Here is a 72,089-nt window from a genome sequence, read left to right as displayed (position 1 = left end):
CTGATTTTCCTATGAGTTGGCAACCTGATTTCCTATGAGTTGGCAACCTGATTTCCTATGAGTTGGCAACCTGATTTCCTATGAGTTGGCAACCTGATTTCCTATGAGTTGGCAACCTGATTTCCTATGAGTTGGCAACCTGATTTCCTATGAGTTGGCAACCTGATTTTCCTATGAGTTGGCAACCTGATTTCCTATGAGTTGGCAACCTGATTTCCTATGAGTTGCCAACCTGATTTCCTATGAGTTGGCAACCTGATTTACTATGAGTTGGCAACCTGATTTCCTATGAGTTGGCAACCTGATTTACTATGAGTTGGCAACCTGATTTCCTATGAGTTGGCAACCTGATTTTCCTATGAGTTGGCAACCTGATTTCCTATGAGTTGGCAACCTGATTTACTATGAGTTGGCAACCTGATTTCCTATGAGTTGCCAACCTGATTTTCCTATGAGTTGGCAACCTGATTTACTATGAGTTGGCAACCTGATTTCCTATGAGTTGCCAACCTGATTTCCTATGAGTTGGCAACCTGATTTACTATGAGTTGGCAACCTGATTTCCTATGAGTTGGCAACCTGATTTTCCTATGAGTTGGCAACCTGATTTCCTATGAGTTGGCAACCTGATTTCCTATGAGTTGGCAACCTGATTTCCTATGAGTTGGCAACCTGATTTACTATGAGTTGGCAACCTGATTTCCTATGAGTTGCCAACCTGATTTCCTATGAGTTGCCAACCTGTTTCCTATGAGTTGGCAACCTGATTTCCTATGAGTTTCCAACCTGATTTCCTATGAGTTGCCAACCTGATTTCCTATGAGTTGGCAACCTGATTTCCTATGAGTTGGCAACCTGATTTACTATGAGTTGGCAACCTGATTTCCTATGAGTTGGCAACCTGATTTCCTATGAGTTGGCAACCTGATTTCCTATGAGTTGGCAACCTGATTTCCTATGAGTTGGCAACCTGATTTCCTATGAGTTGGCAACCTGATTTACTATGATTTGGCAACCTGATTTACTATGAGTTGGCAACCTGATTTCCTATGAGTTGGCAACCTGATTTCCTATGAGTTGGCAACCTGATTTACTATGAGTTGGCAACCTGATTTACTATGAGTTGGCAACCTGATTTCCTGAGTTGGCAACCTGATTTCCTATGAATTGGCAACCTGATTTACTATGAGTTGGCAACCTGATTTACTATGATTTGGCAACCTGATTTTCCTATGAGTTGGCAACCTGATTTCTATTCATAGCCTAGGATCACGTGACATAGTGAGATAGCCCAGATTTTGGACTCAATATACGCCACTGATTCCAACGCTCCAGCCTCCATGATCCTCCCCGCCGCCCCATGCCAGGTTACCACCAGGTATCCAATTTATTAGAGGCTCTGTGAATCCGAGAGTCGCCTTATGTATGGACAGGGTCTGTAAAATGCTTATCGTAGGAATACCTACCCATGAATCGAAACAGAATCTCCCATGAGACAGTCGGACGCCATACCGACTTCTTCTTATTTTATGTTCTATTGACTTCTTTTCTGTGTTTTTCAATTATACTTATCTTAACTTTTTTTCAATTTTCTTACTTTCTCTACAGTTTTTTCAACAACAACACCACAAACACACGTCTTATCGACACCCATCGCATGTCAGCACTCTACACTCTTTCGACTCCTAGAGACAGAGAGATTTCTGTGTGTCATTTTTGTGAACGTGTTGACGTTTTTGTGAACGTGTTTTGGAAGTCAATCGCCCCCACTGCTTACTCTTTTACAGTAGCCACGTCCACGGTTTACAAGGAAGCACGTCCGAAGTTTTGCGTTTGAATTTTACATAGGTCCATAACGTTGTAGCCTTGTAATCAAGGAGTCCCGGGTTCGATACCCGATGGAGGCACATAATGGTTCGAATCACATTTGAAACTGTAGTTCCAGTCCTGATTAACCTCTCTGTGCATAAAGTGGACTCAACGCAAAAACTCAAACTCAAATTTACATGGGTACATGTAGACATTAACACTAGTAATGCCAAGGTATTTTTTGTTACACGGATTACCAGGGGGGGCGGGGGGGGGTTAGTGGCCCATGAATGAAAGTTCGATTGAACTGGACTGATGTGTGTTTTCAGTCATTTCTACACATAAGTTAACTAATTAGACACTACTTTCATGTTTTGTTATCGATTATACATGAAAGATAAATCACATAATGATTTTTAAGTAATTATAGTAAATCACTGTAACATTTTTTACTTTTCTTCAATTACAATGTTGATACTTGGAACAATGCTTAAACTGTGCAAAATTCTAGCAAAGTTATCTTTTTTCTTTTTCTACTACCCATACATTCATTATTTCAAATTTTTACTATAGTTTAGAAATTGAATATATCCTCTCATGTATTGAAATACCTTTAAAACATCATTGAAAAATCTTTCCTTAGAAATACCAAGGGTGGGCCTTTGAGGCCCATAAACAATATCAACGAAATAAAGTAACTTTTTAATGAACATTTTTGGGAAAAATCACGCGATCTCATTCTAAATATTGCAAATAACAATTAGGGGAGATGCGGGTAATGGCGGTCACCTAAGGGAAACCATTTATTACATCCAAGAAAAGCCACTAAATGTCTGCACAACAATCGCACCCCATACTGCATTCTGTGTACTACGAAACTACCTAGTCAAATTCATCGAATTCTTTCTTACTTTTTTATCAAAAATAAAAATCTTAACCAACTGCTTTGACCGCAATTCCAAACACATGCAGGTAATAACGGTCTCTAGGTTCCTGGTATATACAGTCAGAAAACATTTTGTTTTTCAAGTTTCAAAACATGTATTTCAATTTTGCTCATTACAATTATTACCTTCCCATTTACAAAACTGGACTTGTATCCAAGATGGGGGCTTTCAAGATGGCCGCCGTCAAGGGCACCCCCACCTTATGACTTCCCCCTAGGCCTAATGTGGTCACACATGGTTGTTATTCATCAATTTCCACTAAAACGATTTTTACAAGGGGTGGTAAGGGACTTTTGGCCCACCCTGTATATAAGAATTTTCTTGGATTTATAGATATAAAAATAACCTCTGCTGAATTGTGCTGAAGGGAATTTTAAAAGATTTTGCCACTGACCTTATACTCTTGCCCCCATCATTTATTTCCCTGATAATAATAAGGTATACTTACTGTTGTCAATGTGATGTCCAAAGTTTACAAGAAAAACACTCGAAAACGAAAATCCCCTCTAACTGCGTCGAGTATTCGCATACAACTGAACCAATGGCAAGTGTGTTTCTCCAATCCCTCGAGTAGATAGCAGCACTAGTTGGGAGTCTCCACTGTCCTTTCCAGCTGAGAAAACAGGGTGACTGCGATTCCCAACTGACCGTGATTACCTGCCTTTCCCCTACTATTTTTTATGAATTTTTACATTGATGGATATACAGGGTGGCTCAATAAGTCACTTAACACCCCCAGTACAAGGCCACTGCAGCGCGCAACATGGAAATGGTGATGACCAATCGTTATCAGGCCAAGGGGGAACCACATTGACGCCACCCACACGGTCGGCGGCCATCTTGATGTGCGCCATCTTGAATTCAACTTCAGAATTTTAAATGGGAAGGGGGTCGTGCAAAATATCAAAATGGGCTAGAATTTCACGAGAAATGCAATGGTGAAGGTTTTGTCGACGTATCTTTAACCAGTAAAAAGTTATGAATGAATTCTTGTACCAATTTGCTCCTTTTCGAGGTGTTAGAAAAATGCCTTAAAATTTGTTTAGCGCTTCGGTAATGCATCGAGATCAAAGTGACGTCTATGGAGAGACGTTCGCATGCCATTGCACATTATTTTAATCGGATACATCCATGAAGAGCTGTGCATTATGAATGGTTGTCACGAACAATTTACAGTGTGACGCTTCCATTGAATTAAAAGTCCTTCACAGTGACAAGGCTAATGTTTATGTTCATAAGGAAGTTTATGAACAGAATATGTCACCCTTCTCATCTGATAACTAACTTTGGACAAAACCTGGTTCATAACGTTCCCATAAGTGTTCTGGTGTTCTTCCCTATTGAAAAAACTCTGTAAAAAGTACCTTCTTCCATAAGCAAGGATGAAAAAACCTGTTTATTTAACAAATCCAAGTAGCCCTAAGCATTTAAGGTTCCGTTGATGGAAAATTGACTAACCAATCGTGTTCCACACAGCACGTCACACCATTAACTTACCAACACTAACCATTCAGCTTTGATCTGTCGAAAATGGGTTATAAGATAAAAATCATCGAGTATTCTATTTATGAACTTCCTTATGAACATAAACATTAGCCTTGTCACTGTGAAGGACTTTTAATTCAATGGAAGCGTCACACTGTAAATTGTTCGTGACAACCATTCATAATGCACAGCTCTTCATGGATGTATCCGATTAAAATAATGTGCAATGGCATGCGAACGTCTCTCCATAGACGTCACTTTGATCTCGATGCATTACCGAAGCGCTAAACAAATTTTAAGGCATTTTTCTAACACCTCGAAAAGGAGCAAATTGGTACAAGAATTCAGTCATAACTTTTTACTGGTTAAAGATACGTCGACAAAACCTTCACCATTGCATTTCTCGTGAAATTCTAGCCCATTTTGATATGTCGCACGACCCCCTTCCCATTTAATATTCTGAAGTTGAATTCAAGATGGCGCACATCAAGATGGCCGCCGACCGTGTGGGTGGCGTCAATGTGGTTCCCCCTTGGCCAGATAACGATTAGTCATCGCCAATTTCAAATGCCATGCCGCAGTGGCTTTGTACTGAGGGTGTTAAGTGACTTATTGAGCCACCCTGTATATGTAATAACCAAAAAATGAATCTGTGGGCCTGAGAGCCCCCCACTTGGTATTGCTAGGGTTAATAAAGATTGAAAAGTAACGTGGTGAATGATAGATACAGCCAACCGTAAATATAAAAGTAAATATAATAACGTTATTATAAATCCTGTGTTTTTTTAAGGAACGGAATTATGTTGATTCGAAGGAGGTGACGTATATATTTCAATTCATGATCATCGCTTGTGGAAAACAGACTGAATGCAAATGGTGATGGATAATTCGCTTACTATTTCTTTCGCCGTTGCGTGTTCTTGCCACCCCTCCCATTTACGAACAAAAGAATTGTGTAGGAGATTCTGCACATAGTTTCATCCATTCATGATAAAATTGCGTTTTCGAATGTTCATAGCTTCGAAAGAAGGAGTCGAATAGAAAAAGTTGATTTGATTGGATTTACTTTGCATTTCTGCCAATTTTGGCTAATCGTAAAGAGGGATGACGTACTGAAATTGATGAAGGGTCACACAAAAGAACACCCACGCCCAGGTCGGGATTCGAACCCGGAACCCCGGGAGTCAGTCTCAAATAAATAGAAAAAATAGCAATAAAATGTGTTTGCCTTAATCACCTCTTTACGATGTTGAAATTGTAGTAACATGTATAGGGTAAAAAAAGGGATGTTCGCCATGCTGGGAATTTCGCCGTACTTGTGGTTTTTGTAATCGTAGATAAAAACTATAGGTTGGAAACACTCACTGATGCCAATAAAAAATCAAGTAACATGTGCCTTGTTTGCACTGACTGCAGTGTGGTGAGCGAACTAGCAAGTAAGCAGTACAGTTTGGAATGCGCAGTTGCGTCTACATAGAAGACAAAGAAAGGTGCCGAATTTCAATACTATAGCCTGACAAGTTAAGTCCCGATATGCGCAGATCGCTGCGGAGCACTTCCTATTACGTCATCCTCCCCACCACTCTTCTACTCACTGGTCTGGCGTTGAGAGTACCAGTGGTGCCAACTCAGCAAAATTAAGCTAAAACAAATATGACGATTTTCATGGTACAGTGGCTCTCAGCGACAGACAAACCTGCAAACGAAACTGAAATCGATGGGGAGAATAGAGTGAAAGCATTGTGAACAATAAACAAAAGGAAATTGTACTTAAAAATTCAAAGTGTACCTTATGTGAAACAGTATGCGATTGACACGAAATTTAGAAACGCGGGGCACACCATAATACGACTTCCGCCTTACCACGCAGACTTAAATCCCATTGAACTTGTGTGTGGGGGGGGGGAATCAAGGGTAAGGCAAAGGAATTCATTTCGGATTCACTGGACGCAAAGAAAGATTTGCTGGGAAAATTATTTAGTGAATATTCTGTACAGAAATGGATTAAATGTTGTGAACACGTGAAAAAAAATTGAAGATTCTTACTTTGAAAGAGATGGACTTATGGACGAGCGTGTAGATGAACTGATAATTAGACTTGGTGAAGCCGATTCAGACACGGACACAGATTCATCGGTAGACACAGACTCGGATGAGTGGGAGAGTGAAACTGAAGAAGGAAAACTGGAAAGCATTTAGAAGGTGAGCTCAGTTCTATCGTTTATATATTTTTCATTTTTCCATCGATTTATTTCATACATTTCTTATGCTGGTAATAAATATCCCTAATATAACTTAATTCATTTAAGGTTTAAAGGGAAAATATCAAAATGTATTTAGAATTTAGCGTAATCAATAGGTGGCGTAGGTGAGGGGATACTAATTCATGTCTTTCACATTCAGATTTCGTTGAAAATTCTCAGACGATTCCTCTCCCTCCAGGTTTGCAACACTGCGAACGAACGTCGCCGCAGACAATGGGGTGGGGAAATGTGATGCGAGGTGCGCAAACAATGGATTGCAGCGTCTTGTTTTTAAACTTGTCAAGTTATACGTTGGAAATTGTCATCACGTGGCAGATAAGAATTATTTTTCTTCCTTTTTATTATTGATATCGTAACCTCAAACTGTAAGAATGTCGTGGAAAGATTTGCTTTGGAAAGCGTGCATGTACAAGTAAACATAAGTTGTTTTCTTTTGACTATGCTTCTGCTGGTAAATTCGCCAGAGTAACAGACAACGTTCCGATTCACAGCCAATAACCAATCTAAGTTCTGCTTCTTCTGGAGAACAATGCCCATTGACAGACTTTCCAAATTAGTTTGTAGTGTATCTTTTTAAGCAGTTTTGTATTGTCATTTGTAGGTCTTTTACACTGTGGTGTCTGAGTTATTGGCAACAACTTGATATTTCATACACTTAAACTGACGATAAAATTATAAATAAGTTAAGTATGGCGAATTTCCCAGCATGTGGAGGGAATTTCGCCACTTTTTCTCATTTTAGTAGTTTTAATATTACGTCATAAGTATAAGTAACACAGTGATTATATTATATTCCTCATAATCAACAATGACTACTTTGTGTATCGTATACATTTTGTCCTTCTCCCCCAATTCGTTTAGAAGGAAAAAAATGAAAAGCATTTTGGTGGCGAACTTCCCCTCTTTTACCTTACGTTACGTACACTACATACTATAAGGGATGGCCAGAACCGGATCCTAGCGGATCGGAAATCCGGATCCGGTTGGTTCCGAATCCTAAGGATCCGGATCCTAAAATTTTTCGGATCCGGATCCAGAACTTTCGGATCGGGCTCCAGAATTTTCGGATCCGGATCCGGATCCGGTACTTTTGGATCCGGATCCTGAATTTTCGGATCCGGATCCGTTTTGCCATCCCACATGCGCTTCTTTGGAAAGTAAGAATGTGTTTATAACATATTGTTACCTGTTAATATACATATATATATAATATACATACATACACACATATATATATATATATATATAGTGTGTGTGCGCGCGCGTGCGCGATTTGTAATTAATTAATACACTTACAAAGGAGGTCTAAGTCTCCCCCTCCGTTTTCCATGAAACTTGGCAGGTGTATAGAGGCCCCCCTCAAATGTCAAGATGAGGAGAAATTGAAGTGGAGATCTGACCCTGAAACCACGTAAATATGGCATAGGAAGAAACAGGGGGCATAGGGCCTCTCTATACACCTGCCAAATTTCATGGAAATCGGAGGGGGACAAGGGGTCAGATGATCCCACGTCAATTTGTCCTCATCTTGACATTTGAGGGGAGGTTGGCCCCTAGAACAGATTTTTAACCGAAACAAAAAAAACACGTATTTCTTCATTTGGGCCCGTTTATACACACCCCTGCCAAGTTTCATGGAAATCGGAGGGGGGCAAAGGGGTCAGATCCCCACTTCAATTTGTCCTCATCTTGACAATTGAGTGGGTTTTGCCCCCTAAAACAGTTTCTTAGCTGAAACAAAAAAACACGTATTTCTTCCATTGGGCCCCACTATACACCTGCCAAGTTTCATGGAAATCGGAGGGGGACACTTAGATAACCTCCCTTGTTAGTCTTACACTTTGTAATTATATAACACTGCATATATTATAATGTTTTATTTTAATTTGTAAAACTGTAACTGTAGAACAATTGTATAATTTTTGTATAACATTTCTATCTTGTTATATGTGTTAAAGGTTTCATCCTGGAATGGAATGTCTCACATTTATGTGTGTTTTCATTTCCAATACATTCGAATGAATACATATTCGTTTCAATGGCATTTACAAAATCACCTCTGACATTTTATGTTAAACAAGTAAGATTATTTTTGTGCACGAGTGTGTTAGCCGATGCGTACCAAAGTATTTTAGGAACAACACATGAAAAAAATTCTTGTAGGACTATCTACTGAAAAATTTCTTTGTAATCGAAGATTATAATACCTTTTAAGGTGTGGTAATATTATAATGGGATTGAGATACGACACTTAAGGATCCGGATCCAGATCCGAAACTTTCAGACCCGGATCCGGATCCGTTTGGCCATCCCTACATACTATAAGACTTGACACGAGACCAAGGATTGCCCTTGAAACGGAGGCGAAGACGAGATAAAAGAAGCATTATCAACTCCAGACAACATCGTGAAGCAGAAAGACATCTTCCCTCACAAGACGAGACGTGAAACTGCCAATTCTTGTCTTGTCTCGAAACCAACCCTAGTATGTCGTCTATCTAGTATTAATTCAATCTAAAATAACATTGTAATTGCGATAATCCTTAAGTAACTTGCCCAACCGGACATAGATTCGCTTAACGATAATGGTTCACGACATAGGTTCTTTCCATTCCATTTCAGTGAAGACAACTATCAAAGATATCATTAAACATGGAATAATATACGTAGAAGCGTGCAATGTCTGTGAAGGTGAACAGGTGGAGATGAAGTTAAGGAAAAAAGTGGCCTTAATAGCCGAAAATAACAAATTAAAATGCTAATTGCGTGGAACACGATGTCGGCTCGAGTGACTTCCTGACCACGAGTCACTTAATGCATAATGGTGGGCCAACTAGAACAACAAAAAGGTCAAATGTCCAAGTCTCGGATCTTTCCCGACAGATGACGCCCAGAGCGCGTTTCAACGTGACACGGTGCTATTCTTTTTCCAACTTCCGGTTGTATACATTCTTACCCATGAAAGATGGTGTAGCTTCTTTTCTTAATTGGAGTTAATACGAAGTGGTTGTGGGTAATTCAAGACAGACCCGTGATATGTAGTTAGATATTTTTCGCTCTACCATATATTTACTTCCGACAATTCAGAATCTCTCGCACCTGATTTACACAGAGAGAGAGAGAGAGAGAGAGAGAGAGAGAGTAGAAGGGGGGAGAGAGAAATAAGGAGAGATATATTAGATTGAAATTTTTCACTTGTCATTCACGATTGTTAAGGGGACTGCTGAATGTTTATGAATGAACAAAAACCTTTTCTAGATACAATAAACCAAGTTGTTTAAAAAATATATATATACTAACATTTCGCATTGAAGAGTCTCTCAGATGCATCTGACCTTTTCAAATTGGATAATATAATTTTAATCCTTTTGTTTCCCTTTGGATACGTATTTTTAATTTTGTTATTTAGAGTAGCATTTTGCCACTTTCAGCAAATCTTGAAACCGAGATCGGGACACGAACTCGGTAACTGTGCAATAAATAACTCGTACATAATAGGTATGTCTGTTTCATAGTGTGGTCTACATATTACATAGTAACATGCTCTGTATATAATACCACGATAGAAATATTCTATGTACTGTAGTCAACAGAAAGAAAATGCAGTAGAGTACACAGTGGCGTGCCCAGGATTTTCGAAAGGAGGGGGTTAGGTATACATTTTTTAGTAGTCAGCCCTCATTTTGCCATCTTTTCCTGCGTTTGATGTTCCTTTTTTAGGAATACTGCCAAAATGGGGGTTATAACCCCCACCAACCCACCCCCCTTGGGCACGCCACAGAGAGTACAATATGTTGCTACAGGAATGCAAAAAAAAGAATAGGGTGATGCCTAAACACGCATATCCCCCCCCCCTACAGGCAGGCATCTAGAAATGTATTTCGGAGGATATGGTGTAGACTAACCATAATTCTTATGAACAGTAGCGGCGATTAGGGGAGTGATGGGGCACAGTTGCCCTCGCACTATGGCCTGTTAATGCTAAGTCTGTCCATCAAATAAAAGTAAACTGTTCTTGCCCCCTCCCACCCCCAGCAGTTTTGTCACACAATCGCCACTACTGCTTTGGAGTAAAAGACAATTATATGGCATAACAATATTAAATTGTTAGTCGTGTAATAATTATATTAAAATAATACATAAACAAATAAATATAACAAGATGCATTCATATAAAAAAAGGAACAGTTATTGTAAGAAGGGAAATGAATGTCACGTCGTAGATGCAGAAAATGAAAGGTTTACGGGCTAACCAAAAGGTTGTTAGAATCAACTGACGATGTGGAATCTCTTAGGTTTAATCAACTACACTTTCAGACTTTAAAGCTGCACGTGTCGCTTGTCGTTCACGTGTCACTCACACTGGGCCATTTTCACGATAGTTTGCAAAGTGTCACCTCGGTCTGTTGGTCACGCATGCTCAGTAAATGCTTTCTTTTTACAGACTGGAGGGGGCCCTTAGTCGTTTGTTACTTCGGTCTGAAACCCCGTGCCGAGTGTCATTTGTCACCTGTCGCATGTTCCGTTTCACTTCGGTCCGAAAACTGCCTGAAACATTGTTTACTTTTTATTTTGGAATTATTTTCAAATATGCAATACAATATAATACAATCCGTATCGTATACTACGTAGTAAGGCAGAAAGAGTAAACTTCATATACATTTTTCACTATTTAATTTTAGAACTTACGAATCCTCTTCTACTTACTGCCACTAGAGGTGTAAGTGAGTCCGGACCACCATATTAATAATAAACAAAGCGGCACACGACACGAGAATACTCTTTTCGCCAACAGTTTGTGAGAATCATCAGCAAGCTGAAATAAAAATCGAAAATATTTACAACAGTTGTGTTAATACTGACAGGAACAAGGTTCCAGAAAATTTCCGCAAACAGCCAAAGAGAAAAATAACTTCATAAATATCGAATGGACATCATTTGTTACTCAGACAGGGCACGACCGACTGGTTCTTCTTTCGCTGTAAACAGAGACTTCATAATTAGGCCTATCCATCTTCGGCAGCCCGCCGCAGCAGGCGCTAGGTAGCGACCTACTGTCAGAAGGGAGAATTCTCGAACAAGGCCTACCTTTGTGTATCGCTAGCGACACGGGGCAAGCTGGAATCAAGATTCTCTCACCTGTCATTTCATTAGCGGGTCTTAGCACGTATTGAAACCCGGGACAAAAGCAACCACGGAATGAGAGATGTGTAGATATACATTTGAAAACGCAGCCGGCTGAGATACTTGAGGTTCAGATAGGGGCAGGTGTATTGTGTCGTCTTGTATTCTGCAAACGTCTTTTCCCTCCACCTGCCCGCTGCGCCATCTGCTGCTGGTCTTGCTGGCGATGCGAGCAGGACGGTAAGATTTTAACTCTTGCGTCAGACGGCGCAGCAATGTAATTACGAAAGGTACGGTTCCTGCTTTTTCTTTAACTTTCTGATACACAAGACGACGTGGGTTCCACTGTTGTATCTACATAAACAGTCCACTCACTAACACTCTGCAAATTTAGGATAGATAGTTTGCTGAGTGCTCAGAAGTTTCCTAAAGGAAGGATATTACTAGGGAACGTATTTTAAGGTGCAGCACCTATCATAAATAATAGCTGTTTTCATACAGATCGTTTGAGATATGAATTTTAGGACATGAAATCGAGTTAATGAACATACTTTGTTGCACCTTTTAGTTAGATTAGCACATTCTCCCCTCATTTCACCCCCTCTTTGATGCTTCAGCACCTTTTCCCTTCCTTTTCTTTCATGTTTTGTTAAAAAATTGGACAGAAAAATAAATTATTTTCACTCTTCTTGAGTAGCTACATAAAATCCTATAGTCTCATTTTGTAGAGCAGAACGAGAGCTACAAAATGGTATAATATAATCATTGCGGCCCCAATAGTTCCCAAGATAATGTAGCAAAACCCGCGAGAGAAAACACAAAAAATTCAACGAAACGTACATTCGGCAGAACCACAGTTCTCTATGCGGTCCGCGCTCATTATATACAGAAGGCGCAGAAGAAGGGGGCATTGAATTAAGATATTTTATCAGCACATTTTTAAAAACATTTTTAGAACCTTTTTTTACCCTTTCCTGGAAACACATGTAAACTTTTAGTAAAATTTTCGTGTCCGCAAAACGTATTTCTTCAATTTTACAGGAGAAAGTACTTACCGAACTGACTTTCCGTACACTTTTGAAAGGTCGTGGAAGTGTTTTTTTTTTACCCATCGGTTAATTTATTTCGCCGGTAAATCATGTATTCTTGAAGATAATGCACGAAAGCTGTTGCCTCTATGTCCTTCCATTACGTGAATCAAATATTGCGTGCGTTCGATGATGTAACCCCCGATCAGTGTTTCCAACCACCGTTGTTTTCCAAGAACATGACGATTTTGAAGATGACAATTTTAACTATGTTTGCCTTAACCGAACCGAACCGAACCTTGCCGTGCATGGTTCGTGGGGCTATTTATGAATGGTTCGTGGGGCTATCCGGAACGGTTCGTGGAGCTATTTATGAATGGTTCGTGGGGCTATCCGTGAATGGTTCGTGGGGCTATCTGTGCATGGTTCGTGGGGTTTTCGAACCTGAAAAAAAATACAAAATCAGTAACACGAAAGTAGGTATTTTTTTATGAAGACGGTTGCAACACTGCATAACCACTGATCATGGACAACGCTAGTCAAGATTTCTCCGCCATATTGCGTGTAACGTAAGCGAAAACGAACAAACAAGAATTACTCGATATGTGGAAAATTAAGATTATTTGCGTGAAAAAAAAAATAGCACCTTCAAGAATACTTAGGAATACAGAATACGTAGTAAGTACCAATGTGAAAAAGAAGAAACTAAAGGAATTTCAGACGTTTGGCGGTTACTGAAATTTTACCAACCTTTTCACTTGTCCTTACCCACAAAACGATTTAGAGCAAAAAACTGGACAGTAGATGTTACATTTTCCAACACATCCCATACTTTGAACTTGAACGACTTCTAGATAACATAGTGTCCTACATAGAGTAGTTCCCACCAGATGGCATATCGGATAATTTTAATCGCGAATAGGTCTTTTCCACTCTTACGGCGGCCGGTCCTAGTTCTGGCAAGAGAAGTTGGGGGCGGGGATTACGTCGCAGACCAACCAGACAACAGCAGTGGCGCCGAGATACGCGATGCGGCGGGAAGAAGTACTACGTGAACCTCGTTCTACAGCGTTTCTTATCGTGCTGGATTGATCGCTTCCCCGGTCCCCTTTCCAGCATTAGGATCGGCCGCCGTAAGAGTAGAAAAGACCTTTAACAAAGGAACACTCATGCCGGGGCCGGTACTCAAACCCGGAACCTGTGCTTGGGGAACTTCATACACGATAATATTCCTACTAAATTTTACATTATGATCACCCCTGTACATTATTTTAAATTATGCTACATAGATTTATATTACATACCCGTTTTGCCATGGTTGGAACGTCATGTTGATAAGACCTGCGTCCTTTCTCCTCTCTATACTCTCACACTCCCAATTGCATTGAACTTACAACACTTACGCATATTAGTGGAAATCCACACGAGATGCACGAAACAACGAAAACTCCATTCAACCGTGTTTAAAGTTTGCGCTCGGCTGGAAAGCAGTTTCGACCTGTCTCTACGCCTGCAACAAGCTGCGCGACTCTTATCGTGAGGAGCTGGTATGATACACTTCATAGCAGCAAGGCAAAGAGCTTTGCAATCGAGATTCTGTTTGTTACACTTCCGGCTGCAATCACGTAAGGCAGTGGTTCTCAAACTATGGTACGCGTACCCACAGGGGTACACGAATCACTTGAAAGGTGTACGCAACCAGCTCGCAGAATGGTTCTTCATCCACGATGTACCTAAAAAATAAATATCGAAATAGACTAAATTTGGAACCGATTCATTCCTTGTAAGCTTCAAGTACACAACCAGTCATCAAAAAACTGTCAGGCCATGCAGGCACATCCTTCTGACTAGAAACTCTGAGAATTTGCAATAAAAGCTCCAAAATTGTGCTTCACAGTTTGTTTACAAACTTACTTTTGCTCTTTACTTTGTTTTAGGTAACTCTGGAAAAAATACATGAAAATTAATGTTTTCTTACACACTACTTGGCATACATGTCTCTCACATTTTTATTTTTGTAACTAATCATAAACATTGTAAACCTAGGAAAACCCATTAACATAATAAGCGTAGGATTCCAATATTTATTTCTTTATCATCTTTCCACATACAGCCCGAATGTCATTTTGCTATTTTGCAGATACACGCCCCCAACTTTAAAAACGCCCCCACCAATTAGGCAGCAAAAAAAAAAAAAAAATCCCCAAAACTCACTTTTCGGATAAAACTTATCGGGGGGTCCATAGACGTTTAGTTACGACTAAAGGGTTGCTTTCGGCAACTTCATTGTGAAGTCAAAGATCTCTGCAGTACCTTTTTGTACGATATCTCTTGCATTATCGAGAGGGAGCGGTTCTATGTACAGTTATATTGTTTTGTAAAATGAGCGTTTAAAAATTACGTTCACGCATTTAAATAGAAATAATGCAAGTATTCATAATAATGAAAGTATAGTCTTAATCATTTCTGCTTTCTCACCAGATTCCGGGACATTAGTGTATACCAAAAAAAATTTCGGGACACCGGGGCAAATGTTATCATTCCGGGAATCGGAAAATCCGAGATGTATAGCAGCTCAGATTATACTGATTGTAAGTCCGGACGTCAGAGTCTCGTTAGTTTGCAAGAATGCAGTCCAGTGTATACCACGTGAATGTAAGGTTGACATTTGAGTTGTTGAGGGGAGGGGGTAAGTCGCCCCTTGCGCCCAAACGACGCGAATACAACAACAAAAATCCTGTAAAGCCTAGTTTTACAAGTAAAAATCTAGAAGTATGATATGTAGCGTCACAACTCAAATGAATGATATACGTAGAGTACAAGGTTTGGGGGCGCAAAATTTTATTGCAAGGTGGGACCCAAGGAGCAAATTGGCAAGCTTTCATCAACAAACAACTCGATGAATAAATACATTTTAAGTGACTAATCTAAGATCGGAAAGTGTTATTTAATTTTCTTCGTGCATTGAGCTGAATGCTATGCAAGACATGCAGTTCAGTGGCTTAGCTCGTTGCATATAAAAGATAGATCAGAATTAACTCCCCTAATGAAAACTCTTCCCTATCCTTTATTTGTTTATTATTACTATTTTGACGTTAATTGCTAATGTTTGCAAGTGTCAAGTAGAATAGTGGAAAATACATCATGGAACGACACATACATGGGAGTAACTTGGGACCTAATTTCGAGGGGGCAGAATTAAACTGGGCCTAATTTTGAAAGGAAGAATCAGACTTGGGGCCTAATTTTGAAAGGAAGAATCAGACTTGGGGCCTAATTTTGAAAGGAAGAATCAGACTTGGGGCCTAATTTTGAGTGACTAGAATTAAACCTGGGCTTAACTTTTGGGGAAGAGACTTGAAAAGTTTTCCATTCCATAAAAACAGCGTCCAGGATTATTTGCTAAATAACTGTGACGTTTACGAAATTACAAATATTCCTCTTTATTACGTTGCTCCTCAAGGTTCCTAACTTGTAAATTTTAATAAACCCGAAATTTGGGAGGGGGAGCAAGTGCCCTCCCTTGCCCCCGCCAAGTTACGCCTATGGACACATATCAAAACAATTTTCTGAAATGAGTGAGTTGTGGTTTGGTTTGATTTGAGTCTTGAGTCCAATTTATGCACAGAAGACTAATCGGGATTGAACCTACAGTTTAAAGTGGGATTTGAACCACTATATACTTCCACCGGGTATCGAGCCCGGGACCCCTTGATTACAAGGGGACGACGTTGCCTCTACGCCATCTTACTCCAAATAGAGCTCTTCAGAGGAGACAGAGTTACAAGTAACAGTTACTTTTTTGCAGAAATGTAGCTGTAACTAGTTACTTTTAAAGTCAAGTAGCTGTAACTGTAACAGAGTTCCTTTTTTTCAATGAAAATAACGTTTTCAACAGTTACTTTTACAGTTACTTGTACAAATTGTTATTGTGTCGTACATTATTGGCGAGTTTGATACTTTCTTTTCTCTTTGCCATTTTTTTTACCGCACTTTTCTGTCAGACAGTTGGAAGCGGTATTTGGCGAATACAGTAGTAGAAGAGAAACCTCAGCGCAGGCCTCAGCTACTGGGCGGGTCCGCAGGGTGGTGGCTACTGCAAAAAAGGGGGAGCATATTCTACAAAACATCTCAGATACTCGCTTATGCTGATGATATTGTGATAATATTACGGACTCTTGCAGATCTTAAAGGCACTTTCTTAAAGATAGATAGCAAATCCAGAGAATCTGGACTATTAATTAATGAAACCAAAACTAGATACATGAGAATGTCCAGATCGCCAACCAGACGAAATCCCGTGGTTCTGAATGTAGTCACATACTGTTTTGAAGGAGTTTCCATTTTTACCTACCTTGCAGCCCTGCTACATAACAATATAGAATAAGAAGAGATTGTTAACCACAGGATCCAGGCTGGCAACAGACAATATTATGCACATATAGAATTATTCAAGTCCAAAAGCCTCTCCAAGAACACAAAATTAAGACTATATAGGACAATCATCAGACCGGTGATAGCTTATGGTGCAGAATCCTGGAAACTTGCATCCAAAGCAGAAAGCAAGGTAATGTGCTTTAAGAGAAAAATCTTAGGAAAGATCTTTGGCCTCATTAAGAATGGGATGGATCCTATAGAATTAGGAATAACTTGGAATTAGAAGAGTTGATACAACATCAGCACGTGAGGAGATAACAACGTTTAAGATGGGCAGGACATCTAATGAGGATGGAGGAGGACAGGTTACCACGCTTGGTATTAAACCAGAAACTATAGGGAACAAGGCCGAAAGGAAGACCAAGGGAAGACTTAATTGGAAGAATAAAGCTGAAGACAGAAGGAGGTGGAGGAAGATTGTTTGAGATACCAGAGCCCACCAAGGGCTGTAGTGCAATAGAAGAAGAAGAAGAAGAGAAGTAGTAGAAACAGCTATGTTAAATGGTGTAAAACCACTACCTCATATCTACTGTTCCCAGACTTAGTAGAATTCCTCTCTCCCCAATGGAAATTTCTTAAATACAATAATGATAACAAATAAATGAAGACTTAAATTATGTATGTACCAGAAACATAAATGAAACAAATGTAAGTCTTCACATATTAGTTTATTGCAATTAGTGATTATTGATTGTGATTGTGTGTAATTTATTTACAAGAAAATTTTCAGCAGAAAATAACTGTAAAACTGAGTATAAATATTGCTATTGCAGGTTCTCCGGAAACGTCAACAAGAAGAGGACTCAACAATTAAACAGTACTCCACGCTCTCTTCGTAAAATTTTGTAATAAGATAGATATACCTTTCTTCCTTACAAAGTCCATTTAGGGCAATAGCTATTGCCCATATCTCTCACATATTGCAAAATAAATTGAAAAATTTAGTGTAAAAACTATAATTAGTGACGAGACACATGTACATCTCAACAGTCATGCCACTAAAAGAAATCGATTCTTGTTAAGTGAAAACCTCACACATTATTCATGAAACATCATTATATCCGCAAAGACTTACAGTATGGTGCGTTATTCGTTCCCAAAATGTAATTGGATCTTATATTCTTGTAAAGAAAAACGGACAAACGACAACTGTTTGTTACTAGTGAATATTATGGACAAATGATCCAAGACATTTTCTTATAAAGGGTCTTTCATTAAGAGTGATACTTTTTAAAATTTGAAAAAAAAATAAACCACTCAACGTATCAAAGTAAATTGTGCTTTATTTTGAAGCTTAGACATTGCAGTTATGTTCTGAACAAAATATCGTTCAAATGTCCACCACGGCTTTGAACACACTGACGCACACAATGGCTCCACTGATCCTGATTTCAGTGGAAAAATCATCTTCTCAGACGAGGCGCATTGTTGTCTTAGTGGATTCGTCAATACGCAAAATTGTCCTTATTGGAGCGAGAAGAACCCACAAGTGGTCCATGAGGTCCCATTGCATTCAGAAAAACTCACTGTGTGGTGCGGTTTATGGCATGGCGGCGTCATTGGACTTTATTTCTCTCGAGATGATGACAGAAGAACCTGTGGCGGTACAGGCTAGCTCTTTCCCCCTGGGCCGCTTGGTTGAAGCCGAACAATAGGCGGTTGGGGACCAAGCCGTCCAGGCTTCGATGCCCGGCTGTACCTGCACGGTGCACATAAACAATAGAAAAATACTATTGAGATTGGGGAAAAGGATGGGGTTGCATATGAAATTATAGCAATTTGATTGGTGGACTGTGATATGTGAATATGTATTATGTTAAGAATCTCTACATGACATGAGAATTGCAAGTCCACACCTTAATTTCAATTCCGGTCACACTTACACCGATGTCCTGGCGCTGTGTATTGATGTCTCCATTGTCTGTCCTTAGGGAGCCTGGTTGTCCCAACTGTCCGTGGTGTCAATCACACTGCCCTCCGGTGACGATTCCTACATATATATCAGGCCGCGGAAGCACACGTCACAGTTCACATCTGTCTTCTGCACGCTGACCAGTTACATATATATACTTTTATATGTAAAAAGATACAGTTTATCTTGTGACGAAAACTATCCCGTTCATCGTAACTTAAATGTTATTTGGGCACTGACGGACACTGGCTTCATAACGCAGACTCTTCATGACACCGACTTTTCTGTACTATTCCTAGACACACAGTTGTCACCTTAAATTCTCAACACAGATTCGCAACTTCTCGACAACAGATTCTCCGGTACAAGTTCTAGACACACACTTGTCACCTGAATTCTCAACACCGATTCATAGCTTGGATTATCAACACCGATGTCCTCTGTCTAGCTTATAGACGCACACTGAACTGCCAAAATTCACCGTTGGGTTAGGAGTTTTTGTCCATGTCCACTTTCCATTGGCTGGCGTGGAGGAGGGGGTTGGTTGCAGGGAAGAATGGAAATATTTCACGTTGGGGAGACAAAGAGGCTTCTGGGAGAGAAAGCGTAAATATAGCCGTCGCCTTTGGTGGGCAAGGCAAATGACCTTTGCTTGGCTTCTCTGAAACTGACGGGGATTTCGAGACGTGCTGAATGTTCGATAATAATAATAAAGGTAGAAGAAAAATGATATATGTATATATTGATACTAGTGTGCACTTATGGAAATACGGGTACATTATGCCCCTCCCAAGTGCGATACTTGGGACTGAAGAGATCTCAAGTGAAGCACTGACACAATTAATGATAAACATGTGGCCACCTTGGTCGCCTGACTTAAATCCTGAAATGCCTTGCATACATGAAATATGTTGCGTAGAACGTGAACAACAACATCATTGCATAAAAATAATAACATGTGTATCTATGGTTCCATTATACTACTACATGCTAGATCCCATACATAAAATTCAAAATACTGTTGGAGAGTAAATACAAAACTAAATAAACAAGAAAATGATAATTCCCACAAATGAAATAATACTTCACCCTTACCACACAAAACTAAGTATATATATATAATTTCCATAGAAATACAGTAGAAATAAAGTAGAACACTAAAATCAAATAAGAATGTTACATAAGAATATTAAATGAAATATAAAATCCACTAAATAGGTTGACAGCTATAAGAGTAAATAATGTTAATGATTTCAAAGTTAACAAAACATAAAACTTTACAAGATAATAATCTTCTTCTCTATATGCTTCTTTTCGTATCATGCGATCAGACTTTTAGCCTGACTTTCCTTGTTATCCTCCATTTCTCTGGACGTCTGGATAACTTTCTTATCACCTTCGCCATCTGTTCTTCACAGGTCATTGGTATGAAGTTAATAAATTTCTTGATTGGAGTTTCATAATCCACCTTAATCTCATTAGTATTTCTATTAACCGTGCGTGGTTCATCACTGACAAGCTGCTTGTGTTTCAATAACAGTCGACGCGACATTTGTTGCTCCTTAGTCGATAAATAATCACAGCCTCGCACGTGATTCGCGATATCCTCTTCTGTGTATGCACCTTCCAAGTTAGCTTTCAGAACCTCTTTTCCCGCCATATTCGCATTCAAACTTCTCATGTAATTGCATGCTTCGTCCTCATGGTTCACGGTAATTTCATTCATTTCGTCAACTGTGTCGACCAACATGTGACATATGTTGCTGAGTGCATTCTCATTCGAAATGAAGGGTACGCTAACGCTTTGGTTATCGACGTTGAGGTGCATTGTTTTTGTTTCGAAATCTAACCTGGCCTTGTAATCAAGCCACGTGTCACACCCTAAAATCAAATCGTGCCGTAATTCAGGTACGACCAGAGCAGGACAACATAGTTTTGCTCCATTTATTTCAAGACTCAATAAAACTTGTTCTTGAATTTTCACATCTTTTGCGTTCGTCGCTCCTCTCACAACGACGTTGCTTACTCTGAACGAAGGCAAAGAGGGATCATTTCTTTTCAGCTGGTTGAAAAGATCTGCATTAATTCCCGCACAGGTGGCGCCTGTATCTACGAGACAATTGATGACTTGCTTTCCTACGCATGCTTCGATTTGCGGGAGGTAACGCACCCCTTCATTCTTGAGGGTGGTCCCGTTATCAGTGACGTCAATGGACGCTAGAGACTGGTTTTGAGCGCTCGTTTCAATTCTGCACAATCCTGGGGCAGTGTTGCCATCAGCTGATCTATCAGCGTTAGAATTAAACTTTGTGCTAGAAAATGAAACATAGGAGGGCTCACTTTCACTTCCGACGAACGGTACTTTTACCCTAGTCTCTTCATCTGAAGCATTGCTTTGACGTGTCATCGGCCTCGGGCTATCAGAAATATGCGAAGGTCTCCTCTTCACACCCTCTGAGTTTGTAGTGCTACAAACTGGTTCTTGATTCGAAATCTGATCTGCTGTATAAATGGGGAATTCACTCGTGGTTCCATGAAAATTCGCAACTTCGCCTGCAGGTCTCTCCCCGTCACCTGTAGGCGTATCTAGTTTAAATCTGGGTGATTGGTATTACGCGGGTTCAAGTCCCGGTTGCTTTCTTGTTCGCTGTGCCGCCAATCGGCTCCGTCCCTCTGGCTTCTCTGGAATCTCGGCGGCCGGTTGTTCCAGCGTCCTCGATTCGAGTCCCGGCGTCGGTCATTCGGTTCTCTCTCTCTTCCAGGGTGGTCCGACGCCATTGCATTCTGATGAGCGACGTGCTGTCTTCTCTCCTGGGGGTATTCCCTGCGGGGTGCACTCGGCCTGTCGGAACTCACATTTGAGAGTTCTTTTAAAATGTTCATTAGTTCGGAAAGCGTGGAGGCGCTATGGGCAATCAGTGTCCTCTGAATTCCTGGATTGAACTGTTTACTAATGGCTTTGATAAGTTCGCTTTCCGACAGTGGAGTTCTCAGCGCTCGATTTATTTTCACCTGCCTTGCTGCATGTTCAGCAAACGTCATTCTTGAGGCGTTGTCGAATTTGTTGGTATACAGCAACAATTTCAGAGCAGACATGGTGTTATCGTCTCTGTACTCTTCTTCCAGGGCCGCCTTGAAAGTAGAGAGGTCCCGTATGTTATCCGCTCGCATCTCATACGCCTGCTTTGCTCTTCCCGTCAAGGTGTTCCGGGCAACGCAAACTTGCAACTCTGGAGGAACGTTGCTGAGCATCAAATAGTCTTCCAGTTCTTGGAAATACGTTGATAGGTTCAGTGGACCTTCAGATCCGTCGAAGTTAGGCTTGAACAGAGCGTGAACCTTCACCGAATGTGACATCACAGCAGCGGCGTCCGGCACGGTGGGTCGGTTAGGCGTCTGATCGAAGAGCGACTGGCTGACGTTCGATTCACTGGACGTCGAGACTCGTTGTTGTTGTCGCTCGCTAATCAAAGGGTGGCGAGTTGATCTCTCGGAATCGCGTGCTTCATGGCAAATGCTATTGCGCAACACATTTACGTCCTTGCGAACATCCTCCATCGATTCCAGTAGTCCCTTGATCGTATCCTGCGTAGCGCTCCGAGTGGAATCCAATTCTGCTTTTAATTGCGTCAGGTCTTGCCGATTCGTTGCAATTGAAGCTTCCATTTGTTGTTGATTTTGGCCACACGCTGATATTTCGGCACCGATTCTGTTGAGGTCAGATTGGAATCTCTCAGCCAGTTTGTTGCGGTTATCCTCACAAATATTCTGCATATCAGCCCATGCTCGTTCGCCATCTTTCGTCATTGAGTCCCTCAGTTTCTGATTTTCCTCGCTGATGTACGTGTAAAGGGCACTTATTGATTGCTCATGCATTGATTGGACATTGCTGATTTCTTGGTGGATATGTTCACGTAGGTCCTGGGCCATCTCTTGCGTCACGGTTCTCATGCTGGTCATTATTTGGGCCATCATCCGCTGCATGCTCATCGCTTCTGGATGTTCCGTCGACGTGCTGGTCTCGCCACTCTTCTCGACGTCGTCGTTTTCTCCGCCTGCCATTTTTAATTTTGATTGTGAGCGAGTAAGCACCATAAACAATATGCCAAAATGCACTAATGTTCAAATCGAGAAAACGCTTTCACTGTTGACAGCTCGTTGCAACTTTCATACTCGCCGATCTAGCACTTTGACACAATTCGAGAATTTTGAAGCGAAGCACTCGCGAACATCCCAACGGTACATGCAAGCGACTACTAAACCACATGCAAAGAAACAAGCTACATCTACGATACTACTGATAATGGAAACATACATGCACACAAGCAATTTAAACTATAAATGCGTCGATGTTGTACTTCAAATGGTGGAAATGATGTCAATTGAAAACAAATATTGATATAAGTTTGTGTCATGAATTGAAATTAGTTTGAAGTGAAAAAATGTGAAATTTCATGAAAAGTGGGTACTTTTGAAGCCAAACTTGGGTTCAAATGCCTTACTGTTGGGCGCCATTTGATGTGGCGGTACAGGCTAGCTCTTTCCCCCTGGGCCGCTTGGTTGAAGCCGAACAATAGGCGGTTGGGGACCAAGCCGTCCAGGGTTCGATGCCCGGCTGTACCTGCACGGTGCACATAAACAATAGAAAAATACTATTGAGATTGGGGAAAAGGATGGGGTTGCATATGAAATTATAGCAATTTGATTGGTGGACTGTGATATGTGAATATGTATTATGTTAAGAATCTCTACATGACATGAGAATTGCAAGTCCACACCTTAATTTCAATTCCGGTCACACTTACACCGATGTCCTGGCGCTGTGTATTGATGTCTCCATTGTCTGTCCTTAGGGAGCCTGGTTGTCCCAACTGTCCGTGGTGTCAATCACACTGCCCTCCGGTGACGATTCCTACATATATATCAGGCCGCGGAAGCACACGTCACAGTTCACATCTGTCTTCTGCACGCTGACCAGTTACATATATATACTTTTATATGTAAAAAGATACAGTTTATCTTGTGACGAAAACTATCCCGTTCATCGTAACTTAAATGTTATTTGGGCACTGACGGACACTGGCTTCATAACGCAGACTCTTCATGACACCGACTTTTCTGTACTATTCCTAGACACACAGTTGTCACCTTAAATTCTCAACACAGATTCGCAACTTCTCGACAACAGATTCTCCGGTACAAGTTCTAGACACACACTTGTCACCTGAATTCTCAACACCGATTCATAGCTTGGATTATCAACACCGATGTCCTCTGTCTAGCTTATAGACGCACACTGAACTGCCAAAATTCACCGTTGGGTTAGGAGTTTTTGTCCATGTCCACTTTCCATTGGCTGGCGTGGAGGAGGGGGTTGGTTGCAGGGAAGAATGGAAATATTTCACGTTGGGGAGACAAAGAGGCTTCTGGGAGAGAAAGCGTAAATATAGCCGTCGCCTTTGGTGGGCAAGGCAAATGACCTTTGCTTGGCTTCTCTGAAACTGACGGGGATTTCGAGACGTGCTGAATGTTCGATAATAATAATAAAGGTAGAAGAAAAATGATATATGTATATATTGATACTAGTGTGCACTTATGGAAATACGGGTACAAACCGTTACCGTCAATGGCAACGGCTACAGATCCATGTTACTCGAATTTCTGTGGCCAGAACTTGACACCATAGATATTGAAAACATGTGGTTCCAGCAGGATGGCGCTACGTGCCACACAGCTAATGCTACGCTCGATTTGCTGAGGGAGAAGTTTGGCGACCAAATCATCTCAAGTCGTTGATGTGTGAATTGGCCGCCACGGTCGTGTGATTTAACACCCATGGATTTTTTTCTTTGGGGCTACATCAAAGCCCAGGTCTATGCTGACAAGCCACGAACTTTGGAACATTTGGAGGCGAACATTCGTCAGGCTATCGCAGACATAACGCCACTAATGTTGGACAGAGTGATTAACAATTGGAGCTTCGTGTGCGTCAGTGTGTTCAAAGCCGTGGTGGACATTTAAACAATATTTTGTTCAGAACATAACTGCAATGTCTAAGCTTCAAAATAAAGCACAATTTACTTTGATACGTTGAGTGGTTTATTTTTTTTTCAAATTTTAAAAAGTATCACTCTTAATGAAAGACCCTTTATTATGCCATGGTTTTAATAAGACAGCAAATACCGCAGTGAAACGATAAGGATTTTGTAAGATTCTTTCCTCAGTCGATTAATTTCTCGCTCTTGTGATTTGTATAATACTGCAAATCACATGATTTAACAGCTCCTGACAGAGGCGTCTCGTGAACGCATGCGGTGCATGCAAGCTTACATTACATTTCTTGAATATGAAGTGAAAGAAAGTAATAATTTTTTTCCCACAATTGATGCATGCGTCACTTCAGATCCAAGAAATATAATATAGCCTAAGCTTAGTTCAGCGCTCTCGTGTAAAATAAATACTTCTCATATATGAAGAAATTAGAATGTAGAAATGCTCATGAATGTCGTCGCAGAGCAATGTGACAGTCAGATTTACCGACGTCATTATTATTATTATTGTCCATAGCGGTAAAAAATGTGTTGATTCAAAGCGTTGAGAGTTTTAAGTTGTAAGAATACATATTTGATTTTTGCCAAGCCGACGGGAGGAACGAGACGTTCACGTGTCTTAAGGGTGAGCACCTGAAGGGTCACATTATGCGTCTAAAGCTTAGGAAATTCGACCGTAATGACAAACATTTAAATATCTCGGTTTCCAGCGGTCAGATTCACGTGAAACTTATACCAGCGCAGCGGCAGGTGTGCAAGGACGGATGTGTGGAGTTTCGTCGCGATCAAGCAACAATTACGGACGCCAGATCAAATCGGTTGTAATTGATCAGTTTGTGGACACCGGTTGCAATTGAGCTATGGCGACAGCGAGACTGAGGCTTAATCCGCACAAACTCAACTTCGAGCACGGCTCGTCCCACTTGGGAGACAATAGAGCAAAGTGGACTGACCTCTTCGGAAGCGTCGCTTCAACGAACGCCTAGCGTCGTTTTTCAAAATCTAAATAAAATGAAGGACATGGTTTTTCGACACACAGTCTTACCGCGATCCTTGTAGCGAGAGCAGCTCCGTGCTATCTCTCCATATACAGTTTTGCCGCGATTCTTGTAACAAGAGCACCTTCGTGCTACCTCTGCGTGTACAGTGGGCTTTGTTGTGTTTTACGAACACCAGTGTGTGTGATAGACAGTAAGTCTACACGAGTGCGCCTACCTCAACCGCTGGGAGCAGTTGAAGCGAGACCGTGTTTTTTTGTGATTGCCTTACGCCGTTTATAATTTTTTGAGAAACGAGGAACACCGGAAACTATGGCGGGCTAGAGGAAGAAGAGAGATGAGGGCGTTACGTCGATTCGCCCATTGTCAGAAGAGACTACGCCGATGATGCCTACCATACGCCACGGAGAGAGAGAGGAACGACGAGCCACGCCGATGATGCCTATCCGCCGCCATGGAGAAGAGACTACGCCGATGATGCCTATCCGCCGCCATGGAGAAGAGACTACGCCGATGATGCCTACCATACGCCACGGAGAGAGAGAGGAACGACGAGCCACGCCGATGATGCCTACCATACGCCACGGAGAGAGAGAGGAACGACGAGCCACGCCGATGATGCCTATCCGCCGCCATGGAGAAGAGACTACGCCGATGATGCCTATCCGCCGCCATGGAGAGAAAGAGACGTCGAACGTCGCCCTATTGATACGCCGATGATGCCTACCATCCGCCACGTTGACGTCCCGACGCCCAGACCACCGATCCCGAGGGGAAGAGAAACCGAGGAACCAGAAGTATGAACACTTTTCGCATCTTCATCGTGGCGACCAAGGAAACCTTCCGTGTGAATACTATGTGTTTTTCAATCGCCCATAACGACGCCAGGATGCACCTCGGAAGCTGAGAGTTGGTAATGTATTCATCTGTGTGATTGTCAGCACGTGACGGCCCGATTGATTTAGAGAACGTCCTTGAAATTCGTCAACATTTTGAAAACGCCCACTCAACTCGAAATTTTATATCAAACTCCCGTCGCGCTTGTCATTTGTAATTTATTCGTCTCAGGTCAATTTTTCTTATTCCTTGTGATATTTTTTTTAATGGTCTTAAATTTATTGTTGTTTGTGCTCCTTTGTATTTGTTTAAAGTGCGTACTATTAGAGTAAAGCGCCCCCCACTTAATTGTTTAATCTACTGGAGGTTTGTTCATTTTTTATGTGTCAATGCTAGCTATGTCAGGCCGCATGTGTGATTAATTAGTAAAAGTATTTGCCTGGTAACATGAATTGCTCGTCGCGGCGAAGTGTTTAAGTCCCGCCTGCTAGAGAGTATATGTTTGCGTCACTCAACGGAGGTTATTTGTTATGTTTGAACCACGTGAGGTCTTGTAAAAGGAAAACGTCCGCCCACGTGAATGTAATTGCCGTTGAGACGCCTTTGTTTATGCCGGTTAAATAATGTATTGTCACCGCGCCGACTAGTTTCTTTTTAAAAGGTGAACTTAAGTAAGGGCTGGCTAGGATTTGAGTAGCACTGGAGAAAAATCACAAATGACCTGATTAGACAAAAATTAAGGTAAAATTAATTGAGAATGCAATAATTAGGACTTATCGTCATAACACCTGTACATGTCATGTATCATTCTTTGTGTCGATGACCCCGTAGAGAGAGTCTGTGAGAGAATGTGTGTGGAATGCAAGAGTGGCGACCTGTAATAATTCCATTGTTTGTTGGTTATGAATAGAATATACTTTTTATTTTTCATGTTAATTTTGGGCTATATCATTTCGTACGCATGTCGCTACCCGTGATTTTCAGGTATGCAGCTAGCCGCTTCCCGGCTACAGGTAAAGAGGTGGTAATTTGAAAGTACACATGTCTTTGTTTTTATTCGATATGGCTTATCACTATGCACTGTCGGTCACCGGTTCCTACACACGAACTTAACCTGGACCGTAACGCTATTTCGCTTGTCCGAGGGAGATTTTGCCGCCTCTATCTAGGTAGTGGTAGCATTTGTTTTCCCGGGCAAGGGAGGGCGTTTCACAGCAAGCTGTCCTTTTTTCCACAATTGACGCATGCGCAGCATGCACCGCATGCGTTCACGAGACGCCTCTGGCTCCTGACATCATTTTAATGGCGTTATTTAAAAAGGAAGGTGTACAAACATGAATAAACTATAAATTCTTGACCAACTAAAGAAGAAGACATTAAATTCGACAAGAAATCTAAAAATGCCGGTTGAAATGTTTAGAAAAAAGTGATGAAAAGTTCAATTTGTGTAGAGCTGCTGAATGCTGACATTTAATGGTGTATTGTGAACATTGTCAAACAAAAAAATTGAATACAAACATATGGTTTGACATTTAATATTCTATCATTTATTTCAAAAAACAAACAAATGAAATAGGGGGGGTAATTTTGCCCCACATTTTATTATGACACACAAAACAATCAATAAGTGGAGACTAGATTCCTGCTCTAGGATGGAAATTTTATTTTCTGTAACGGATGTGTCGTCATTCATGACAATAACCTCGTTTCTCAGAATAAGACTACACGTAGGTCGATCTGACCCTGAATTAGTTATGTATGATACCGAGGTACAATATTGCCCAACATGTTTCTAAAATAAAGTGTTTTTACTCATTCGATATGTTTCGGAGCTAGTTTCGCGATCTGCAATGCTTGATTGCAGGATATGGGGTGGGGTGTGTTGCTTCCGTCGTCACAAAACAACTTCGCCTGAACTAGCCGCTCGCTTGAGTCACGAAAACAGCCTCCCTCGCTGCGTTTGGTCTTCACGCATAGCAAAATTGTTTCGTCACTGGACAGGAAAGGCTTGCAATATATTTACTGCGTCATTTCTTTCCAAGTTATCGGTTGGCAGATGTTTCATATCGAGAAGGAAAACTTGAGAAAATGATAACAAACTAACAGGACAGTCTGAAGTTGACAGGAATTAAACACGAAGAAATAAACAAATTAAACACAAAGAAAAAAGAACTGTCCATTTTTACACAAAAACACACCTTTTGTTGTCTGGAACGCACCCCATTCAGCATCCCCAATTTTCACATCAATAATATCAAGATAATAGATAAAGAACGAAAACAATTTTATTGTACTACACATTGTAATAAAGTGATTTGCTTTCCTTTTCCGGCGGCGATAAACATGTCCAAAATGTAAGATGGTGTAAATTCAGTCCCAATTAACAATCATATCAGTTCTTTCTGTTTTTATGATTATGTTACTGTCTCGTTTCGATATCAAGCCTTTGTACACTATTATTATGTAATATATTAGCACAGATAAGGATTTATAACCGGGGAGGAAGGAGTCTGGTGACGTCAGTTTCTGACCTCGACAGAGGTGAAATACAGCAGCGCCATCTCTTATTCTTTCTGGCAGAATAAATGGAAGGAATATTGCGAGTGGTGCCTCGCAGCGCCTCTTAGCGGATTATTACAAAACTTCTTGCGAATCGAGATTCGCAGCAGTAGGTCAGTGCACTGGTTTCCTGCCTTCGTTCCAGATCTGCTTATACACCCTTATCTGTGATATTAGATAAGTATTAACAATGCACTTTTGTGTGTGTAGGTCAGAAAGCTGCTAAATGAAAGATGCAATGCCAATATTATTACCATAAGTGTACTTTTATACTGCAAAAATACAACCAGTAGCAGTGGTAATAATAAAAATAAACTGAGTCACTATGTATAAAGATAAATAAATGGTGTTTTTTTCGATGAAATAAACTTAGCACCCCTTATAGCAAGTTCTGCACCCCATTGAATACAGATCTTACCACACCGCTAAGAAAAATAGAAGGGTAGAAATAAGGGACAAAACATGAATGCAACAATAAAGGATAGAAAAGAAAAAGAAACAAGCAGTATGAAATGCAGAGTGAGTAAAAGGGTATGAAAGGTTAAAGAGATTAAATAAATTAAAGCAGTACGAGGAAAACTATACAATAAAGTGAACAATACAGTAGTGTACAATAAAGGAAAACTAGAAAAGGAAAATGATAGAAAATGAGAATTTGGAAAAAATGTAAGCAATGTTAGTTTAATTCCTTTTCCCTTGCAATTTTAAATTTCATTTCGTGTGTATAGATGAAGAACATGGCACAAGAAGAATGATATATCCGTGCCTCACCCAGAAGTCCAACCTACCACTTCGGCCTCTTACCAGTAGCGTATCTTGGATATCTGACCTGGTTTACAGCAATAATTCTTATTTATTGTATATATATTTATTACATACCCAATAGGTTAATTAAATAAATATAAATAAAACAAGTAAAATAAAAACAGCAATCCGATATTTTTTTATAAAATTTCCCTTTTAACCTAAAAGTGGATCTGGATATCCCTGCACCAAAGAAAATTTACCTACAAGTAGCATCACTGCCTCTGCCAAGCGTGGCACAAATAGAAGGAACTAGCCGTTATCTTCGTCAACGCTGTTGCCAGCGGTGGAAGTGACTGCACAGGCCATATGTTCCTTTAGCCACTCACCCACTGTTTCTTCGGCTCCCTCGCCCTCCCCGCGTAAAACCGCGGAGGAAACTGGCCCGTCTGAAGGGTAGGGTGGAGAATCATCACATGCGGTAACATAGAAATACGCCACCGCTTCATAAGGTTTAGCAGTTAGCAGCGGTGACGCCTGAAGGAGGAGTACGTATTTTAACAATGAACAACCTGCCACGAACCAAATGTGAGACATTTAAATGCTTGTGTTGTTTTCAACCCAAGAAGGACATGGGTAATATTTTCTTCCTTCCTTCCTACAGCTTCAGATTTCAACTTCCGAAAAACAGAGAAATACATTTTAAGGGTGAACGATATTATTAAATATCATTGTCGTCAGTAATTTTTTATTATTATTACGACTCGGAAGTTGAAAACCTATAAATTGCCAAAAAAAGACATGAAAAGACCTAAAAATATATAAAAAAAAGGACCTAAAACGGAAAAAAGGACGTATAAATGTGATCCAAATTAATTAATAACTTCAGTTTTAATTACATATTTAATGTATATGGTCGTATACACCGTGCTGAAAGCTTCAAAACAAGAGAAAGTTGCCACTTACAGCGCGACCTTCCAGACAAGTTACGGTTAAAGGACCTTGTACCGTACCTGCTTCAGTCGTCCAAAAATGTTTTTCTCTCGGTTCAGGGATGGTTCAAATATATGTATTTATTTATTTATTTTATTTACTACAGAAAGGATGTTTAAGAGATGGTGGTGATGAACTGATGATGATTCAAATTGAGAATGGGCAGTAAAAACGTAGTCGAAAGAAGGTGAAGTTGCAAAAAAAAAAGCCGTTAAGACCTAAAAAAGGCTAAAAAAGGACCAATAAGCCAAAAAACACCGAAAAAGGCAAAAAGGGACAAATAAAACCCACCTTTTTATGGCCTACAATGACCCAAAATGAACATATATTATGTTGGGCCTCGTCTTCGGACACTAGGAAAAAAAAAGGATATTTCCTCAACTTCCGAGCCTTAATTATTATTATTTAAATATGATAAATTGCTGTCGTATCCCTGAAGAATTGTATCGATTCACATTGAGATTTCAAATAAAGAACGGATGGGGCCTCGCATTCTAATCTCGCCCAGAGCCTCGTGATATGTTGATTGTTGCTACACCACTGATTGTTTTCATAATAATTAGGAACTCATTGGCGTCCGAAGAAAGAGTCAAAGGGGAAGTCGCTTAAATCCCCTTGGAAACTGAGTCACCATGTATAAAGATAAATAAATGGTGGTGTTCCCTCCCTCCCTTTTATTTGTAACTCTTTTCTCTTCTTCCTTCCTTGTATCCTCTTTCTACCTTTTCTGTTTTGGTACCTATTCGTTTGTGTTCATTTCCTCTCTTCTTGATCATCTCTCTTTTTCTTTTCCCTCGGTTTCTTCTTCATTCTCTCTATTGATCTCCTGCTATTTCTGCTATTTCTCTCCCTTCTATCTCTTTCTGCCTGTTTGCTTCTAACTATCTCTTCTTTCTCTGTCGCTTTTCTATTATATTTCTCTCTCTCTTTCCCTCTCTGCCATATCTCTTCCATTGTCTTTTCTCTCTCTCTCTCTTTCTCTCTCTGCCTTATCTCTTCCATTGCCTTTCTCTCTTTCTCTCTCTCTCTGCGTGTGTACATTGTCTCGCTTCATTCATTCTCTTTCTTTATCTGTCTTTCACTTATGATTCCCTTCTCTTTGGTTTTGCCTTTTCGTGTGACTCTACCGTTACTTCCCTCGTCTCTTTTTCTTGTCTCCCCATAGGCGCCGACTCCATGGGGCTTGGCGGGGCTCGAGCCCCCCCCCCCCCAAATGTTAACGATGTGGGGGCAGAGCCCCCCAAATAATTTTGCTTAACAGGTTGACTGCCACAGTGAAATCAGGTGTTGACTCACCCTTGCCACGATGTTTTTTTTGTTTCATTTTGTTGAAAATAATCTTAGAAACAAATAAAATATAATGTTACTTTATTACTAATTATAATTACGTCATAATTGGCGAGTATCAATGTTGATATTCATGGCAACCGAGATAAAATTTTTACTGTATTGCCACGAGTATCAAAATTGATACTCACATAAATTGGGTCTGATGAAGACTGTTTACACATTTAGTACAATTTAGATATTTCAGGAGAATGATTTTTACATAAAAAATGCGATTTCACAAATAAACAATCACTTTTTTCAAGAATCTGTAACAAAAATTAGATTTTTTTGCTTATATAATTATAATGATACTCAGTTCCAAGTGCTGGTTGAAATTACAAAGAATTCCCAACAGATAATTGTTATGTAAACCAACAAAAAATTGTTGTCTTCAGTTAGTATAAAAATATTACTTTTGTTTCACTTTACGTAACTCAAAGAAGCACTCTGCACAAAGAAAAAAGTTACAAATGTTAAATTTTTTGCTCACTTGCTTGCACTTTTTCTGAGCTTCTTTCCTTCCAGAAGCAGCAACCAAGTTCTTGTAGCAATTATTGCATTTACTGCGTTTTGGTGCTAAGGAAATAAGATTCTGCTGCTTCTGTTGCGTCTGGGATGGAGATGGCACAATTGTGTGTTTCTTGATAAGTTCCATCACAATACAGTGTTTGAAGAAAGTTATTTCCATCTTTCTTTCAGTCACCCTCTTGAACAAAGAAAGTGGGTTGGTTACACTTGTTCCTATTATTATATCAAAGGCTACTTTTCTATTCCATTTAAGGCTTCTTCGTAATGCACTTGAATATGAATTCATTTCATCGGCCAGGTCAATTTATTGTAATCAGCTACAGCAGCTGGCTTCAAAACTGGTCCTCTTCTTTGTTGCACTTCGTGTACTTCATCCCCGTGCTTTGTAGTAATCATCGGGACGTCTCTTCTGTCTTTCCATTTGAGAACAGTTACCTTCGTTGAACTTCTCAGAGCAATAACCTCACCTTTTTGTAATTTTTTAGTTGTCACTGCTCTTGGCACATACTTCTGATTGGAACACATAGTTCCCACCAAATGAGTATTTTTTTTTTGTAAAAGTTCATGTGCCAGTGCAATTGAAGTGTACCAATTGTCTGCATACAGAGTTCTACCTAAATGTAGATATGGTTCGGCTAGCTCAAGTACAACTTTACATGATAGAGCCATTCCAGGTTTGGCTCTTTTCCCGCATAAATTTTGGATGCAATAGTATAAGAATCTGCACAACATAATTTGAAAATTTTGATACCATACCTGTGCCTCTTGTTTTTGATATACTGGCGGAACACAATACGACCTAAGAAAGGCACAATAGACTCATCAATGCACATAAATTCTTCAGGTATAACACATTGAGTAAACTTTTGTACCAGTGTTTGTATGAGCCCTTCAATTTTGTGCAATCTGCTCCTAGGCTGTGCTGTTGCATTATCTGCACAATGAAACATTTGTAAAAAAGCCTCAAATCTATTTCTTGACATTATTTTTGGTACATTGTTATCAAACAGAAATGACTCTTTTCCAATATGAATCGATACTAGGCATCTGCACAAGTTCCATCCACATAACTAAACCTAAAACGTTTCTCATTTCTTCTTGATCTGTGTCGATCCATTTAGTCAAGCGAGAATGTCTTGGCAAATTGTTAGAACTTGAAATTTTTTGCCTTGCATATTTGTTAGTTTCAACAACTAGCAAATCAATCAGATCATTGTCCAAAAATAAACCCCAACAGATTCATTGTAGGGATTGTAAAGAAACCGTGCAGTTTCTAACCTGGTCTTTTGGATGCCAAGTCAAAATATCGCAGTGACTGATTCAGTATCAGAGTTATAAATGTTTACTGGAGGTTGCAACACTGCTCCTGTAATGCAAGGACTATTGGCGCTATTATCACTACTGTCTTCGCTTCAACTTGTAGCTACATATGTTGGGTCAAAATCGGAATCATCACCACATTCTATTACATCGTCACTTTGTGTGTCACTGGAAAATCCTTGAATGTCACTTTCTTCATCTAACATTTGCCTAAGTATTTCTGCTTCTTTGTCTTCCATTTTTCAGCACTTCATTTACAGCAATCCTACACAGAAAGGAACCCCCAAGAAACTACCAACGAAGTCAATCTGTGCTTTCCACAGTAAAGAGAACACAAAAGTGGTGCCAAGCCATTGATACAAGTGTATTTTTGTGTTGAAAATTCTGCTCCTTAATGTTAAACTAATGAGAAAGTAATGTAATATCAATTTATATATATCTTAGTGTAGAATTGTAATACTGCAACGCTACAACAATCGTTGAAAAGCTTGAAATTCGTAGAACTGTTTAACGTGAATAAAACGTTAAAACTGAGTATCAGAAATGATTGTCAGTGGCAAATAAAGATCAACGTGTGAGTATCACCTTTGATACTCGTGGCAAAATTGGCAAAGCAAGTGAGTATCTGTTTTGATACTCATGGCAGTCAACCTGTTAAGAGGATCTAATGTATTATTTTGCTTCTCTTTGTAAAGTTTACTTTGAATTGTGCCACATGAACTTAACTTTAAATACACATTTGAAATGTTCTAGACCATCAACTTTGGGGGGCTGAGACCGCTAAACCATAAACTTTGGGGGGGGGCTATGACCAGAGACAGCAAAACACATGACTTATTACTGTAATTATTAGTATTGTTAAAATGTTTACTAAAAAGAGTTTCAAGAGACGATGTGCATGAACTAGGAGAGTGGATGGGACGTCTCACATGACATTCAGAACGAGATCATTCATATATTGGGGAGATCTGTTTTGCGCTCCATTGTAGCAGATATTAAAAGTCTGGAATATTTTGCTATTATGTTTGACGTAACTTGTGACATATCCATCCGTGGACAATTAGTATTCTGCATTCGAACTGTGAATAAAAATATTTGATGTTTTTGAGGAATTCATGGGTTTTTATGAGATTCCGAACACTGAGGCCAAAACTTCAAAAAGGGGAGAGAGAGAGAGTCATTCATTAATTTATTTCAGTGATCAGAACCCCCCTCCCAATAATTTTGACAAGTCGGCGCTCCTGTGTCTCCCTCGAAAGACTTCTTTCGTGTGATGACATGTAAATGTGATGTCAATTTTGTCACCCCCCTTGGAACATTTTCTTAAGGCGCCCATGTAAGTATTGCTGAAAATATTGTGGTTTGTTCATAAATGATTAAGTGTTCGTGTAGTTGCACGCACACGCACGTTTCTATCTTGAGAATAAAACGTAATTAAGTTTTTATTATCAAATGTGTAGTACGGCGTACCGCCAGAAAATACAATTTGTGTGTGTGTGTGCGTGTGGGCGTGTGTTTCTATTTCGGTTATTTATCTCGCTTTTATACCTCTTGTGTTATACGTGACGTTGATGATGAATGATGAACTAATGAAAGAGGCGATGGTATAGGCACAATGAGGCATCCGTGCCTTATCCAGGGTAGGCCGCCTCCCATGGGACCAAACCTCAGAATTCGTAGCGCGTTACGTTGATGATTCTGATTCAGATGTTATAGACCCACTTGTAAAAGATTAATAATTTTTAAGCGGACGAAAGTTTCAAGATACGTGGGGGGTGGGGCATTATTTCCTATGCACCTTTAGATGTCACTGATATGGTGCAGGTCTTTTAAGCTCTTGTATCAGCTGAACAAACACCAACATTGTAAGATAGGAATTTCAGTAAGACTGCAGAAGATTTTACTAATGTTTGTGTTTGTGTACTTCATCTGCTATTCGGCCCCCCACCCCCTCCCCTAGCGCAGCTTCTGGAAATGTTTTGGCTTCGCACTTTGCAAGGAAATATGATACGAGAAGGAATCGAAATCCGATTTTATCTCCTTTTTGACGAGGGTTACGACAAATGGTGCAACAAGTGAGGAAGTGATGTTTGGCACGTACGCAACAGCCACACCCACTTCCTCTCCGCTTGCTTCTTGTGTTCTGATCATTCTTGCGTTGCCGTCTTGTAATCAAGGGGTCCTGGGTTCGATTCCCGGTGGAGGCACATAGTGGTTCGGATCCTACTTTAAACTGTAGGCCCAGTCCAGATTAGGCTTACTTTGCATAAAGTGGACTTAATTATTTCTGTCTCTCACTTATGATTCCCTTCTCTTTGTTTTTGCCTTTTCGTGTGACTCTACCGTTACTTCCCTCGTCTCTTTTTCTTTCTTTCAATCAATCAATCAATGTTCTGATCATTCACCATTAAAATTTGAATTTTTTCTCCTCTTTCTTTAACGGCATTACTCACCTGTGGTGTGCTCATGTTTGACTACGGAATCAATACGTATTTAACTGCATGATCGCCGCAGATTTTATACTTTTTTTTTTTGCAAAGAAGTGCCAGTGTGTGCCCCCACCCCCACCCCCCGAGAATTCAGGAAAGAGTTGATGTAATTCGAATGATGAAATTGTGGCGATATTTTATGACAAAAAATGTTGTTTTCTGTGACTTACAGTCCCTAAGTTACAGCAACTATCATTATTATTATTATATATTATTATTATTAGTAGTATTATTATTATTATCTGCCGTAGGGTTGTATTTAAGCTTACAGTCTAACTAACTACACTAACTATAAAAAACAGCTTTTTGTCTTACATGAATTAAGCCTGAATCACACGGAACTGGATATCCAGTAGGAATGTTCTAGTTGACGCTGGACTGGCTACCCATTTGCTAGTTTTCGCCTCACACGGTACTTGTTACGCCGTACTTGTCGATAGTCTTTCGTTCCCATAATGGCGGCCGCGCGAGATGTAAACAACGTATCACTTCACAATTTTAAAATACGATAACTATTCAACCGATTGTTCATTGATTTGGTGTTTTAAGTCCACTTTATGCACAGTAAGGCTAATCGGGTCTGGACCTACAGTTTAAAGTGGGATCCAAACCACTATGTATCTCCACCGGGTATCGAACCCGGGACCCCTTGATTACAAGGCGAGGACGCTACCACTGCGCCATCGGGGAGGCCTAACTATTCAACCGAGAGGAATATCGCTTCGTATTAAATTGTTTTAGGTAGAGAAGAATTGCGCTGATAAAATACATACTTTACAACGTTTACTATTCACGTATGGAAGAATATTTTAGCTTTTTCAATTGTAAACACCGTGCGCTCAGTCACTATAGACGGTACTCGACATGCCTTTAGTGCTGTATGCACTCGGAAACCACAGACAAAAAACGCTACTTTGCAAACTCACAGATTATCTTCACATGGCCAAACTTTGCTCTGATTGGCTGTTCCACAGAATCTAGTCGAAGAAAGTTAGTAGCAATTAGAACATGTCCTATTCTTCCAAACCAGTCAAGCAGTCAGCCAGGCGGCCATGATTGCTGCCTAGAAAGTTAGTTCAGCGCCAACTAGGGCATTCCTACTAGAAATCCAGTTCCGTGTGATAGGGGCTTTAATGTTAAGCATACAGTTAAGCAAATTGTATATAGATATAGGCTACAGAATATGGAAATTACAAATGTGTGTAATTTTAAAAAATACATAAGAAGTAGTAGCAACATAATAATAATAATAATAATAAATAACGGCAACAACAAAAATGAAAGTAATAATAATAATAGCAGTAATATTACCAATAATAAATGAAAGTTTCTATGACTTTGCTCCCCCCAAGAAAAAATCCTACGACCTTCCTTAGTGTGATAGATTGAACTATATATAGTTCAATTGTGTTTATTATGTGAAGCTTTATTTAAGAAATGTGCCGGTATTACCGGTACTAAAAAATCTGTCTTTGGTGAAATGTTAGAATGCAAAGAATACTCGTGAATACACTAAAACTGTGTAGTCCAAGTCAACGCATATTATTTCTTCAAACATTTTCACCGGTTTGAAAGAAAAATTTAACACATTAGTTGTTACTGATATGCACATTATATTGTCGAAATATTGCTCGTGAGAAATGTTACTTCAGTGTTGCGAAGTACACACTCAAAAAAATTAACCTTCTGTGTCCGAAGATTCTGTGGCCATATCATGGCTTTCGTTATCTGACGGGCCGGTGTGACTATTACAAGACGAAAGGTTATAAACCAATTTTTGGCATGAAAAACCCGGCTGTTGCAATTAGGCGGTGAAATGCGGTAATTAAAAGCACCAGACAATGGATATTGTCCAACTAACATTGCATGCTAATGTAGAACTATTGTTATTAACCATTGCCGTAGGCAGGAAACATTTTCGGGGAGGGTCATTCATAATTGTTCCCATGGGCGTCGCCAGAAATTTGAAAAATAGAAATAATAACAATAAATATTCAATAACAATTAAAATGTCATAATAATAAAACTATTTTATCCCATAATAATGCTAATTACTCCCTCTGTCCCATAATTATTGTCCGGTACACTTTTCTTTGTTGTCGCATAATAATTGTCCGATAGGCAAACTCTGACATTGGTGTATACAGAAGAAGAAAATTAAACACGGGAATGAGTGATACAACGTTATTACTCAAGGATCAGCACAAATTTTCCGATCAAGTATCCAAAAGAACATCAATAAAAAGTCACCATTTTGGCATACCGGACTATAATTATGGGACAGAGGGAGTATTATTATTATTATTATTAATATTGTTATATCCTTGAGGGGGCTTACTCAATCCAGCAGATTGTTTTCTTCCTTTACGTTGCATACAGTGTGTACTGAAATGAACAATTATTATACTTTGTAATTAAATTTTAGATACCTTCAAGAAAAAGCTTTAAACGTTAGATGGAAATTTTAGTCATAAAGTTTTTGTTGTTTGACCTTAAAAGTTAATTTTTGGAACTTTGAAAAGTGTGGAAGCAGTTATATATATATATATATATATATATATATATATATATATATTAAACTTTGCCTGGTGCATGTATTTTAACCTCAATCGCGAACATAACGAGCTACGAAACTGGAGATCCTAGGTTTGAACTCGTATCAAGGAGGATTTTCGACTTTGCACATCGCGCAACGACACCAGGGGTCCCGGGCTCGAATCCAGGCCTGGGCATGGATGGTTGCGAGTGTCCATTCATCAATTTCATCACTCAGTCATCCCCATCTTCGAAAATTAGCCAAAGGTGGGACAAGAAGCGAAATAAAATAAATAAACTATTGCTGAAAGTCACTTTTTAAAGCTTTAATGAACACTTTTCTTGATCTCTCTCCTTAAATTCTTCTTTTTCTTCATCTAACAGATTAAATTTGGACACCTAGTACAGGCACGTAGCGAGGGGTTGGACTCGGGAGGCTGAAGCTCCCTCGAAATCCTACAAAATGTTTCGTTGATTTATAAACCTGCCTGCCACTTTCAAACCCCCCCCCCCCCCGACATGAAATTCTGAGTACGAAGAGCTTATATTTTTTAAAAGGTTTTAAACATTCAATTCACAAACATCTACCCCCATAACTTTTTCATCTTTAGATGGCGGCTGCTGATAAATGATGAGCCCCACCCCCTCCCGCGAAATATAATTCTGGCTATGAGCCTGGCCAAGTAGTAAAAGTGACTTGGAACGAGCTAAAGTAAATTAATTACTATGGTAATATTCTGATCCCCTCCTCCCCGCTTCATTGCACATATTGCAGGATGGTGCCAAGGTGTAAACTTTATTTACATATATATATATATATATATATATATATATATATATATATATATATATATATATATATATATATATATATATGCATGTTGAATTATGTAATATTTTAAGAGGAAAACCTACCCTTCAAATTTTGATAGCGTAGTTCGCACCATTATCCCCCCTGTGGGTTCCTCTGCTATGTGGAAATGTTTAAAGGTGTGGCATAGGCGCCGACTTTGGTAGGCAAGGCACTTTATGTCCCTCCCCTCCAAATTCACGTAGAAGGACACATTTTATGTATATTTACATATATAATGTATTGTTTATGCCGATCTTGACCCCCCAAATTGTATTAAGTTGGCGGCTCTAGTGTTGGGAAAATTTGGGGGGAATGTGAATAAATCGCTGCATGGGCGAATCTTGACCGTAATGGCGGCCGGAACGTGGTGCTGATCACATCACCTTCACTACGGCCGAGATCGAGAATGTGTGAAAACTTTCCATCCCTTCTCTTGTTCCCCATATCACAGTCTACGTATCATTTGATTTGGTTTATTTTACTTCTCTCTTTTCTGCCACTTTTGGCTATTCACGAAGGTGAGGATGAGTGATGATATGAAATTGAAGAGACGCAAAGAACGCTTATGCCAAGGCCTGGATTCGAATCAGGAACCCCTGGCGCCTGTTATCGCGCTGCGCTAACAATTCCCGCCAAGGAGGTTGACGTTACGTTACATTACAACGAAAATTATGTTGTACAATTTAATTCCTGAAAACAAAATTACATAAAATTACTGTCCAAGAGACTAATCCGTATTTGATAAAATTTGATACGCAGTTTATATCGACCCATCCATATAATTGCCGAAAACGTTTGTTTCGGCGCATTTTCCGTCTGCTACGAGAACATTCGTGCATGTTCGTTCTTCGTCGGTTAGAGGGAAAGAGCGTTGTTGACGTCAGAGCAAAAGTATTATGGGATTGTACCTAGCTAGGAAGACAACCAGGCGAGGGAGCTCGCTACAGCTCTGCCTGCTGCAAAAATTATAAAGTTCGACTCTTCGATAACTCTGTTATCGAACAGTTAACAAAAGTGTTAAAGTGACAGTTCAGTGAGTGAATGTGTTTACAGTGAAAGAAAGGCTTCGTCAGAAGTTGTTTTGTTACGTCGGGTGTCTGGTTTGAAATCGAATCGGTAGTGTGGTGGTGGAAGTCTGTGTGTGTTTTCCTATCGCCAGTGTTCCCACAAAAGTAAATTCTGTCGCTCTTATTGGGTTACGGTTTTGAGCGCATGGAATTACCAATGGGGGACCGAGTGTATGCAGCGGAGAGGATTATGAAAAAAAGGGTTAGACGGGTAAGTGTTCAATAATATGATCATTTGTTTACGTCCTTGCTGCCAACGTGTGTTGACTAACATGGAAGTGTCCAAAACCAGTTGCTATTCACATAGATTTGTCTTGTTTTCTTTGCAAGTTGTAAGAGGATTTATATATGAATTCCAGAGTGGTTATTATTTACTAGATTTGTAAAAAAAAATGAATAAATACATAGATTCATGTTGACATGCACAGTTAGTCGTATACAGTGCAGACCCATGGCCGCACTAACTCGCCGCGTTTGTGTTGACAGTTTTGTTTTAGGCACATATCTCGCAGGTTGCAAGTTCTTTAGATTTCATTACTGTTTAATTACATCTAAATACTAGATTTCTTCATGTAACAGTTTTCCTTACCGCAATGTTTACATTTGCAATCTTGCCAACAATTTGCTATTCCTAATACCACTGTGTTGAGTGCAAATGGAAATGTCAGTTAGATGCATTTTGGTTATGGTATGCCTTAAGATATGCGGAATTGGTACCGAAACTTACAATGAAATTGTATCATTCAATATGCAACTAGGAAATTTGTGTTGGCAGAGGAGCAACATTGTGATAATATTAATGAATAGAAATCGTACTAGCTATCTAGTTTCCCCTTACATACATGTTCTTTTACATTTATAGGATATTTTTTGTATGTCCACCTGTGTGGGTGAATCGTGTAATTACTTGAAGAGCAATACAAGGGTTTGAACCCTTGGACACAACTTTGAAATGTTGAATAATAGTAGTCTTTCCCAAGCATATAATCCTATACTGTTTTACAAATGTATGATTGAAGTGTCTGAATGCTCACTTTCTACTTCAGGAGAGCGATTTTTCGATCCTATCTACATCTCTCACAGTATGCACATAGTGGTTTGAATTCCACTTTACTATCAAAATATAGGTCCAGTCCTGATTAGCGTTTCTGTTCAAAGAGTGGACTTAAAAACAACAACTCAAACGGTATGCAATTATGTTTGCCAGGGGTGCAGGCATTCTGCACATTATTTATGGGTATACTTGTCATCTGATTGATGTGCGCAATTTATTTTATCCATTCATGTAAGTGGGTTTTATTGAAGTGCTTAACATCAGCCCATTTAAGGTTTGCTTGCGTTGGCATTTGACATTGTTCACTCTCTTTCACTGATCTCACAAATGCTATCCTTTTCCTACTGCACACATGGGGTACCAGTTTCATAGATTGGAGACACATTAAAATAGCGTATTTTGTGTTTTTCAAGGTTCGTACTTACCAATTGTGTATTGCGGAACATAGTTCAAGGTGCCATTATGCTTTTTACACGAAAACAAACTCAATTTTTTACATTCTCAGTGCTTTTTTATTCCTTTCTTCGCTTCCGGGACACACAGTATGGCGGGCACAACTTGACTCATCTTGTGGGCATGCAGTGTTTCAACCTTCTTCATCAAAAAATACCTACTATCGTGTTCGTCACCGGTGGAAATTATACTTATGCACGGGTAGCTGACGGGTAGCCCCAAGAACCATACGGAGCGATTTTACAATACAGGGAATTTCTCCATTTTGTTTGAAATTCGGCATACTCACTAATTTTGGCCCCCTAATCACGAATCTGCAGTCAAAATTTGGCGCTCACACGTGGAAATAGCAAAATAATCGAAATTAAGTTCTTATTTCCACACCCTCGATTTCCGAATTTCCCGCCGGTTCCGGGCTCCGCCCCTGGGGTAATCGACCTACCGCCCCCAACCGCTATCGCGGCCCCGCCTCCGCTCCGGCTTCCCGCCTATATCTATAGACTCCCTGTTAAGGGCATGTTAGAAAGTGGCCGGATTCACCTGCCCCAAATAAGCGCCAAATTTATACGTGAGCGCCAAATTTTAAGTGCAGATTCGTGATTAGGAGACCCAAATTAGTAAGTAACCGAAAATTCAAACAAATTGGAGAAATTCCCTGTATTGTTAAATTATACCAACCATAGACAGATAGCCCCACGAACCATGTCCGATAAGGTTAGGTTAGGTTTGGTTACGTTAGGCAAGCATAGTAAAAAAAAGGGGGTGGTTTGAAACACTGACAGGGGCTTACGTCATCGAACATACGTAGCATCCAGTTGTTGTAGAGCAAGCAAATGAAAGCAATGGCAATTTTGCGTCGGTGAGATATTTCTCTTGAAAATACATGATTTCCCGGTCAAATATATTCCACGATGAAAGAAAATACCTCGACGAACATTGTAAACCTTGGAGAAACTCATTTCCGTAAGTAGTTTCTTGTGTAAAATTGAAGAAAAGTGTCTCCGATGTATGAAACTGTTACCCAGCATGGTAATTGGTAATGAAATAGCATATCAGTGTGGAAAAGAAAGGGAGTTCTACAAAAATGCTAGGGTACACCTAACTAAATAGATACTGAATTATTTACTAGGACACAATAACATATCTTTGAAAGTATACAGAACATAAATCTTCACAGATACACACCATTACTCACAAAAAAGAAATGCAACCATAGTGAAATGAGGTGGGAGAATTGTACCTCGTGCAATGTAGAAAACATAATCAAATGTAAGCATTGCACATGTGCGTGTGTGTGTTGTAAATACATTGAATACAGAACAGGAACATCTAATTATGCAAGATTAATCATATAACACAGAATTTGTGTTCAGAATTCACTTAATGTCCGTAGTTTACTGTTAGTACATCAGACTACCTGTAGTATTGTAGCTTAACTTACACACACACACACAATATCTGGATTGAGACTAACACATTTTTAATGACTGTAAGTAAACTTGCCAAGTTTTATTGAAAATAAATCCGTAGAGTAAAGCTTTTCATGAGAGATGTGAATCAATACAGTTCTACATGTGCTCTGTTGGTTGCACAAATTATACATCTAGTCAATTTTGGGGCCAACATAAACCCTATCCTTGCCATGCCCACAGAAGAGAGTTGAGGGATGTGACGCCTGGGGTGGGGCATGGAATTGGGCAGCCACGCCTGAGGCTCAGAGAACCACTGTAGCCAGATAATTTTTCATTTGACACACCTATGCAGAGGAGTATCGCCCAACTGAAAGTTAACATTTGGTAGCAAGTAGACTAACTTGCGGCACTGCAAATTATTGAAGCACATGCAGATAGGGCATTCCATGAAAAGTTGTAACCCCATGTAAAAAAAATGAATCAATCTGGAAATATTATTGTTTTTAATTGCATGAAGATTTAAATGTTTATGAATGCATATAAATTGCTTGTTTCAAGAATGAATATTATTAGCATATGTAGCTTGTATGCTTCACAGATAAATGAAGTAGAATTTTGATACATTTGAAAGCGTCACACATGTAACACAATTTAGGGTAATTATGCGATATCGCCCGAACACCTCTCACTCGTTAATTTTAGCATTGATACTTACCTATTCTGCATTGCGGAAGATTCTTTAGGGTGAAGTTATGCCTTTTTCCATAAAATAGTGTCAACTTTTCATATTACGAATCATTATTTGTCTTCCTTGTTCCGCTTGGGTAACAGACAATATGGTGTGCACTCGTCATGGATCATCGCACATCATGCTTGTGTTTTGTCGATTTGGAGTGGGTATGCAGTGTTTCAACCTTCTTAACTGAAAAATACCTACTTTCGTGTTCATTATGTCATCACAAACCATTCACAATAGCCCCACGGACCATTTCCGGCAAGGTTAAGTTAGGTCAGCATAGTTTAAACAAAAAAAAATTCTCGTAAAAAAAAGGCACGTTTGGAAACACTGGCGAGACCGTGTGACTTTCGACGCTCGCGCCATCTGCAGGTACATAATGGAAAACAACAGCATAATGTTGTCGCTTTACAGAAAATGCAAGTTCCTTACATAAAAAGTGATTATTTCTTGTTCTGCAGCATTCTATGGTAAAGTTTTCAGTTTCCGTGAAAGAAAATACCTCCAAGAACTTCGACAATGCTACAGAAACTGATTTCAGTAAGTAGTTTCTCCTGTAAATTTGAAGAAATCCGTTCGGGCGATATCACATATTTACCCAATTTAGTTACTACTTTTCATGCTATGTCATCACACTCAAGTTTTGTCATTTATTAGCAGACACCACAAAGTACTTAATAATACTTAATTAATGCCTAGAACCTTACATTTTATGTGTGAATGTCGCACATGTAATGCTAGAATGCCCCAGATACGAATTTCCTGTGATCGTCATCTCCTTGAATAAAAATGCACCAATGATAATGCTGCCTCTGCGAGCTTTCAATGCACTTCATATGAACAGAAACCATTCCTTGTGTTCCTTACTATATAATGTGCCGAGTGTTCTTACCAGACACACACGGCAAAGATTGACAGTTATACTACGCTTGCACAACAGAATTCATCCTGGCACACCATCACACTCTGCTTTGTAGATATAATTTTGACTTCTGCAACTTCAGCTCCTCCATGATTCAAGTATTCCTTACGTCATACAAGCAAAAAAATCTCATCCAATGTATAATTTATGTTTATTTTTGTGTTGTGAATTATGGCAACAATTTGAAATATGTCAGTCTCAATCCAGTCACCCTGAATATACGCGTGTGTGTCAGTGCATGATGAATAGTTATTGCTTTTTGAATAGACTTATTTTTCATCCTAGTTAGTTTAGATTACCATGGTGTTTATTTTTTTATGTAGTAAACAGTGGCGTAGCGTTATATTACGCCCGGAGTTCCCAGATTTAAAATTTCATATATGTTTGACCTTCATGGCATTAGAATAGCTATTTTACGCGATCCCCTTGCAACGCTCCACTAACAACACTCGTTCTAGCATTTTTTTTTCGATGCCTTTCCTGGCCGGATGCCGAGCAGGTTCGGCGTAAAGCGTTCTATATTCCGTGCTGCCTTTCTGGAGGGAAAGCTTGAATCTCTACAGCATGTGCGTAAATGCTCTCTCATACGCCAGCGTACGGAGCAGCTGAGGTCTACAATGATTGGTTCATGTGACCCTTCCTGCCTTCTGTAGCAGACGACAGCGGTAGAATTCCTACCCGGTTCTTCATGCTCATGCCACTCGTGCTATGTGATGTTACAATACGCAATATTGACTGACGTAACTACCAAACTCAAATATACCACTTCTTAATGGCCACTGCATTGTATAATTTATCGCACGGACAGCGATGTGCATTTAAAACTAAAAGATCAACACAGGTTTTGTCAAATAAGTTGGTTAAGTCCTCGTGGTAGAAGTTCAGCTTGTGGTTGCTCTACCTCTTAATCCGCAAGACAATTTTTTTTATTATTATTTTTTCGTTATGTAACTGCTTAATATTGTGTCAATGGAAATGTTTAGCATTCATTTGAAAATTCTTAACATTGAATGGTCTCTAGACAAATTTATTTTAAAATATTTATCAACATTCTCAAGATGTAATAAACAGTGGTCTGAATTACTAATCGGCACTGTTACGTCAGTTGAGTGTACGATAGTTGCATCATCCACCCACCTCCGTGTCAGTGTGTTTTGCTCAATATGCCAAGACGACAGAGGTCCCTGGTTCGAATCCTGGCATGAGCACGGGTGTTCTTTGTGAATGTTTCTTCTTCAATATCATCACTCATATTCATATTGGCGATTAACCAAAAGTGATAGAAAAGCAAAGTAAAATAAACCAAATCAATCAGTAGTTGGATCAAAGTAAAATAAACCAAATCAATCAGTAGGTGGATCATCCACAACAATGACGTCTACTGTTGTGCAGGGGTGCATGTGATTCAGGTAGGTTTCTTAATGACTTGTGTCATGCAGAAAGGTATAAAAAAAGGTATAAAACATTTGTGGCATAGTGAGGCATCTCATTTTCTAGCTAAAACATGCATAGATGATGATTTATTGAAAACCCAGCTGACTTCAGGCAAATAAACAATACCTGTGGCGACTAATTCCATAAGTAAATTATTAAGCAAAAAAGGGCCGACCCTTCTTTCGGACTTGGCGTTCCTACCCGAAATGTCCATGCTACGCCACTGGTAGTAAATATGTTTTTAACATGCTTTTGTTATTATTCACGCTTGTTAGGTAACACTATTTTTATGCAGAAGCATAATGTTCAGTGCCAGACCATGATGTGGTGGTCCTGAAAAGAATTTGTCTAATTTAAATTCCATTAGGTACTTCCATGTTATGATGGAATCTTATAAATATAATAATAACTACAAAAGAGGTGGGGACTGGTCTAGCAAGTTTGGGAATAAACTGTGATAGTTTCAATGTACCAGCTGTATTTGACCAACTGGAAATTCATGTTGTCTATTTGTATGATGTACTTGAACATTAAGGATTTCTTGCATATTTCTATTGAAAGATTTTTTTTTCTCACTAAATGCATGTACAGTTATTTAGTGTGTGCCTATGTAACAGTAATGTATTTTCCTTTTTGCAGGGTCGAGTGGAATATTTTGTGAAGTGGAAAGGATGGAGTCAAAAGTAAGTAAAATTGACTTTGCTATACTGGTATACTGTATATACCATGGCCGTATTTAGAGGGGGGGTTTCTAGGGTTCAAACCCCCCCCGAAACTTCTGACATGTTGGATTAATGGAAGTTCAGAAACCAAAATCTGTAACTAATTTTAAATTTTTTTTCGAAGCATCACAAAAATACAAGGAGACAATGTTGAAACGATCGAGCTAGAATTATCATACAATTGGAATTCTGAAAGTTGAATGAAACGGAATTTATTCTCGGAATCGCAGCCCACCTGCAACCTCTCCATTTTCACTTCTGCTGTCCTCTTTCCAGTGTTGTTCCTGCGGTACTATACCGTCACAATGAATATAGACTGAAAATTCCCTTATGATTGTCCCAAAATTCCCTATCCATAAAAGTCGTAAATCCTCCTTGATAGGAGTTCAAACCTAGAATCTCCAGTTTCGTAACACGTTACGTTAGCGATTGGGGTTACAATCCATGCACCAGGCAAAGTTTAAAAAAATGTAACTGGTTCCACACTCTTCAAAATTCCAAAAATTGAGTTTTAAGTTCAAACAACAAAAACTTTATGACTAAAATTTCCATCTAAGTTTTACAGCTTTTTCTTGAAAGTATCTAAACTTTAATTACAAAGTATAATAATTGTGCATTTCAGTACACACTATATGAAACGTAAAGGAAGAAAACAAAAGAGAGACCTTGTGCTGGATATTCACTCATCTGCTGGATTGAGTAAACCCCCTCAAGGATATAACAATGTTAATAACAATAATAATAATAATAATTAGCATTATTATGGGATAAAATAGTTTTATTATTATTACATTTTAATTATTATTGTATATTTATTGTTATTATTTCTATTATTCAAATTTCTGGCGACGCCCATGGGAACAATTATGAATGAACCCCCCCCGAAAATGTTTCCTGCCTACGGCCATGGTATATACAAATAATTTTACTTTGGAAATCCAGTTAAAACTTCATTCACCATTGAAAACAAACCTAACTGAATGATTGTGGTGAAAATTATATTTGTATATGTATATTCGGGACCTGCGCTAGTGAACTTTTTCTTAATGGTATGCATTGCATGTCGGTAGATTTTTTCTTGTTTCATCATAAAGTTTATACTAATACAAACGAACAGAAAAATCCTCCCGATGAGCATTTTATACTCAAAGTGTAACAATTGTCAACTGATATCCACCCAACAGGAATAAAATTTGGAGCATTCAAGGTTCCTTACCCGGTGGGATCACAAAAGGTTTCGATGTTGACCCAGCATCTTGAAGACAGTTGGGGAGGTAATGGAAGGCAATAGTAGTAAACTGTTGATTTCGAAACGGCAGTGATGCACTGACCACAAAACTCTCTTGGCAGGCCCTCCCATCAAAGGGCTGTTGTGCTATGAGTTTAATATTAATATACTGAGATGTAGGTTACCTGTTTGGTATGGGGAAAGAAACCTTTCACTCGTTCATTTTGTCTTGATTGACAAATTGATTGATTACTTACCTATTATGCATTGCCAAACATACTTTAAGGTGGGATTTTGCTTTTCTCACGAAAATAATTTCAATATTTCACATTACGAGTATTTATTGTTCTTCCTTTTTTCACTTCCGTAAGACACAATATGGCGGGCACAGCTTGGCACGTCGTGGATCATCAGTGGGTATGCAGTGTTTCCAAACTTCTTAATTGAAAAATGCCCCACAAACCATTCACGGATAGCCCCAAAAAACATTCATGCATAGCCCCAGAAACAATTCACGGTAAGGTTAGGTTAGGCAAATATAGTTAAAATTTGGGGTCTTAACCAAAAAATGCCCCACAAACCATTCACGCATAGCCCCAGAAACCATTCACAGAAAATTAGGTTAGGCAAACAATTAAAATATGGGGTCATATTTGGTTTTTTTTATCTTCTTGCAAAACAATGGTGTGATTGGAAACACTGACAGGGGGTTACATCATCAAACGAATGCAAAAAAAGCAAGTAGAAGCAACGGCAATTGTGCGTCGGAGATATATTTCTCTTAAAAAATACATGAATTCCCGGTCCAATAGATTCAACGATGAAAGAAAATACCTGCACAGACTTTGAAAATGCAACAGAAACTCATTTCCGTAAGTAGTTACCAGATGTAGTACTCACGTGTCCACAAAACTTTTTTTTTATTAATATTCTATTAACCCTTTCCAGACGTGGTTTATAATATTGAGTTATATTGACTGTTTTTTGTTTTTTTAAAATGCACAGAATATGTGTTATTATTTAACAATTTTTCCTAAAATTACAACACTCTTTCAACAGATATACAGTGTGTCTCATATTAATGTACACTGTTTGAAACAGAATATCTCCGTAATTAATGCAGATCGGTAGATTATACATTTTTTGTGGTAAATAATTCAAAAGGCATTGAAAAATTTAGCAACCCTTTTATTTTATGTAATTTTTTCACGTTTATGAATTTGTTCTGTAACAATATCTTGAAAGTAAAAAAAAATATATAACATTGCATAAAAGTTACTGAAAACCTATTTTGAATAGGTAACATAAGATTAATTTATTAAAATAACATAAAAGCTTTCTATTAGGATTGAAAATCATCCAAATCCGAAGGAGAATCATTGTAACAAATTTCCACAGTGTGAATCTGAATTATTAAATGCTATTCTCAAGATTACAAGCAGAAATGCAACTAAGTTAAAGTAAAATTCATCTAGTGGTTGAAATTTCAAAGAGGTGGTTACAGCCCACATGCATAGGATACGTGGTGTGATTATGGCCTTTGTTCATTCACAATAGAATTTTGTAGTGAACGATATGTTATGCCCATGCTCGTCCAGAATGGGTTAATTTTGGTAGCCACTGTCACCATCATCTTGAGAACTTGTAGTGTTGCTCGAATCTTCATAACAGCCATTGATAAGTGAGTACTTCATCTCAATGTATTAACTTGCTACCATCTCCCCCAATCCCGAAACACTAGTTTTTGGATTTAGTTTTTGTAAAAGCTTGTTTGTCGATAGAGTTTTTATTGGCAGTAGCTAATCTTCTTTAAGGATTTTGGACACTGCAAAATATGAATAATAGACAACACCATCCCCAGCCATATCAGGGAATTTCCCTGGCAAGTAAAGTAGACATGCATATTTAAATGTGTGTTTATGCTCCTCAGCAAATTGGTTAAATATATATATTGTGATAAAACTGCTAATAAGGGAACACTGTGATCAATCAAAGTATCAGCACAGTGGTCTTCATGTTTCGGTACAACAATTTGTTGACAGTGTAGGGATTACACTATACTGTAATAAATACTGGTGTTAGAGTTACTGTATGAATGTGTCAATTCTTTGAACAAATTCTTGCATTGAACATCATTGCACAAATTTCTATGATTCTCAATGCATTAAAATATAAACTCATGTTGAGTAATACAGTAAATCGTCTCATAGCAAACACTTTTTAACCTCTTGGCAGAAGGGTGTAGAACTTATTTCTCAGAGAGAGATGTGGACACTTGAAACTATTCTCCTGCACAGATTTCAAGCTTGTGAATAATGGACAACTGGGGGGGATTGGCAATCGGAGGTGACAGTGTTGCAATAATATATATGTAAAATGTCTGTAGCAGTAGCAGTAGCTGTGATGATTTGGTGGCAGTCATATGTATTTTGTATGGATTGGCCTTCAAGGATGCCTAAGAGTTACAATTCATTGAATCATTGGAGGCACAGTGGTTCAAATCCCACTTTAAGTTATAGGCCCAGTCTCGATTAGTTTATCTGTGCATAAAGTGGACTTGAAACAACAATTCAATTCATTGTACTGTGTGTAAGTGCTCAGCACTTACGTTGCACGGATCTGAACCACTGTGTGCCTACACTGGGTATCGAACCCGGGTCCCCTTGATTACAACGCAACTACATTACCACTACACCATCCGGGAGGCCACAAATTTAAAGAAAATTCAAAACCTGTTGCAATTGTTTTCAGTGCATATAAATATAATGTTGGTTTTTATATGTCACTGTTTTGTAAAATGTTTATAATTTTCTGGTGCTTAAACAAGTTATTACATTTTTTTTGCACAAATGATGTTTTTTTTTCCAACATTCTAAGCTTTTTATAAATGGTGAACATTTTTAAATTCCTCATTGGTGCCCTGTATAAACTAGTAAGAAATTTACCAGGTCCGATGTACCCCTTGATAATTTCGTAATGGCTTCCAATATATATCGTTATTCACTAGAACTGTTGTAGCATGTCTAATATCCCAAATGTGAATAGCAATGCAATAAATATTAAATAGAGATTTTCCACTGGTATGGAAGCAGTTTTTCACATATGTGAGGAGGGGTAACATACAGGAGATTTGAAAGCATTACAAGGAAATTAACATAAAACTGATAAAAGCAGAAGAGTAAATTAAAATTGAGTATCGGAATTGTTGAAATATCATATCGGCACTGCTGCTGCTAATATATCAATTCCAGCTGATATTCATACTTGTTAAATTGATTTCTTCATATCCACAATTCTGAGTAATTAGTATAATTATTTGTATTTACAAGCTTGTCCTCAGGACCTTTTTAAACTTAATTCTATGCAAGAAGCTGCTGACTCTTATCATGAATGTTAATCCAATGTGCTCATCTTTTTCCATGCTTTTCATAGTTTTTAACTTATCTTTCAAAGATTTTAAGATTTTTGCTGTTTTTTTTTTTTTAAAGAATTAAGATTTGCACAGGGTTGGCTTCTTTTCAGTGTTGGATTACAATGGCAGAGGCGTTGATTGTATTGAACGAACCATTTTACTGAATTGATTTGCAAGTGTGCAATCTGAAATGGTCATTTTCCTCAACATTATTCCTCAGTAGAATGTGACAGATGTATGCATAGACAAGGATTGATACAATTTAAGTACAACTCTGTTTTTCTTATCTTTCAGACACAGCACATGGGAGCCAGAAGAGAATATTTTGGATCATCGACTGATTCAAATGTTCGAACAAGGGTAAGTATATCTTTACTTTTATTGATTTGTTCTGCTTATATATACCACCACTTATGTTCAAATTTCAACATGTGAGTATTTTTCACCACTGTATATACTCATTGTTGATAGGTCAAGGGTAGACAAAACTGAAAATAATTCAAACGCCAGCACCTTTCGCTTTTTATATTTCTATATAAATAAAAGCCATAATTCCAGTTAAGATAAAGCAACACACTTTGAAATGTGACCTTGAAACATTAGATTTATTAATTAATATTTTATTAGAGGTAATTAATTATTACACCGGAGTGGCTTTCCAAAAATAGGCTCAACCATTAACAGCATAAAGAACATTTGAAATTTTACCACATTCATGCAAATTTTGAAATTTTGCTACCTACAGTGAAAAAATCATAATGACATATCCCGATTAATCGGTATCAGCCAATATAGGTGTATCGGTAAAATTACCGATTATTTTACCAATCTGATATATCGATAAATATCTTCTAATTTAATACAAAATTCTGACATTTTGTTGTAATTTTTATGGATAATCTCGATGCCCTAGTAATTGTCTAAATATTCAACTTCTTTTGCACTGCAGTCACCTTGAATCACATTTATTAAGGAGATTTCAAGTTCTTCAAGGACCATTTCTAATTTTATATCGGTACTTTATCGGTATCGGCCCATCCCTTCAGAAAACACAAAAACAGAATAAAAAACACATACTCTTATTTGTTGTATTTTTTGAAAAAATATATAATTAACATTTCCATTAGCAAACTCAAAATATTTAAAACTGAATATGAAATTTTTCAGCCACCTGTATTTTTCTACCCCTGGTTGTGACAAATGAAAGCAAGGGAAAATAACAAACATTGAAAATCAATTTAGACATCTGTAATACTCTGGTATTATTCTGTGTTTTGTCTAGTTAGTCGAAACCTTTTTATCTTGAGATTTTTAAAAAAAATTCTGACTGACTTGACCACAGTTCTATTTTTGTAAACCATCAAGAACATTTATTGTACCTTTGACAAAACACCTGCTATATTTTCATTAAATCATGCACACACAGGAGATGTACTACGTAGATTTTTCAGTGAAAAATGCAGGCTAGACCAGGACTTGAACCTGGGTCTCTGGTATACCATGCAATTGCTCTACCCCCGAGCTACCCAGCCAGCCTGACCTCGTCTGATTTTTCCCTGAAATCTCCTGTGTGCCGAATTTAATTAAGTTAAATCTCTACGCTGGGAGGAACCAGGCAACGTCAACATCTACAGTGTTACAAAGGCAACAGATCCCTTTGCAGTAGCACTTGCTGAGATAAATCGACACAGGTAAAACAGCGACAGCGAATAATCAGGCGAGGCCAAGCCGGCTTGGTAGCTCAGGTCGAGCCTGCATTTTTTGCTGAAAATTGTACCTGCTATATGTGTTTTCATACTGAGCTATTACAAATAAAATGGAATATCTGTTTCAGTTTGTTTGTCTTTTGTTAAACTGGGGGAGCTTTCAGATAAAAGTGACAGGTGACATGGAGATTTCACACTGAAGTGACTAAGGCCCCTTCAGTCTAAAGCAAACAATAGATCAAGGTGACAGAAATTGAAAAAAGTGCCCAGTCTGAGCGACACGTGCAGCTTGTCTTGTCTCTTCAGTTCAAAGAGTTGCATTTATTTCAGAAGGTTTTTTTTTTTTAAGTGACACATGTCGCTTGTTGCATCTTGCTTCAGTGTGAAAGCTCCCCGAGATTCGAGTTGAACTCAAAACGAGAAGAAAAGACATTACTTTGTGAACTCATGGTAGAAATTGTATGTGTTGCTTTACAGGCAAAGCATCACTCTTGTGTATGATGCAACTTATTACACCGTGGTAAAAAGTAAACATAATGAGCATTTAGTGAATGTTAGTGCACTGCATTAGGTTTGCGTTTTATCTGCTAATGAAAAGCATTGCCCGTGAATTACAAGATTCCATTTTTTATGAGTCTTTCACTTTATCATAATGATTATAGTGGGCATTTAGAGGGAAAATGACATAATGTAATCCTGGAACAATTTTATTATTGGAGTTGATTTTCAGCAGATTGTTTCAAACGATATACCCAGTTCTAATTACAGTGTAATTGTGTTTTTGAGGGAACCATGGTGGAAATACTTAAAATATGAGATTAGAGAATTTTTTTATGATTTTTCTCTATTGTGGCTTTGAATTTACGGAAATGTAAAATTGGGCGTACACTGTATTGATTGTGCATGAAATGAACTTTAAATTAATTTGAAATGTGCAGTTGCACCCTATCATTATTACTTTACCACTACACATAAGTCTTTGTGCCAATGCCAGAGGTCCCAGGTTCGATCAACACACTAACGTTGCCCCAACGTTGTATGAATGTTGTATGTAGGGGAACAACGTTGTGATAATGTTGCCACAACGTTGTATGCTTGTTGTATTTATGATGAATGTTGTATGTAGGGGAACAACGTTGTGATAACGTTGCATCAACGTTACAAAAAACATTCCACTGAATACGCTTTAGTTTGGATGATCATCACCATGAGATCGGAGTGTTTTGTGTTTTGTTTAATCTGAATTTGTGTGTGCACTGACCACCAAACCTTATATTTCCTACAGCGTACACTAGATGGCAGTGTGACTAAAATGAAAAATAAACATACCTTTTAGTAACACAAATAACGATACTTTCGATTGTAATTAGTGAAAAAATGTGTTTTATTATCCTTCGAAAGATGTGTGAATATTGAAGTTGTAAGGAAGATCAGAAAATGAAATGTGTTGAATACAAGTGAAACTCCCATGATAAATATTTTTATTCCAGACTATATAATCAGGAGCTAAGTACTGCAAAAAGAAACTGATTACCAGGTGTAGTTAGAGATTGGTTAATTCATAAAAATCTCCAGACTAACAATTGCCTATTTTGGTGGAGCAGAAAAAGTTTTTATAATATGTAAGGAGGAACTGTGACGTTACAAACATGAGTTTTTCCTGTTACGCGTATGTATTATATACAAAAATGGCTTGGCAAGATTGCTAATAGCTTACCATGCGAAATAACCATATTTTAAATATGCATTGTTATATTCGTAAATTACACAGGCAGCAAGGTAATGTTGCAAAAAAGTTGTGGCAACGTTAACCCCTGACATACCTAACGTTGCTACATAATGTTCAGTATATGTTGTGATAACGTTGTCAACCAACGTTGCAGCAACGTTGAAAAAAATTACCCTTAAACGTTGACACAACGTTTTCACAACGTTGTAACAACGTTAGGGGCTAACGTTGCCACAATGTTGTGGTAACATTACCTTGTTGACTGAAGTATAGGCATGGGTGTTTTTTTTTTGTGAATGTCCCTTCAGTTTCATCACATCAACAATGATTCTTATCAGTGCCACCAAAAGTGGCAGAAAAGTGCCAGTAAATTAAATAACAAAAGTCAAATCATGCTTGTATTTAAATTTGTGTATTTCTGTAATAAAAGCATAGATATTTACATTTGTTTTGTTTGTTTCAGACAAAGGTCTGAACAGGGTAGGAGAGGACCAAGACGTAGGGAATCACGACTTCATGTAAGTACAGTTCGTTTTAATTTTTTGGGAAATGAGAATTGTGGTAGTAAATAGATGGAAAGAACTGAGAGAACAGTGCAGCAAGTTCCAATGAAGATGGTGGCAGTGGACACCAAAGTTAATAGAACACTATTGCTTCAGTTCTTTATACAGGGTGATTCCCTCACTAGAGGCCCCAAACTTTTGTCTCTAAAACTGCCATTTACTTAAAGTGTGTATTGAAAATTTGTATGCACATATCTTGAACAATGTAAAAGAGGATCTGCTCATATCCGATGCTGAAAATGGTCCCCTTCCACGTGCAAGCACTTTTGTACACGTCTCTCCAAATTCTGGAATACTTTTCTTAAAGTTGTGTCGGTAATGGCTTCAATCTCTTGACGTATAGCTTCTTTCAGGGCTGCGATTGTGCGATAGTTTTGATTTTTTTTGCAGCTTTTTTACACGTGGAATATGGGAGATTAGTTTCTTGGGAGAGTCTTCGGAATGATTTTGATGGTGATGCCAGTAATCACTCCTTTACATCCTGTTTTGTCACTTCAGACATTTTCCAGCCTCCTGAATGCTGTGTGACAAGACTTCCCGTTGTCTCTAACTTTCTTACCTATTTCTGGATACAACACTTTGAAGGTACACGTCTAGCACGAAATTCAGTCTTAAATGCCCTTTGACATGCTTTAAATGAACCAGTTTGCCAGTATTTATGAACGAGGAACACACGCTCTTCGATTGTGGACATTGTAATCCCTATACATTTGAGCCAACACTACCGAGATGCATTGTCAGGTTGAAGAAAACAAATGACAGTCACTGGAAGAGTACAAACTTATTGCGAGAGGTTAGATCCTGTTTTACGGGATGTGCATATAAAATTTCAAGACAAACTTTAAGTAAATGACAGTTTTATAGACAAAAGTTTGGGGCCTCTAGCGAGGGAATCGCCCGATATCTACAGTTTGTATTTATGAAGCACCTGTTAAGGCTGGGCTGGACGTTTGGCCGACACAGGGCAGCTGTTTCCAAATTTTCCTCTGGTGCTATGATATTCCAAAGTCTGAAAAATTACATGTACTTAGAATTCCTTCTAGAGCACTGACATGAATCTTCATGTGGTTTGGTTTTGCTGTTGTTTAGATATTGTCAATAGTTTATATGTTTCTATGGATTTACATAATTATATCATAGTTTTAGCCACGAAACCATTGAGAATATCTAGGCAAAGGCAAACCATGAAAATACACTTGAATGCTCCAGAAGGAGTTCTAAGCATGTGTAATTTTTTTCAGATTTTGGAATATCGTAACAATTTTTCAAAAAGATAGGAAAATGTGTTTAGAGGCAAAAAGGTGAGGGGGGAGCCTCCTGAAGTAAGCCTGCCTCCTCCCGCATACATTCGAGGGTATGCTCTTAAGTCCTGGTGCCTTTAAATAAACCAGGATGTCTGTTGTTTGAATTTGATCGGTTCCCCCACCTTTTTATTTTCATTTATTTATTTATTAATTATAATATACAAACAAATAGAACATATATAATACATAATATGAAAGTGATACAAATTGTACAAAGTGTAGACCCAGTCTGGTGCCCAGAAAAGGCCTTGTGCGTTAATTTAGTGGTCTTAATATATTGTATGGAGATAATAGTAAAGATGAAAAGAGTGTTTTGTAATTATGCGTCTATTTGAATTTAATGATAATTTAGTGTTGAGGCCGTGGTGGCTCAGTCGGTAACGCGTCTGACTACCATGCTCAAGGTCCCGGGTTCGATCCCCGGCCGGTTCAAATCCGGGAACTTTTCTAACGTAGGAAGCGGCCCCGGCGCCCACCCAGCGTCGAATAACATGGGTACGTGGGGGAAACCCTGGGGGGTAAAGGCGGTCAGGGGCGTGATGCTGATCACATCACCCCCACCCATGACCGGATCAAGAAAGTGTGGGGCGTTACCCCCACACCCCCTATACGCCTTCATGGCGTGGTGCTAAGCACAGGGGAGCACTTTTATATATATATATATATATATATATATATATATATATATATATATATATATATATATATATATAAAAACACTTTGGGGTCCAGAACAGTGGTTTAGATGACGTATGGGGCATGGGGAGCTTAAGTTAAAAGGGGATGGATGAAGTGTTGTGGAAAGGTTAGGTAGATTGGGATGCGATTTGGCATGTGAGGGACAGCATTGCACATTACATTTTGAGCTCCCTTCGCTGCTATGTAAGACACGAGTTGGAAGTATGGCTCAGCCGATACCCTTAATGATGCTAATACTCTTACAGATTCCCACCGCTATTGCTGCTTGAAATTGTAACAATTAAAAGTTGTCCAAAATATTGTTTATTATTACTTAATTTTTTCCTTAAAAATTTTCAAGAATTACATCAAAATATTAGAAAAGAAACTGTTATGTAATCACAAAATACAGTTTTTTAATGCAATATTGGTGCAAAATAAATAGAATTTTTGAATTTTGCATAATTTCCAGGATAATTAGACTGCAAATATGTCACATGACCAAAATGCTGGGAAGGTATTGGCTACTATTGATAAGTAAAATGCTACTGTTAGTTTTGATATTGATTCATTCACATCAGTATCAGCTCAGCCCTAGTTAGTTGTTGTTCCAGTGGTGAAGTAATGGGGTTGTGAATTGCCTATTGCCATGAATGCAGAGCAGTTGTTTTAATAGACTTTAAACCTTTTTTTAAAATATTATTTGAGGTCAGAACAGATGATTTTTAAAATTTATCCCTTTTGATAATATTGTTTCCGTTAAATCAGAAATTATACATTTGTCTGCATGCATAAAAAAATTGGAACCATTTAATGTTTCATTCATTCATTGTTTACTTGCAACCTTCATGCTGTTCGATCATGAGCCCTTCACTTTGAAGCAGCTTACGACCCATTTATTTTGACGTCCTCAATCATTTGGTATCTTCTTCTTCCCCGGATTTTATTTTCCTTGACCATCCCTTAGATACAGTGTCTTCTCATCCAGGGGCCTAACCAATATATTTTTCTCTTCATGATTATCTCCAGCATTGATCTCTTCTCTCCAACTCTTTCTAGCATTGTTTCATTCCTCACTTTTCCTGTCCATTTCACCCGTTCCATTTGTCTCCATAGCCACATTTGTAGAACTTGTAATCAAGATGTCCTGGGTTCGATACCCGTTGGAGGCACATAGTGGTTCAGATCCCACTTTAAACTGTTGGTCCAATCCAGATTAGCCTTTCTGTGCATTAAGTGGACTTAAAACAAAAACTCACACTCACTCACGTTTCCACACAATGTAGAGCTACACAAAGCATTTCATTAATCTTTTCCTCAGTTCTTGTCCATAGATCCACAGACAATATTTTTATTTCCATTGAAGGCTTCCTTTGACATTGCTATTCTGATTTGTATTTCTTGATTGCATTTAACATCACTGCTGATGTGCTGATGATGCATCCGAGATATTCAAAGCAGTCTACTTCTTCGATTCTCTTGCCTCTGATATTCATTATTGCCTTTCTCGGTTTTCTTCTGATCATTGTTTTCGTCTTCTTCACATTTATTCTCATCCCTAACTGTTCATTTCTGCTGGCATGTCATTTCTATTTTTTTTCATTTTCTGCCAACAGTGCAATGTCATCTGCAAATCGTACACAAGATATTTTCCTTCTTCCTACTGCAACTGCTCCCTTGCTAATTTTAATGGAAGCTTTAAATTTTGAATGAGATAATTTTTATTTTAGGCATTTAATGATTTCCAATAAGGATGTGGCACCCGGTAGTGAATTCTCCCTTTGAAATCATCTAGGGTATTTCATGCTAAAACAAACGTCAGCTTGTCTACACCATCTGTACCTGTTGCATCCAACGATAGGGGTCGATTGTGCCAAATCATATTCCAATCCATCACCAGTGCCTCAGCCAATGTCCTGAATTGTGTGCACTGCATTCCATGGGGTTGTAAACCCAGGAATATAAAGATGCTGATCCATTGTGTATTAACTTTTAAAATAGTTGGTAGTAAAACACTCATAGATATTCTAAGTTGTCGATGTTGTTTAAGGTAATAGATATTATTGAATATTTTTTTAGTAAGCTCTGGAGTAGTATTTTCATGCTTGAGTATGAAATCTATTCAATATAATTAAAAAGTATATGTATTCTAATATTTTACCTTACTTGCCTCTCAGTTCTTTTACACGTGTTGAATGACATGATTTCAAATTTATGGAATGTGTATTTCATAGTGCAGTATTATTTCACAGACCCTTTTTTGTCATAATTTTCATGGAGTTTCCATAAGTTACTATCATTGTATGACAGGAAACATTCATACATCAGGTTATAGGTATGCTAGCTTTAAATTGCTGAATTATACAATTTAGCTTGAACTTGAAAGTAAATATAAAAACTATATTAAAAGAGGAGAACTGACATCGTTGAATTAAAATTACTAGTGTATTGTTGCTTGTGATTTTTTAAGATTTATCTTGGCGCAAACTGATATGTAAGTGATTGGTAACTGCTTTCCTGCTCTCCAATACTCTTGTGTTTGAGAAGTTCTTAATTTAATGTATCTTTACAGCAAGAGTACTCGTACTCTTCACGAAGTCATAGGAGTGACGTGGAAGACCAGAGTGAAGATGGTAGGGGAACAGGTGATGGTGGAGAAAGCAGTCAGGATGAGGCCGTGCCTGATGTATCAGTTGCAGATGAGAGTGTTCCATCACCAGCACCGCCAGATGCCAAAGCAGGGACCGATACCGGAGATTCTGCCGATACGTCAGGCGATGAGCAACCTAAGAAGGAAACGACAAAGCGTAAGGCGGAAGTTCTGTCAGCAGAATCTGGGAAGATAGGCGTCACGATCACCATAACGTCAACAAACAGCAACTCATCTTCTGGCGTCACTCCATCAGAAACTTCATCATCCTCAAGTACGACGACATCGATGACCGTTGCATCGGCAAACAGCGGAAGTACAAGTCCCCCTCCGGCAAAGATCCCAAAGCTTGTTCCAGTGAAACCACTCTCATCTCCCCCACCTGAGAGTCCAGCGACGACCCCTGTCCCCTCACTTCTGCAGCATCACAGAAGAGCATCGACAGGGGCCAGATCCATTGGAGAAGCTGCGGAAACTGAAGACCTCCCTCCCAAATCGCCACATCCAGCTTCGCCACCGTTTTCTCGCTCTTCCTCCGGCATCGGTAGCCCTCCTGGGGCTGACAAAAGAACTGCGCCCACGCTTACGGCAGTGGGCAACGTAACACCCGTTCCGCAGCAAGCACCAGCCACCACACCAATTCTCCACCCAGTCACGGCAACTAAGTCAGATGAAGCAGAAACAGCTGCTACAGCGCCTACCAGTGAGAAAATAAGTGAAGGTTTGCCAAATGGGAATGTGTCGGACACTGAAAACTTGACGGCAAGTATCGAACCACCTGCTGCGAGTGAGGCAATCACAAACGGACACGTGTCAGAAGACAGTGAAAAGATCTTGGAGGAGGCAATTGTCGAAGTCATTAGTCCTGGATCAGAATACTGGCACACAAGAAATCCCCTTGCCGATCAGATCTTCATCACCGATGTTACCGTGAATCTCATGACCGTTACGATCCGTGAGTGCAAAACTAAGAATGGTTTCTTTCGAGATCGACCAAATGACTTGGGCGAATCGCAACAAAACAACATAAAGTAACTCGTGCGAGGATGAAGTTGACTCGTGAACCTAAGTGATGAAACATTTCTTCTACTTGCCAAAGTTGTGATGCTCTTTACCTTACATTGAATGTCTTTCGACTGCATTGCTTTCGGAACAAGTTTTTTTTTCTTTCGTGGCTTAAAGCACTTTATAGTTTTACCCATACAGGATAAATTTCAAAGCTAGTATTAGAGAAAGAAAAAAAAGTCATTGTGTCTTGTCTGTGCAAAAGCAGTAGATTATCGATAAAGCATTCATCAGTTTTGTTTACCTACTTGGACTGACTGTTTCACATCAGCTGGGCCTCTTCCTTTTGGTGATTCCAAAAAAGTACAATTTTTATGTTAGATTTTAGTACAACTGTGTGATTTCTTTCTTGCAAGAAAAGGTATTCTCAACCCCGAAGACTGTAGAGATATTGTGATACCAGGCAATGTGGAAAGTCCATGTCAGTCTTTAAATTTGTGTATCTGAGTGAGGCCAGCTTACATAGATTTAAAACTGTATGACAAATAAGTGATAACAATTAAATAACTAGGTGCCTGATGTATAACAATGCAAAAGGTCTTTTTGACTGGAAATGTATACTTGTGTAAAATAAATGTAACTTTACTTTTTGGGCTTTGAAAGTAAGGATGTCTGACAGGGAAGATATAAAATTATGCATGGTGGTTGTGTAGATGAAGGTGCTGTTGTTTATCATTGGATCCGACTGAATTTTTACTATGCATGGGTGTTTAGGTACAGTTTGAGCAATATATACGTCCCTTTTTCTTCATGTTATGTTTTAATAACATTCTGAAATGATATGCTGTTTATTTTACAATGAATGTAAGTTAATTTGTTTTATTCCAAATCATTGTGTTTTAAGTATATCAAGAACAGTACTTAAAAATATCTGGTATTGACTGAAAATGTATTTTGTGTGTGATACCAGTGCAGGTAAAACATTTATGTTTATATTTCATGGTATCATTTGTAGGCAAATGTTAGAATTACATGCAAATTTAGTGCAAATTAATATATTGTGGTTTTCAGTATTGAATTAATTTAATTTGCAATATGAAGATAGTTTTTTTGAGAGGTTTTAATGCTCATATAAATTTCAGTTTGTCAATAATTTGTTGAAGTATATAAGTACTTTTCTCAAAACGTACATGAATGAGTTATTTCACAAAACCCAATTACATGATTATTTTATATTTGAACATGTTCTATAAAATTAATGCATTTATTGCATTAAAAATAATCTACTCTCTGACTGCTTGTATGTTTCACAGCTGGTTAATTCTTTGCGATTATGTACCCTATTATTTATGCATGGTAGTTGTTGATTTTTCGTTTTCATTTGTTTGTTTCTTTTTTGTTAAGTCATTCAAATGTTACCTGTACATTTTGTTTTGATGTTCAAGTCTGGGTAACCACTGATGTGATGTGTGTGTTTATTATTTTTTTTACACTATCTTTTCTTGTCTTATTTTTCTAACTGTTTATGCTCCTGGGTGTACATCCAATCATTGGCCCAGAGTTTCACCTCTTATCTTCACATCTGACTTTGTTTAACTCGCAACTTTTTATACATTTTTTTTTAAGATCCTTTTTCTCTCAAATACTCCTTACTCTTGATCTCTCTGCTTATGCTGCTTCAAACCATGTTCCAATCTGTTATAATATTTGAACATTTTGATGTTTAATGTACACTTTATGCTAAAGTTAATTGGGACATCATATACAGTTGAAGTGATATCTATGGTAACTTATGTCCCTTTGGAATTAACCCTGGGATCCCTCGATTGAAAGAGTGATAAATTACGCATTTGTTCATGATACTTTTGGGGAGAAATAAAAGTGTTTCCCAAAGCATGCCACTGATGCATCACAAAAACCACAAACCGAGCAATGAATGCCACTCGCATCTGAGCTCAATGAAAACCAATTTTCAAAATTACTATTGACGTACTCATGTAGCAATCAAAACGTATTTCCGAACATTATCTGAGCCACAGTATGTTCCAAAAGTCACACACTATGCAACAACACTACTTGGTCCATAGCTGGGCCAGCTCAGGGTGTAGGGTTAAGTCTTGTCTGTGTATTATACATTTCGATTTCAGATTCTGGATTTTTATGCCGATACAATTTTTATTGGAATAAGAAATTCCATAGCAAAGGTGCATATCTCCCCTGACACGTGTCTCCTGTTTTATGATGTGTGCATGTTATGGTTGAATCACATACTGAGAAAGGAATCGTAAACAGGGTTGTTAAAGGTCCGGAATTCAATTCCGGTCCAGGAGAGAAAATCAGCAAGAGTAAATGGGTTCTGGACCGTAAGGAACCTTTTTATCTGTAACGTATTTCAATTCAGTCCAGGAACCTTTTTCCGGTTCAATTGAAATGCGGTCCAGGAACATTTTTTCCAGTTCAATTTAAATACGGTCCAGGAACATTTTTTCCGGTTCAGTTTAAATACGGTCCAGGAACATTTTTTCCGGTTCAGTTTAAATACGGTCCAGGAACATTTTTTCCGGTTCAGATGAAATACGGTCCGGGAACATTTTTTCCGGTTCAATTTAAATACGGTCCGGGAACATTTTTTCCAGATCAATGAAGCAAAAAACTAAACTTGGATCAAATTTAAATTGTGTGAGATAAAAGGTTCCCATCCAGTAACTGATCCAAATAGAACCCACTATAATTTATGGATTTCTGGATCCTTAATGATCCCTGGGTTGTTAATTTCCAGGAATTATAAATAAATTCAATTCCCGCCCGGAAGAGAAAATCAGGAAGTGTAAATGAGTTCTATGCTGAAAAAAAAACTTTTTATGTATAAAGTATTTCATTTCGATCCAGGAACCTTTTTTCAGGGTGAATTTAAATACGGTCAAGGCCTCCCCAATGGCGCAGTGGGTGCGTTATCACCTTGTAATCAAGGGGTCCCGGGTTCGATACCCGGTGGAGGCTTATAGTGGTTCGGATCCCACTTTAAACTGTAGGACCAGCCCCTATTAGCCTTACTGTGCATAAAGTGGACTTAAAACACCAAATCAATTAAATACGGTCCAAGAACTTTTTTCTCGGATGAATTTAAATATGTACAGGAATCTTTTTTTGATCAATTTAAATTCGGTCCAGAAACCTTTTTTCAATGAAACAATATGCAACTTGAAACTAATTTAAATTGTTCTGTTACAGAACCCAATAGAGCGCATTAGAATGTATGGGTTCTTGGATTTTTAACAATCCCAGGGTTGTTGAAGGTCCAGGGGTTGTAAATAAATTCAATTCCCACCCGGGAGAGAAAATCAGGAAGTGTAAATCAGATCTAGACGGTAAAGAACCATTTTATATTTCAATTGTTTCAATTCTGTCCAGGAACCTTTAATGCAGATGAATTTAAATATGGTCCATTAACCTTTTTTTCAATGGAACAATATGCAACTTGGAATGAATTTAAATTGTGCGAGAGAAAAGGTTCCGGTCCTGCAGCGGAACCTAATAGAACCCATTAGAAATTTTGGACCTTTAACAACCCTGATTGTAAATTAAGAATTGAATATGGCAATCATTTATCAAGTGGGAATAATACTGATTAACAGCAGATTATTATTGATAAAAGTATCAGCAGAAAACTTTCAATAATGAATGGCTTTCATTGAACATTCTCCTTCCATTTTTTTCATTTAGAATACTATTTTTTACATATGTCACAGTAATTATTCAGGCCTGGAATTCTATGTAATTACCTATCTTTTACCTTTGTAGGTAGGCAAGTAAAAATTAAAATGTTAGGAACTCTATATGTGAAGTCATGTTGCATATTTTGAGGTATGTTGCATATTTTCTGTTTACATCAAATGCAGTATTTGTTTTAGCAATCTTTCTGGTTTTTCATTGAGTAAGAAGCTATAATTGTGAGACAATCATTCAAACTTTGATTTATCCAAAAATAAAAATGTAAAAGTCTCTCAAAATGTATTTAGTTTTGTGCACTGTGCATCATATTAACATGGTATGTACTGAAATGGAAGCATTTTTTTTAAATTTCTTTAAAAAATAATGTATTGTTGCATAGGCTATACATGTGAATTTAATTTGTTGCCCGACAAACCATTTTGGTTCATTCAATGAGAATATTTTTCAACATTGTAGAAATTTGAATGCATTATCAGTTTATCGAATTGCAAATTTTTCAATGCAATTCAGCACATTTCAATTTCTTTTATTCAACAAAACTTCTTAAAATATAATAATATTGAGAGATTAATTTAATATAATGATATTTTTACTTCCAGGAACCTAAAAAATAGCACTGAAATAGAAAAAATATGCATATTACATATTTTAATATACTTACATATTTTTACATATTTCCGCAATTTTTTTCTGCATATTTATATACATATTTTCAATATTTTGCCTCAAAAATCCAGACCTTAGTAATTATATTAATTTTTGAAAATAGAAACTTACATTTGAGTGTGAAAGTTTTGCATATACTGGTAGTGGGGAATATTTGTATGATGCAGTAATGCAAAATGTAACATTGCCATATTTTTTCATTGTTAATCCTTTTCTGATACATGCTACCATACAGCTGCTGTTACCAGGTCTACACATTTTTGCACAAAGAAACTGTGATTGTGTGCCATACCGAGTGGTTACAGTTAGAAATTGTTTGGTAAAGGATGATCCATTAGACAAATGAATGTTGTTGAAATCTAACAAGATGTGGAATGCCATAATTTGTTCCTTATTTGACTGTTAATCGCTATGAGCTCTGGGATTCTTTATAGAGTGACATGATGTTATTGTGTTGTGGTTCTCTTCGATTTGCAATCAAGGGAGTTCTGAAGAACGTTCAAAGCTTTCATCTTCAGAGGCTTTGAATCCTCTCCAGAGTTCAATCGATTGTAAAATCATTTATCCTGTGCAAGATTGAACATGAACCTGTTAATATATTTGTGAGTGGCTGTGGGAACACAATTTCTCCAAAATTCTCCTCCAATGATGTGAACTGTTTTGTTACCGTTTCATGTTAGACAGCAATTGTTTTGCACAGTCTTACAAGTTAGGTAGAACAATTTATATGCAGCAGAAATTTGAAAATGATAGTTCCCAAAAATAGACGGTAACATTTGTAAAGAAGAATTTGGAGAAATTTGTACTCTTCGCACAGATTTTTTTTTTTAACAGAAGAAATAAATTATGAAAGATGTGTGTATATATGTAAGTTGTAAGAAATTGTAAATGGTTGCTAGAAGTATGATTCACATCCAAGAAAAATGTAATGTGATTACATTATTTATTCTGATATGACTTCGAAAAATGACATCCTTACTTTGAAAGTGGATATTTTGTTGGAGGTACTAGATATATCAATATCTAGTAGCTTGTATGGGTTAACTATTTATTTGTGATGTTGCTATTCCTTAAAGAAAGTAGTTGGGTACAGTGGCACAGAATAGTCGAGTCACAGGGGAAAAAAATACTCTCAACTGCAGGACAGTTGTTGAAGTGCTTGTAAAAAGGAATTTGACGCTCTCTGTGACTTTATCCAATGCATGGACTTGCTGGTAGATTTTAAAATTTTTCCGTTCTAAAGTAAAAGGAATGGTCCCTGCAGAGTCTTCGTCAGAATATATTTTTAAAAAAGAATAGATGTGTTTAGCAATCAAGACTCATTTAAAAAGTGCAAAATGCCTCTTTTCAGGTTTATTACGCAAAATAAATACATTCCTTTCAGCTTAACAAAGAAAGAATATTTTTTTAATGTTTGTATTTTGGTAGGAATTGATAAAAATAGTGTCACTGTATATCTGGAAGTATTTCATGGATAATTTTATGTATGTTTTGATGTTACGGAATCATTGTCTAAAAATATCTTGAGGAAGAAATCTCTAAGGATTCTGCTTAAGAAGTGAGAGAGTGCTGTGTACATTCTTTAATGTAGTTTCTTAGATAGCGAGAAAAGGATAGGTGTTAGCGTGGAAAGCAAACTTGATTTGTGCTTTAATAATAGGAATCTTTGTTTCATTTGTGTTGAAACTAGATTGTGTTCAAACCTTCGCACTGTGTGCGATTTCTATGCATATTTTGACTGTTTATAGATGCTACCTTGGTTGGTGAAGAAGGGTAAATTGCAGGATTTATGCACTTGAATTGAAATCCATAGTATTACATTCTTGTGAATTTATCAGTATTTGTAGTGCTTTGTATCGATGAGATACTTGTATTCAGAGAGAGAGCAGGATACCATACTTCCTACTTGGGAAAAATGTTGCAAATATAGTGGAAGCCCAATTTTATGTCCACAAATTATACAGGGTGGGGCCAAAGAAACGGTAACCAAAGTCCTGTCTCATTTCCATGTTTTGGTTACCTTTTTTTATGCCCCACTCTGTACATTTTCCCACATTTTAATTATTTTCACCTTGGTCCCCTGAAAAACGTAAAATCGAGGTTCCACTGTACCTGTTTACAGTGTACAATATAGCAAATGCATTTTTTTAATGCATTTGAGCCTTTCTTAAGCTATAGGGGTTAGTCTGAAATATGTTTCGTGTGTAGTTTACCATACCTGTTATTCAGGAAAGCAAATACATTTTGAATGGAAAGATACCTATTTTACTTTTCTGTGTAGTTCCTGTCAACATTGAGACAGCTATCGTTTCACTGCACAGTCTGGAAAACAGTTTGCATAAAAAACTCCACAGCCTGCTGACGGGGAAACATGCCGTGTCCCTTTACAGCAGACAGTATGCTTTCCCAATCAGTACAGAAAATCACTTCTGAAAATATCACTGTGTGGAACTTACTTTTGGATTAACCTTTGTAGTTTGCCTAACGTAATCATTATAATCATTGATTACATATGCTTCACGTTGAAATCAGGACAGAATGCGTGTCAAATTTTGGCAATACAGTGGAACCCTGATTTTACATTTTCCTGCATTTTATGTTTTTCAGATTGGTCCCCTGAAAAACGTAAAATTGTGGTTACACTGTATTCCCTTTTCTACATGATTTAATGAATAATATTTTATCAGCAATAATTATTAATAATTCCTTGTTCATGATAAGGAAAACTTGTGCACTAAAATTAACTTGCACATGAATACATTTTGCCATCCAATGTGGTAAAAAAAATGTTCACTACTCAGCTTTACTTCACATTGTAAAATTATTGTCGAGGTGTTGATTTGAATATAGAGAACGGTCGTTATTGGGATATTTGGCTGACTAAATCAAATTTAGTGTGTTTCATTGATGAATGCAAATATCGAAGACAATTACTGTACCTCCTCTATAGTTGAGCATTTATTTGGCCTAATTTAATATATCTTTGCTTTCCATGCTAAACGTATTCAGAACTCTTCTTGCTTTTACTATACCAGACAATGCCAAAACAAAACAGAAAAAGGATTATTATTTTGGAAAAGTATGTAATATCTCTGATGAAATGAAAACAGGTGATGAAAATTCAGTGTTTAGGCTATAGTTGATGTGATACCAAACCAAGACTGCTCTTTTCAAGAGAGAAAAGAACAATAAGTAATTGTTATTTTTTCCCATCAACTTAAGTAGTCTGCAATAGTTTGCCAAAGATGGCATATCATGATGCAATTCACTTAGCAGTGTGTAAATATGTACAGTTCTGAAAAATAAAAAAAATAAAAATAATTTACTGTTTTAATTGTTTGTAGAATTTACCCTATGTGTACCAACATAAACAAGTCCAAAGTGACTCTTACCAACTTTCACACTTCAGTCCATCTCTGCACTGGAATACGATACTTATCACATTAAATTGCCATTGCTCTAAACTTTTACAATATGCGTTTAACCCAGTCAACAAGGTAATGTTGCCACAACGCCCCTAACGTAATTTATGAATACAACAATGCATATTTAAAATATGGTTACTTCCCATGGTAAGCTATTAGCAATCTTGCCAAGCCATTTTTGTATATAATACATATGACTAACTCACAGTTTCTCTTTACATATTATAAAAACTTTTCCTGCTCCACCAAAATAGGCAATTGTTAGTTTGGAGATTTTGATGAATTAACCAATCTCTAACTACACCTGGTAATCGGTTTCTTGTTTCAGTACTTAGCTCCTGATTATATAGTCTGGAATAAAAATATTTATCATGGGAGTTTCACTTGTATTCAACACATTTCATTTTCTGATCTTCCTTACAACTTCAATATTCACACATCTTTCGAAGGATAATAAAACACATTTTTTCACTAATTACAATCGAAAGTATCCTTATTTGTGTTATTACAAGTTACGTTTGTTTTTCATTTGAGTCGCACTGCCATCTAGTGTACGCTGTAGGAAATATAAGGTTTGGTGGTCAGTGCACACACAAATTCAGATTTAACAAAACACTCCGATCTGACACTTGTGGCGCTCATGGTGGTGATCATCCAAACTAAAGCGTATTCAGTGGAATGTTTTTTGTAACGTTGATGCAACGTTGTTCTCCTACATACAACATTCATCATAAATACAACATTCATACAACGTTGTGGCAACGTTAGTGTGTTGACTGGGAACTTAGTTAAAACTGCTTTTTTGGCTCTGCCTCGAAGATCAATTGGGAAGATGAAATCCAAAAGTGTAGTATGGGATTGATGTTTTCAGCCATATTTCCCATAAAGTTCTATTTTCAAAATTCAAGGTTTCTTGTTTTGTCTCATTCCATCTGCATAACATAAGAATATTTACAACCAAAGTGAAACTTTGTAGCAGACAGTTTCTTGTTCAAATCTTGGTCACGAAAAATTCATTATAGTATGCACCCAGCAGAGAACATTTTCGCTTTTGATATAAGTCACGTTTTATTATTGAATTACAATTATAATTGAAAAGTTTCCATTACATTCCAGTGAATTGATTGATTGATTTATTTTACTTCGCTTTTAGTGCCATTTTTTGGCTAATTTGCAAACATGGGGATGAGTGATGATGATGTGATGAAATTGATGAATGGACACTCGCAAACATCCATGCTCAGGCCAGGATTCGAACCCGGGACCCCAGGCATCAAAGCACAATGTGCTAACCACTTTGTCACAGGGGCCGGCACATTCCAATGGATTAGAACTCGCTGAGACAGAACATAATCTCTCTTCTGTAATTGAAACTGGCATTTTGTTGAATTACATCCAGTGGTATTTGTTCATATGCATTAAGTCTTTGGTCATAATCTCTGCTGACCAGGTGTTCTAAATTATCGTGATCAACTATACCAAATATAAGGGTATATAATACATTATAATACCCTTGTCTGTGACTATACTGTAAGTTGCGATATTGAGCTATCACTGCATTAGAGTGACTTACGAAATAACCCTTTCCGGATGATCATTACTTGCAGACCTCTGAGTTGAGTTGGCGCACATTTTGTGGGGGGAGGGAGTGGGAGCAGATCTTGCATCCCATACCAGCATGTCCTGACATGTTAAATGGGGTTAAGGTCAGTTGAGTGTGGAGGCCAAGGCAGTGGGGGAATTCATTGTACTCTTGAAACATGTCACTGTGGTTGGAAAACACCTAGATATTGGTGCAGGGTCAGTTAACAGGTTCCTGTAGTGTTCGCTAGTCAAGTATTGTGGTATGATGACCAATGGTCCTAAAGCATGCCAGGACAAAGCTCCCCAGACCATGACACTGCCATCATCGGCCTATTGAACCCCAACAGTACAATGAAGAGATTTAGCT

At 38.3% G+C, this 72,089-nt stretch overlaps 1 protein-coding gene across 1 annotated transcript; it reads left to right on the top strand.

The window, feature by feature from the left end:
- The first annotated feature begins 41,153 nt into the window (after positions 1-41,153).
- On the top strand, positions 41,154-70,006 carry Pc (chromodomain protein polycomb). Its single transcript, XM_083135955.1, has 5 exons — positions 41,154-41,518; positions 47,958-48,001; positions 52,975-53,040; positions 56,579-56,633; positions 61,233-70,006. Exons 1-5 carry the CDS (start codon positions 41,453-41,455, stop codon positions 62,343-62,345), a joined length of 1,344 nt encoding a protein of 447 aa, XP_082992081.1. The 5' UTR covers positions 41,154-41,452; the 3' UTR covers positions 62,346-70,006.
- Positions 70,007-72,089: the final 2,083 nt, after the last annotated feature.

Source organism: Lepisma saccharinum, chromosome 14, assembly GCF_977018435.1.
Source record: "Lepisma saccharinum chromosome 14, izLepSacc3.1, whole genome shotgun sequence".
Taxonomy (NCBI): domain Eukaryota; kingdom Metazoa; phylum Arthropoda; class Insecta; order Zygentoma; family Lepismatidae; genus Lepisma; species Lepisma saccharinum.
This window is presented reverse-complemented; position numbering and strand designations above follow the sequence as displayed.

Excerpts from the sequence above, each read along its gene's own strand:
- Pc (XM_083135955.1), top strand. The coding sequence starts at position 41,453 with ATGGAATTACCAATGGGGGACCGAGTGTATGCAGCGGAGAGGATTATG. Across the intron at positions 41,519-47,957 it reads TGAAAAAAAGGGTTAGACGG|GGTCGAGTGGAATATTTTGT; the intron begins GTAAGTGTTCAA and ends TCCTTTTTGCAG. Across the intron at positions 53,041-56,578 it reads ATTCAAATGTTCGAACAAGG|ACAAAGGTCTGAACAGGGTA; the intron begins GTAAGTATATCT and ends TGTTTGTTTCAG.